Source organism: Salvelinus namaycush, unplaced genomic scaffold (assembly GCF_016432855.1).
Source record: "Salvelinus namaycush isolate Seneca unplaced genomic scaffold, SaNama_1.0 Scaffold20, whole genome shotgun sequence".
In the NCBI taxonomy this organism is placed as follows: Eukaryota; Metazoa; Chordata; class Actinopteri; order Salmoniformes; family Salmonidae; genus Salvelinus; species Salvelinus namaycush.
In genome coordinates this window covers 342189-397901 of record NW_024058786.1, presented here as the reverse complement: position 1 = coordinate 397901, position 55713 = coordinate 342189, and the positions used below count along the sequence as shown (strand labels likewise).

The 55713-nt window shown below is 46.4% G+C and overlaps 1 protein-coding gene across 1 annotated transcript; it reads left to right on the top strand.

Moving 5' to 3' along the window:
- Positions 1-23979: 23979 nt before the first annotated feature.
- nol8 (nucleolar protein 8) lies at positions 23980-50049 on the top strand. Its single transcript, XM_038983918.1, has 18 exons — positions 23980-24023; positions 24773-24920; positions 26121-26183; positions 26289-26367; positions 26744-26894; positions 27184-27252; positions 31010-32794; positions 36399-36539; positions 38426-38608; positions 38938-39063; positions 40181-40265; positions 40409-40550; positions 41551-41634; positions 45523-45824; positions 46109-46244; positions 48904-48965; positions 49083-49165; positions 49398-50049. The coding sequence occupies exons 2-18, from the start codon at positions 24800-24802 to the stop codon at positions 49455-49457; spliced, it is 3672 nt and encodes a 1223-aa protein (XP_038839846.1). The 5' UTR covers positions 23980-24023; positions 24773-24799; the 3' UTR covers positions 49458-50049.
- Positions 50050-55713: the final 5664 nt, after the last annotated feature.

The window sequence follows — 55713 nt, the reverse complement described above, 5'->3', positions numbered from 1 at the left end:
CATTTTTGAACTTATTTAGGTTTACCATAACAAAAGGGTTGAATACTTATTGACTCGAGACATTTCAAATCTCAAAGAAACATACTTAAAACTGCATTTACGCTGTTACTTACAGCACCACATTATCACATCACAAAAACAACATTGAGTTGATGGAAATTGAAAAACTACAGGTGAGATGCTTGCAGGAATATGCAAGCTACATAACAAAAGAGTAACTCCGCCCCATATTTAAAGTACAATCCCTCCTCAGCAGCCCCTTGTCGGATGAGGCTCCTCTGACATTTCTAGAAACTTTCCACAGATGTTGTCAGCCAGGGCCCCCAGTCTGAGAGACACCGGGAAGAAGTTTCCACTGCTACGGAGCCCAAACTCTGCTCCCCGCTCTGCTCAGCTCCAATCAGGGGAAGAAATGCAACAAAAAGGTGTGATGGAAACATGGCAAGAACGTGACAAATAATTGAACCCGCTCAAACAACGCTGAGGAGACAAACTAAGCAGCGTAATGTCTACAGTGTATCTGGGCGGTATATACACACAGCATCCTGTCTACAGTGTATCTGGGCGGTATATACACACAGCATCCTGTCTACAGTGTATCTGGGTGGTATATACACACAGCATCCTGTCTACAGTGTATCTGGGTGGTATATACACACAGCATCCTGTCTACAGTGTATCTGGGTGGTATATACACACAGCATCCTGTCTACAGTGTATCTGGGTGGTATATACACACAGCATCCTGTCTACAGTGTATCTGGGTGGTATATACACACAGCATCCTGTCTACAGTGTATCTGGGTGGTATATACACACAGCATCCTGTCTACAGTGTATCTGGGTGGTATATACACACAGCATCCTGTCTACAGTGTATCTGGGTGGTATATACACACAGCATCCTGTCTACAGTGTATCTGGGTGGTATATACACACAGCATCCTGTCTACAGTGTATCTGGGTGGTATATACACACAGCATCCTGTCTACAGTGTATCTGGGTGGTATATACACACAGCATCCTGTCTACAGTGTATCTGGGTGGTATACACACACATCATCCTGTCTACAGTGTATCTGGGCGGTATATACACACAGCATCCTGTCTACAGTGTATCTGGGCGGTATATACACACAGCATCCTGTCTACAGTGTATCTGGGCGGTATATACACACAGCATCCTGTCTACAGTGTATCTGGGCGGTATATACACACAGCATCCCGTCTACAGTGTATCTGGGCGGTATATACACACAGCATCCCGTCTACAGTGTATCTGGGCGGTATATACACACAGCATCCCGTCTACAGTGTATCTGGGCGGTATATACACACAGCATCCCGTCTACAGTGTATCTGGGCGGTATATACACACAGCATCCCGTCTACAGTGTATCTGGGCGGTATATACACACAGCATCCCGTCTACAGTGTATCTGGGTGGTATATACACACAGCATCCCGTCTACAGTGTATCTGGGTGGTATATACACACAGCATCCCGTCTACAGTGTATCTGGGTGGTATATACACACAGCATCCCGTCTACAGTGTATCTGGGTGGTATATACACACAGCATCCCGTCTACAGTGTATCTGGGTGGTATATACACACAGCATCCCGTCTACAGTGTATCTGGGTGGTATATACACACAGCATCCCGTCTACAGTGTATCTGGGTGGTATATACACACAGCATCCCGTCTACAGTGTATCTGGGTGGTATATACACACAGCATCCCGTCTACAGTGTATCTGGGTGGTATATACACACAGCATCCTGTCTACAGTGTATCTGGGTGGTATATACACACAGCATCCTGTCTACAGTGTATCTGGGTGGTATATACACACAGCATCCTGTCTACAGTGTATCTGGGTGGTATATACACACAGCATCCTGTCTACAGTGTATCTGGGTGGTATATACACACAGCATCCTGTCTACAGTGTATCTGGGTGGTATATACACACAGCATCCTGTCTATAGTGTATCTGGGTGGGATACAGTGCTTTCAAAGAGTAGTCATACCCCTTGACTTATTCCACTTTGTGTTACAGCCCGAATTCAAACCGGATTACCCATCTACACATATTAGCCCATAATGAGAAAGCGATAACATGTTTTATTTTTACAGAAATATCTCAATTACATAAGTATTCACATCCGTTTTGCTATAACACTCCAAATTGAGCTCAGGTGCATCCGATTTCATTTGATCATCCTTGAGATATGATTGGAGTACACCTGTGGCAAATTCACTTGTTTGGACAGGATTTAGAAAGAAACACACCTGTCTATATAATTTCCCCACAGTTGACAGTGCATATCAGAGCAGAAACTATTCCATTAAGTTCAAGGAACTGTCCGTAGATCTCCAAGATTAAATAGTGATGAGGAAGGGTATAAAAAAATCTAAAATGTCTAGTGTTGAAAGTTTCCAAGAGCACAGAGGTCTCCATCATTGGGAAATTGAAAAAAAAAAAAAAAACGTAACTACACTCTGACTAGAACTGGCCGTCTAATCAAACTGAGGTACCGAGCAAGATGGACCTTGGTCAGGGAGGTGACCAACAACCCAACGACCACTAACAGAACTAGGCTTCCTTGGCTGAGATGGAAGAACCTGCCAGAAGGACAACAGTCTCTACAGCGCTTCACCAATCTGGGGCTTTATGGGAGAGTGGCCAAACGGAAGCCACTCCTGAGAAAAAAGGCACATGACAGTACGACTGGAGTTCATTTGCAAAAAGGCACCTGAAAGATTCAGGGGCATAAGCCAAATGATTCTGTGGTCTGATGAGACAAAAATATAACTCTTTGGTCTGAACGCAAAGCGGTATGTCTGGAGAAAACCAGGCACAGCTCATCACCTGTCTAACACCATCCCTACCGTGAAGCATGGTGGTGGCAGCGTCATGTTATGGAGATGCTTTTCAGCGGCATTGGACTGGGACACCGGTACGGATAGAGGGAACAATGAATGTAGCAAACCCTTACTGAGAACCTGCTTCAGAGAGCAAATGAACTTAGCCTGGGGGCAGAGATTTACATTCCAACAGGACAATGACCCCAAGCAGACAGCCAAAGCAATGCTGGAATGGCTTCAGAACAAGAATGTGAAAGTCCTTGAGTGGCGCAGCCAAAGCTCAGACTTGAATCACATTGAAAATCTGTGGAAAGAATTGAAGATTGCTGTTCCCCGCCACTCCCCATCTAACTTAACAGAGCTTGAGAAAATCGACAAGGAAGAAAATCCCCAAATCCATTTGTGCAAAGCTGATACAGACATTCCCAAGACGACCAATGTCTCTGATACAGACATTCCCAAGACGACCAATGTCTCTGATACAGACATTCCCAAGACGACCAATGTCTCTGATACAGACATTCCCAAGACGACTCAAAGCTGATACAGACATACCCAAGACGACTCAAAGCTGATACAGACATACCCAAGACGACTCAAAGCTGATACAGACATACCCAAGACGACTCAAAGCTGATAAAGACATACCCAAGACGACTCAAAGCTGATACAGACATACCCAGGACGGCTCAAAGCTGATTCAGACATACCCAAGACGGCTCAAAGCTGATACAGACATACCCAGGATGACTCAAAGCTGATACAGACATACCCAAGACGACTCAAAGCTGATACAGACATACCCAAGACGACTCAAAGCTGATACAGACATACCCAAGACGACTCAAAGCTGATACAGACATACCCAGGACGACTCAAAGCTGATACAGACATACCCAGGACGACTCAAAGCTGATACAGACATACCCAGGACGACTCAAAGCTGATACAGACATACCCAGGACGACTCAAAGCTGATTCAGACATACCCAGGACGACTCAAAGCTGATACAGACATACCCAGGACGACTCACAGCTGATACAGACATACCCAGGACGACTCACAGCTGATTCAGACATACCCAGGACGACTCAAAGCTGATTCAGACATACCCAGGACGACTCAAAGCTGATTCAGACATACCCAGGACGACTCAAAGCTGATTCAGACATACCCAGGACGACTCAAAGCTGATTCAGACATACCCAAGACGACTCAAAGCTGATTCAGACATACCCAAGACGACTCAAAGCTGATTCAGACATACCCAAGACGACTCAAAGCTGATTCAGACATACCCAAGACGACTCAAAGCTGATACAGACATACCCAAGACGACTCAAAGCTGATACAGACATACCCAGGACGACTCAAAGCTGATAAAGACATACCCAGGACGACTCAAAGCTGATACAGACATACCCAAGACGACTCAAAGCTGATTCAGACATACCCAAGACGACTCAAAGCTGATTCAGACATACCCAAGACGACTCAAAGCTGATTCAGACATACCCACGACGACTCAAAGCTGATACAGACATACCCAGGACGACTCAAAGCTGATAAAGACATACCCAGGACGACTCAAAGCTGATTCAGACATACCCAGGACGACTCAAAGCTGATTCAGACATACCCAAGACGACTCAAAGCTGATTCAGACATACCCAAGACGACTCAAAGCTGATTCAGACATACCCAAGACGACTCAAAGCTGATACAGACATACCCAGGACGACTCAAAGCTGATAAAGACATACCCAGGACGACTCAAAGCTGATACAGACATACCCAGGACGACTCAAAGCTGATAAAGACATACCCAAGACGACTCAAAGCTGATACAGACATACCCAAGACGACTCAAAGCTGATACAGACATAGCCAAGACGACTCAAAGCTGATACAGACATACCCAAGACGACTCAAAGCTGATTCAGACATACCCAAGACGACTCAAAGCTGTAATCGCCGCCAAAAGGTGATTGGCTCAGCCAATGGGATATTTGCCAATGATTTCCCGCCAATAAATATCTGGGCTTTTGGATTGACAAGGATTTCACTTTTTTTTCTTTTTCTTTTTACATACTGATGAGCTAGTTCAAAAGCTTTTTTTTAATTTTTTTATTGGGCTTCTTTTTTAGAAAAAGATCTTGCCTCTCCCTTAAACAGCAGGAAGCAGATTGATTAGTCAACTTTCCTGACAGTTCTTGACTATGGTGACACTATTTACCAGAATGCAGCAGCCACTACTCTTAAACCTTTGGATTCCGTCTACCATAACGCAGTTCGCTTTATCACAGGTGACAGTTTAAATACTCATCACTGCATCCTGTATCAAAAAGGTTGGACGATCCTCATTAAAAGTACCGTAGATCAATTCAATATTAATTTTTTGTTTACAAAGCTCTAGTACACAAGCTTCCGACTTACTTAACTTCGTTGTTGAAATATAATTTTTTTAAACGAGTTACCAAACCCGTTCACATGTTTGGTTAACTCTTAAAAAAGGTTCCTCGGGTCTCCACCGAATTAGGTAAATCCTCTTTTCGTTTAAATGAGTTTGAACAATTACCAGAACTGATTACATTTAGATGTTGTGGTGTCGCTCGGGACAGTTCAGGCTGTTGATTGAGGACCTGGTAGCCGAGGACTGTAACTGGTGTGTGTTTTGTATTGATTGTTGTTTTGTTCTAAATTATATTGGTTGTTGTAATCAGGGCACCTTTGGAAATTATTTACCTTTCCCCTGAATAAATAAAGAATCATAAAAATACTATTTATGTAAATGAGACTTCTGTATTTCATCTTAAATCAATCTTAAAAATATTATTTATGTAAATGAGATTTCTGTATTTCATTTTAAATACATTTGTAAAACTTTCTAAAAACATGTTTTTTAATGTCATTACGGGGTAATTTGTGTAAATTGGTGAGAAAAAAATAGAAAATGTAATCCATTTTGTACTCAGGTTGTAACACAGGTCGAGGTGTATAAATACTTTCTGAAGTCACTGTACAGTATATCTGGTTGTACAGTACGATTGGGCCTTTATCATACTGTTTCAGGCTCTTATATGCATCTTGATCAAATCAAATGCATTTATAAAGCCCTTCTTACATCAGCTGATATCTCAAAAGTGCTGTACAGAAACCCAGCCTACAACTTAATGCGTCTTATACATAACAAATCATATTTTTTTTTAAATCTCTCCAAAAGCTCCAATCCAACCAGGTGTCAGCAATCAGTGCCTGTATTGGCATGGCATCTAGGAACCTCTCTCTGCTAGACCAGTCAGCGGTTTACATGAGATGTCGCCAACAAGGTTTTCTCTGAATAATGATTTTTTTTAAATCCCTCTGCCCCAGACAGAGAAAAATATACAGACTACTTAGGCTCCATTCCAAACGGTACCCTATCCCCTATGGAGTGCACTACTTTTTGACCAGGGCCCCATAGGACTACATAAGGAATGGAGTGCAATTTGGGACGCCGACCACAGACTTGTGTGAGAATCATCGTCTCCAGTAGTTTTCCACGTCCCGTGTGCCAGCACCGATCCTCTGTCAGACCAGACAATATGATCCAGGCGTATAGGCTAAGAGGACCTGTTGCTTCTGCTGTAAAAAGAGAGAACAAAGTCCCCCCACTAATCAATCCAGAGAAATCCGTTGATTATGCAACATCCTTCCCTTCATGTCTCCAGTTAAAGCATTGAAGACTCAAGAGAGACATTTGAGCTTATGCAGCAACAAAAACACACAATTATTACAATAGAACCAGGAAAATGGTGTTGTTCAGCAGTTCAGCACCCCTACTACTGACTGGGTTGAATTTGCATTGCTTTTAACCTCCTGCAGTCCATCCAACACTAGCGACTAGAATGACTGACACTTAAATCCTCCTGCAGTCCATCCAACACTAGCGACTAAAATGACTGACACTTGAATCCTCCTGCAGTCCATCCAACACTAGCGATTAGAACTAGAATGACTGACACTTAAATCCTCCTGCAGTCCATCCAACACTAGCGACTAGAATGACTGACACTTAAATCCTCCTGCAGTCCATCCAACACTAGCGACTAGAATGACTGACACTTAAATCCTCCTGCAGTCCATCCAACACTAGCGATTAGAACTAGAATGACTGACACTTAAATCCTCCTGCAGTCCATCCAGCACTAGCGACTAGAATGACTGACACTTAAATCCTCCTGCAGTCCATCCAGCACTAGCGACTAAAATGACTGACACTTATATCCTCCTGCAGTCCATCCAGCACTAGCGACTAAAATGACTGACACTTATATCCTCCTGCAGTCCATCCAACACTAGCGACTAGAATGACTGACACTTATATCCTCCTGCAGTCCATCCAGCACTAGCGATTAGAACTAGAATGACTGACACTTATATCCTCCTGCAGTCCATCCAACACTAGCGACTAGAACTAGAATGACTGACACTTAAATCCTCCTGCAGTCCATCCGAACCCTAGCGATTAGAACTAGAATGACTGACACTTATATCCTCCTGCAGTCCATCCAACACTAGAAATTAGAACTAGAATGACTGACACTTATATCCTCCTGCAGTCCATCCAACACTAGCGACTAGAATGACTGACACTTTTATCCTCCTGCAGTCCATCCAGCACTAGCGACTAGAACTAGAATGACTGACACTTATATCCTCCTGCAGTCCATCCAACACTAGAACTAGAATGACTGACACTTAAATCCTCCTGCAGTCCATCCAGCACTAGCGACTAGAACTAGAATGACTGACACTTATATCCTCCTGCAGTCCATCCAACACTAGCGACTAGAACTAGAATGACTGACACTTAAATCCTCCTGCAGTCCATCCAACACTAGCGACTAGAACGAGTGACACTTAAATCCTCCTGCAGTCCATCCAACACTAGCGACTAGAACTAGAATGACTGACACTTAAATCCTCCTGCAGTCCATCCAACACTAGAAATTAGAACTAGAATGACTGACACTTATATCCTCCTGCAGTCCATCCAACACTAGCGACTAGAATGACTGACACTTATATCCTCCTGCAGTCCATCCAGCACTAGCGACTAGAATGACTGACACTTAAATCCTCCTGCAGTCCATCCAGCACTAGCGACTAAAACTAGAATGACTGACACTTAAATCCTCCTGCAGTCCATCCAACACTAGCGACTAGAATGACTGACACTTAAATCCTCCTGCAGTCCATCCAGCACTAGCGACTAGAATGACTGACACTTAAATCCTCCTGCAGTCCATCCAACACTAGCGACTAGAATGACTGACACTTAAATCCTCCTGCAGTCCATCCAGCACTAGCGACTAGAATGACTGACACTTAAATCCTCCTGCAGTCCATCCAACACTAGTGACTAGAATGACTGACACTAGCGACTAGAATGACTGACACTTAAATCCTCCTGCAGTCCATCCAGCACTAGCGACTAGAATGACTGACACTTATATCCTCCTGCAGTCCATCCAGCACTAGCGATTAGAACTAGAATGACTGACACTTAAATCCTCCTGCAGTCCATCCAGCACTAGCGACTAGAATGACTGACACTTAAATCCTCCTGCAGTCCATCCAGCACTAGCGACTAGAATGACTGACACTTAAATCCTCCTGCAGTCCATCCAGCACTAGCGACTAGAATGACTGACACTTAAATCCTCCTGCAGTCCATCCAGCACTAGCGACTAGAATGACTGACACTTATATCCTCCTGCAGTCCATCCAGCACTAGCGATTAGAACTAGAATGACTGACACTTAAATCCTCCTGCAGTCCATCCAGCACTAGCGACTAGAATGACTGACACTTATATCCTCCTGCAGTCCATCCAACACTAGCGACTAGAACGAGTGACACTTAAATCCTCCTGCAGTCCATCCAGCACTAGCGACTAGAATGACTGACACTTAAATCCTCCTGCAGTCCATCCAGCACTAGCGATTAGAACTAGAATGACTGACACTTATATCCTCCTGCAGTCCATCCAACACTAGCGACTAGAACGAGTGACACTTATATCCTCCTGCAGTCCATCCAGCACTAGCGACTAGAATGACTGACACTTAAATCCTCCTGCAGTCCATCCAACACTAGCGACTAAAATGACTGACACTTAAATCCTCCTGCAGTCCATCCAACACTAGCGACTAGAACTAGAATGACTGACACTTAAATCCTCCTGCAGTCCATCCAACACTAGCGACTAGAATGACTGACACTTAAATCCTCCTGCAGTCCATCCAACACTAGTGACTAGAATGACTGACACTAGCGACTAGAATGACTGACACTTAAATCCTCCTGCAGTCCATCCAACACTAGCGACTAGAATGACTGACACTTAAATCCTCCTGCAGTCCATCCAACACTAGCGACTAGAACTAGAATGACTGACACATATCCTCCTGCAGTCCATCCAACACTAGCGACTAGAACGAGTGACACTTAAATCCTCCTGCAGTCCATCCAACACTAGCGACTAGAATGACTGACACTTATATCTTCCTGCAGTCCATCCAACACTAGCGACTAGAACTAGAATGAATTTTGTAAAGTTAATCTGGGAGAGGTGGAAAATGTATTGTTAACGATCAATAATGACAAACCTCCTGGCATTGACAACTTAGATGGAAAGCTACTGAGGATGGGAGCTGACTCTATAGCCACTCCTATCTGTCATATCTTAAATCTGAGCCTAGAGGAAAGTGTTTGTCCTCAGGCCTGGAGGGAAGCCAAAGTCATTCCGCTACCCAAGAGTGGTAAAGCGGCCTTTACTGGTTCTAACAGCAGACCTATCAACTTGCTGCCAGATCTTAACAAACTGTTGGGAAAAAATTGTGTTTGACCAAATACAATGCTATGTGTCTCTTCAAACAAATTAACAACAGACTTTCAGCACACTTTTAGAGAAGGGCACTCAACATGTACTGCACTGACACAAATGACTGATGATTGGTTGAAATAAATTGATAATAAGAAGATTGTGGGAGCTGTACTGTTAGATTTCAGTGCAGCCTTTGATATTATTGACCATAACCTGTTGTTGAAAAAACTTAACTGCTATGGCTTTTCAACCTCTGCCGTATCGTTGATTCAGAGCTATTTATCTAATAGAACTCAAAGGGTTTTCTTTAATGGAAGCTTCTCTAATGTCAAACGTGTAAAGTGTGGTGTACCACAGGGCAGCTCTCTAGGCCCTCTACTCTTTTCTATTTTTACCAATGACCTGCCACTGGCATTTAACAAAGCCTGGGTGTCCATGTATGCTGATGATTCAACCATATACGTGTCAGTAACCACAGCTAATGAAGCCACTGAAACCCTTAACAAAGAGTTGCAGTCTGTTTTGGAATGAGTGGCCAGTAATAAACTAGTCCTGAACATCTCTAAAACTAAGAGCATTTTATTTGGTACAAATCATTCCTTAAGTTCTAGACCTCAGCTGAATCTGGTAATGAATGGGGTGGCTGTTGAACAAGTTGAGGAGACTAAAATTGTTTGCATAGTCAACTTACACACAGCTCTGACACACACACTTATCCCACCAGACATGACACCAGGGGTCTTTTCATAGTCCCCAAATCCAGAACAAATTCAAGGAAATGTACGCTATTATATAGACACCTTATTGCATGGAACTTCCTTCCATCTCATATTGCTCAAATAAACAGCAAACCTGGTTTCAAAAAACAGATAAAGCAACACCTCACGGCACAACGCCTCTCCCCTATTTGACCTGGATAGTTTGTGTGTATGCATTGATATGTCGGCTACGTGTGCCTTTATAAATGTATGTAGTTCTGTCCTTGAGCTGTTCTTGTCTATTAATGTTCTGTATTATGTCATTCTGTATTATGTTTCATGTTGTGTGTGGACCACAGGAAGAGTAGCTGCTGCTTTTGCAACAGCTAATGGAGATCCTAATAAAATACCAAATGACTGACACTTTATCCTCATGCAGTCCATCCAGAACTAGATATCGGAACTAGAATGACTGACACTCAAATCCACTTTCATGTGTTTTACTAAGTGGAGCAGGAGACTGCTCTGAGCTTCAGTAAAGTACCCCATTAAAATAAATTAAAAAACAGGTAAACACTAATACTGCACGTCATGACAGAGACCTAGCTATAGCATGACAGAGACCTAGCTACAGACCTAGCTATAGCATAACAGAGACCTAGCTACAGCATAACATAGACCTAGCTACAGACCTAGCTACAGCATAACATAGACCTAGCTACAGACCTAGCTATAGCATAACAGAGACCTAGCTATAGCATGACAGAGACCTAGCTACAGACCTAGCTACAGCATAACATAGACCTAGCTACAGACCTAGCTATAGCATGACAGAGATCTAGCTACAGACCTAGCTACAGCATGACAGAGATCTAGCTACAGACCTAGCTATAGCATAACAGAGACCTAGCTATAGCATGACAGAGACCTAGCTACAGACCTAGCTATAGCATAACAGAGACCTAGCTACAGCATAACATAGACCTAGCTACAGACCTAGCTATAGCATAACAGAGACCTAGCTACAGCATAACATAGACCTAGCTACAGACCTAGCTACAGCATAACATAGACCTAGCTACAGACCTAGCTATAGCATGACAGAGATCTAGCTACAGACCTAGCTATAGCATGACAGAGACCTAGCTATAGCATGACAGAGACCTAGCTACAGCATGACATAGACCTAGCTACAGCATGACATAGACCTAGCTACAGCATGACATAGACCTAGCTACAGCATGACATAGACCTAGCTACAGCATGACATAGACCTAGCTACAGCATGACAGAGACCTAACTATAGCATGACATAGACCTAGCTATAGCATGACAGAGATCTAGCTATAGCATGACATAGACCTAGCTACAGACCTAGCTATAGCATGACATAGACCTAGCTACAGCATGACATAGACCTAGCTATAGCATGACAGAGATCTAGCTACAGACCTAGCTATAGCATGACAGAGATCTAGCTACAGCATGACATAGACCTAGCTACAGCATGACATAGACCTAGCTACAGCATGACATAGACCTAGCTACAGCATGACATAGACCTAGCTATAGCATGACATAGACCTAGCTATAGCATGACAATGCCATTCGGGAACACCAGATTGGTCTTCAGATCTTCAAACAGCCTGTAGCTGTCTACAACAAGAGTAAAGGTACTACAAACCAAACAACCAAAAATACATATCTAAGCTTTCTAAATAAAACAAAAAAAACACAGTTATTTCTGGTAGATAATCAAAGTTAGCAGGCTAATTAAATGTATCCTTCTTTGTAGTATACCCTTCTGGGCAGTGGGACTACTAGCCAGAACCACACCCTCTGACCCGGTTTCAATGTTATGTTCAAACGCGCGTTTAGTAGAGTCCTAAGCAAACGCGCGTTTAGTAGAGTCCTAAACAAACGCGCGTTTAGTAGAGTCCTAAGCAAACGCGCGTTTAGTAGAGTCCTAAGCAAACGCGCGTTTAGTAGAGTCCTAAACAAACGCGCGTTTAGTAGAGTCCTAAGCAAACACACGTTTAGTAGAGTCCTAAACAAACGCGCGTTTAGTAGAGTCCTAAGCAAACACACGTTTAGTAGAGTCCTAAACAAACGCGCGTTTAGTAGAGTCCTAAGCAAACACACGTTTAGTAGAGTCCTAAGCAAACGCTCGTTTAGTAGAGTCCTAAGCAAACCCGCGTTTAGTAGAGTCCTAAGCAAACGCGCGTTTAGTAGAGTCCTAAGCAAACGCGCGTTTAGTAGAGTCCTAAGCAAACACACGTTTAGTAGAGTCCTAAGCAAACACGCGTTTAGTAGAGTCCTAAGCAAACACACGTTTAGTTGAGTCCTAAGCAAACGCGCATTTAGTAGAGTCCTAAACAAACACACGTTTTAGTAGAGTCCTAAGCAAACACACGTTTAGTAGAGTCCTAAGCAAACACACGTTTAGTGGAGTCCTAAGATGAGCTAAACAATCACAACTCGTTACTGGGTTTCACATTTTCCATTTAAAAATGACTTGCACCGGTAAGTAGTTCGGCCTACAGTGTGTCTTCATACCCTGACAGTAAAGATATTGATCGCTATTGATCGAGTGCGAGTGTTACAACAGTAATAAAACTGTCAAACAAAATAAAACGGGGACGTGTTGGAATACATTTTTTCAACATTATGGCCTTACCCAGACACAAATTTACTGAAGTCCTTAAACTCAGTGCTGTCCATGACGATGTTGAGGTCAGTGATCGTCCTCACCAGGGTAGTATCCTCCTACGAGAAGGTCAAAGACGTCAGTTAGCTTTAAACGGTATCAATTACAGCCAATCATAATAAAATGATATGATACACTGAACTGATACTTTTTCAACAAAAGCAGACTTTTGTCGAAAAGCATCCATAACCAGCAGTATTAGACAGTTATCCATTGGTTTGGTCTAAAAGCATCCATAAATCAGCAGTATTAGACAGTTATCCATTGGTTTGGTCTAAAAGCATCCACAACCAGCAGTATTAGACAGTTATCCATTGGTTTGGTCTAAAAGCATCCATAACCAGCAGTATTAGACAGTTATCCATTGGTTTGGTCTAAAAGCATCCATAACGAGCAGTATTAGACAGTTATCCATTGGTTTGGTCTAAAAGCATCCATAACGAGCAGTATTAGACAGTTATCCATTGGTTTGTTCTAAAAGCATCCATAACCAGCAGTATTAGACAGTTATCCATTGGTTTGGTCTAAAAGCATCCATAACCAGCAGTATTAGACAGTTATCCATTGGTTTGGTCTAAAAGCATCCATAACCAGCAGTATTAGACAGTTATCCATTGGTTTGGTCTAAAAGCATCCATAACCAGCAGTATTAGACAGTTATCCATTGGTTTGGTCTAAAAGCATCCATAGCCATAACTTGTGTTGACTACATGCCCTTGCTTCAGTCTGCCATAAATATAGATCTACACTGCCCCCTTGTGTTGAAGACCGCAGATAACAGGTTCATCCATTCAACCCTTGAAGATATATAGGCCTACTTACTACAGGCTATTTCTTCTGGACATTATTTCTGTCAATTAAAAATGGCCAAACCAGCAAATATCCACCCTTTCGAGCTCACAGACGATGGCCAGAGCTTTGCCATGACTTAGCACAATGATTTAAGTCAATAGATCATCGTTTTAGTCAAAGTATGATATATTTGGGCTTGACGTGACAAAATCGAACTGCCCACTTTTGTAAAAATCTGTGTGACTGCAGTGTCTTTCCCGATGATATGATGTACAAATTGTTATCAACCTACATTTCGTTTCAGGGCTGGCTGGGTATTTGAACGTTACCATCCACCAGCATGGCATTGTTAATTAATCAGAAACAGCTTGCAAAGGACTAGGGGTAGGACTAGGCAGTCCTGGTCCTGGAGTTAACCAACATGGAAGACCAGGTGTGTTTAAATTTAGTCGATCACTGAACTGATCAGTTAGCTCAGTTGGTCAGATGTGGTGCCTGGTTGGAACAAAACCCTGCAGTATTGGCAGCACTCCAGGAACAGGGTTGTCTTGAGATGAGCCAAACAGTCTTGTGTCTACTTGGCCTCCTGAGCCTGGGATCGAACTCCAATACAGGGTAACTTTACAAACTGGTTTAACAGTCTGAGGTCCTGAGCACTCTGGAGCAGGTTTTCATCAAGGATCTCGCTGTACTTTGCTCAGTTCATCTTTCCCCTCGATCCTGACTAGTCTCCCAGTCCCTGCCACTGAAAAATATCCCCACAGCATGATGCTGCCACCGCCATTCTTCACCGTATCGATGGTGTCAGGGTTCCTCCAGACGTGACGCTTGGCATTCAGGCCAAAGAGTTCAATCTTGGTTTCATCAGACCAGAGAATCTTGTTTCTCATGGTCTGAGAGTCCTTTAGCTGCCTTTTGGCAAACTCCAAGCGGGCTGTCATGTGCCTTTTACTGAGGAGTGACTTCCACCTGGACATTCAACCATAAAGGCCTGATTGGTAGAGTGCTGCAGAGAAGGTTGTCCTTCTGGAAGGTTCTCCCATCTCCACAGAGGAACTATGGAGCTCTGTCAGTGACCATCGGGTTCTTGGTCACCTCCCTGACCAAGGCCCTTCTCCCTCGATTGCTCAGTTTGGCTGGGCGGTCAGCTCTAAGAAGAGTCTTGGTGGTTCCAAACTTCTTCCATCTAAGAATGATGGAGGCCACTGTGTTCTTGGGGACCTTATATGCTGCAGAAATGTTTTGGTCCCCTTCCCCAGATCTGTGTCTCAACACAACCCTGTCTCGGAGCTCTACGGACAATTCATTCGACCTCATGGCTTGGTTTTTGCTCTGACATGCTCTGTCAACTGTGGGACCTTATATAGACAGATGTGTGCCTTTCCAAATCATGTCCAATCAATTGAATTTACCACAGGTGGAGTCCAATCAAGTTGTAGAAACATCTCAAGGATTATCAATGGAAACAGGATGCACCTGAGCTCAATTTCGAGTCTCATCGCAAAGGGTCTGAATACTTATGTAAATAAGGTATGTTTTTTTTTTTTTTTTTTTTGCTAAACTTTCTAAAAAACCTGTCTTCGCTTTGTCATTATGGGATATTTTAATGTCGTTATGGGGTATTGTGATGTCATTATGGGGTATTGTGATGTCATTATGGGGTATTGTGATGTCATTATGGGGTATTGTGATGTCATTATGGGGTATTGTGTGTAGATTGATGATGAATCACTTTTAGAATAAGGCTGTAATGTAACAAAATGTGGAAAAAGTCAAGGGGTCTGAATACTTTCTGAAGGCATTTTATAAAATGATATAATTGTGTGATACGATAGCATTTTTGCAAACCCACTCCCCCAGTCAACCCAAGATGAATGGTTTTGACCACAGAAGTTTTGCTTCACTGCTTTGATTTGTGAAAGGTTCGCTAGAAACCACAAGTATCCAGATAAGGAAAAGGCAGCTCGCTAAAGAAAATTCAAGGAACTTAGTTATATGTTATTTGCGGCGTGCATGATCACGAGCCATTGAAGCCTATCATTTCACTTCCCCTTGTGAGAGCCATGACCACGGCCTGACTTGGTTCAGCTGTACCGCAGCCAAGACCTGCCAGCTGCCTACCTACCAAAGGTTGCACCGTGTCTGCCAGCAGCCTACCTACCAAAGGTTGCACCGTGTCTGCCAGCAGCCTACCTACCAAAGGTTGCACCGTGTCTGCCAGCAGCCTACCTACCAAAGGCTGCACCGTGTCTGCCAGCAGCCTACCTACCAAAGGTTGCACCGTGTCCATTTCAATGTAAGAAAAATGCAAATTAGTCATCTTTCAATAGTTATCCATATTATCAGAGATTCATCTTATTCTTTCTTACTATTTCTATGGCGTATTACCGGCCGCTATTTACGGAAGTTGACAAAACATTGGAGATAACAAAGATACACAAAATATACAAAAGTATGTGGACACCCCTTCAAATTAGTGGATTTGGCTATTTCAGTTGCTGACAGGTGTATAAAATTGAGCACACAGCCATGCAATCTCCATAAACAAACATTGGCAGTAGAATGGCCCGTACTGAAGAGGTCAGTGAATTTCAACGTGGCACCGTCATAGGATGTCACCTTTTCAACAAGCCGGTTCGTTAAATTTCTGCCTGGCTGGAGCTGCCCCGGTCAACTGTAAGTGCTGTTATTGTGAAGTGGAAATGTCTAGGAGCAACAACAACTCAGCAGCGAAATGGTAGGCACCACAAAGTTACAAAACTGGACCGCTAAAGCGCGTAAAGCGTAAAAACTGTCTGTCCTCGGTTGCAACACTCACTACCGAGTTCCAAACTGCCTCTGGAAGCAACGTCAGCACAATAACTGTTCGTCGGGAGCTTCATGAAATGGGTTTCCTTGGCCGAGCAGCCTCACACAAGCCTAAGATCATCATGCATAATGCCAAGCGTCGGCTGGAGTGGTGTAAAGCTTGCCGCTATTGGACTCTGGAGCAGTGGAAACGTGTTCTCTGGAGTGATGAATCACGCTTCACCATTTGGCAGTCCGACAGACGAATCTGGGTTTGGCGGATGCCAGGAGAACGCTACCTGCCCCAATGCATAGTGCCAACTGTAAAGTTTGGTGGAAGAATAATAATTGAATAATGTTTTTCATGGGTTCAGGTCCCTTAGTTCCAGTGAAGGGAAATCTTAACGCTACAGCATACAATGACATTCTAGACGATTCTGTGCTTCCAAATTTGTGGCAACAGTTTGGGGAAGGGCCTTTCCTGTTTCAGCATGACAATGTCCCCGTGCACAAAACGAAGTCCACACAGAAATAGTTTGTCGAGATCCATGTGGAACAACTTGACTGGCCTGCACAAAGCCCTGTCCTGAACCCATCGTCAGTTAAACTGCAGTTCCGAAGCAGAACTGTAGGAGCAGTCGAAGCTGTTATTTTAGACCAGAGGCCTGGCCCTAAACGTGCATTTCCTCTCTAGGACAGGAAATGATTGGGGGGGGTCCTTTAAGGGGACCTCTTCTGGCTCAATAGCACCCCCCCAGAGGCAATAGTTCAGAATAGCCTTCCCAGACATTCTTCTCACCTGAACATCAGTGAGCTCAAACTCCACTTGGAAGTCTAAGAAGGAGCAGTGGCCCGTCAACCTGTGTTGTTGCACCATCTTCTTGTTGCCTAAGAAGAGGGCAGAGGGAAAAGAAACATGAGATTATACCAAAGATATCCCCAAACTTTAGCTCTTAATCTATTAATCTCTCTTCAATTCCTCTCTCCTCACCTCCTCCTTGGCTCCTTCTCAAAACAGATTAGAGAAAGTCTGAGAGCTTTGGACCTTCTCCTCCAATACAGTTGAGGCGGCAAGGAGACGAGGAATCATGGAAAGATTAATTGAGATAGAGCCCTTATCTTTGTATAGACCAGGGGGAAGACAACCCTGTTCCTGGAGTGCTACCAATACTGCAGGGTTTTGTTCCAACCAGGCACCACATCTGACCAACTGAGCTAACTGATCAGTTCAGTGATCGACTAAGTTTAAACACACCTGGTCTTCCATGTTGGTTAACTCCAGGACCAGGACTGCCTAGTCCTTCCCCTTCCCCTAATCTTAACCCCTAGTCCTAATCTTAAACCCTAGTCCTACCCCTAGTCCTACCCCTAATCTTAATCTCTAGTCCTACCCGTAGTCTTAGTCCTTCCCCTATCCTACCCCAAGTCGTAGTCCTACCCCTAGTCCTACCCCTAGTCCTACCCCTAGTCCTACCCCTAGTCGTAGACCTAGTCCTACCCCTAGTCCTACCCCTAGTCGTAGACCTAGTCCTACCCCTAGTCCTACTCCTAGTCGTAGTCCTACCCCTAGTCGTAGACCTAGTCCTAACCCTAGTCGTAGTCCTACCCCTAGTCATAGACCTAGTCCTACCCCTAGTCGTAGTCCTAACCCTAGTCCTACCCCTAGTCGTAGTCCTACCCCTAGTCATAGACCTAGTCCTACCCCGAGTCGTAGACCTAGTCCTACCCCTAGTCCTACCCCTAGTCGTAGTCCTACCCCTAGTCCTACCCCTAGTCGTAGACCTAGTCCTACCCCTAGTCGTAGACCTAGTCCTACCCCTAGTCGTAGACCTAGTCCTACCCCTAGTCCTACCCCTACTCGTAGACCTAGTCCTACCCCTAGTCCTACCCCTAGGCCTACCCCTAGTCGTAGACCTAGTCCTACCCCTAGTCCTACCCCTAGTCGTAGACCTAGTCCTACCCCTAGTCCTACCCCTAGTCGTAGACCTACCCCTAGTCGTAGACCTAGTCCTACCCCTAGTCCTACCCCTAGTCATAGACCTAGTCCTACCCCTAGTCCTACCCCTAGTCGTAGACCTAGTCCTACCCCTAGTCGTAGACCTAGTCCTACCCCTAGTCGTAGACCTAGTCCTACCCCTAGTCCTACCCCTAGTCGTAGACCTAGTCCTACCCCTAGTCCTACCCCTAGTCGTAGTCCTACCCCTAGTCCTACCCCTAGTCCTACCCCTAGTCGTAGACCTAGTCCTACCCCTCGTCGTAGACCTAGTCCTACCCCTAGTCGTAGACCTAGTCCTACCCCTAGTCCTACCCCTAGTCGTAGACCTAGTCCTACCCCTAGTCCTACCCCTAGTCCTACCCCTAGTCGTAGACCTAGTCCTACCCCTAGTCCTAGTCCTACCCCTAGTCGTAGACCTAGTCCTACCCCTAGTCGTAGACCTAGTCCTACCCCTAGTCGTAGACCTAGTCCTACCCCTAGTCGTAGACCTAGTCCTACCCTTAGTCGTAGACCTAGTCCTACCCCTAGTCCTAACCCTACCCCTAACCCTAGTCCTACCCCTAGTCCTACCCCGAGTCCTACCCCTAGTCATAGACCTAGTCCTACCCCTAGTCCTACCCCTAGTCGTAGACCTACCCCTAGTCGTAGACCTAGTCCTACCCCTAGTCCTACCCCTAGTCGTAGACCTACCCCTAGTCGTAGACCTAGTCCTACCCCTAGTCCTACCCCTAGTCGTAGACCTAGTCCTACCCCTAGTCGTAGACCTACCCCTAGTCGTAGACCTAGTCCTACCCCTAGTCCTACCCCTAGTCGTAGACCTAGTCCTACCCCTAGTCCTAGTCCTACCCCTAGTCGTAGACCTAGTCCTACCCCTAGTCGTAGACCTAGTCCTACCCCTAGTCGTAGACCTAGTCCTACCCCTAGTCGTAGACCTACCCCTAGTCGTAGACCTAGTCCTACCCCTAGTCCTAGTCCTACCCCTAGTCGTAGACCTAGTCCTACCCCTAGTCCTAGTCCTACCCCTAGTCGTAGACCTAGTCCTACCCCTAGTCGTAGACCTAGTCCTACCCCTAGTCGTAGACCTAGTCCTACCCCTAGTCATAGACCTAGTCCTACCCCTAGTCCTACCCCTAGTCCTACCCCGAGTCGTAGACCTACCCCTAACCCTAGTCCTACCCCTAGTCGTAGACCTACCCCTAGTCGTAGACCTAGTCCTACCCCTAGTCATAGACCTAGTCCTACCCCTAGTCCTACCCCTAGTCGTAGACCTAGTCCTACCCCTAGTCCTACCCCTAGTCGTAGACCTAGTCCTACCCCTAGTCCTACCCCTAGTCGTAGACCTACCCCTAACCCTAGTCCTACCCCTAGTCAAAGGAGTAGTTCTAAAGAATGACAGTTACTTTTCTCCATAGTCTTCACACAGCAGTTGACAAGAACGATTCCGTTCATCTTGGTCTGTCTGATGAGCTCTTCCTCCATCTCCATTATCTCAGCCTTCAGGTGAGCTGTGATGTCTCTCTTCCCCGTCTCCTTCTGTCCTGTCATGACCAACCTGTGTGTTGGGGAAACATCATCATCACCACCATAGATGAATTAACTGGTCCTGTGTGGCTCAGTTGGTAGAGCATGGCGCTTGCAATGCCAGCATTGTGGGTTCACACTGACATGTGACCTACTGGTTGTGTGTGTGTACTGACATGTGACCTGCTGGTTGTGTGTATGTACTGACATGTGACCTACTGGTTGTGTGTACTGACATGTGACCTACTGGTTGTGTGTATATACTGACATGTGACCTACTGGTTGTGTGTACTGACATGTGACCTGCTGGTTGTGTGTGTGTACTGACATGTGACCTACTGGTTGTGTGTACTGACATGTGACCTACTGGTTGTGTGTATGTACTGACATGTGACCTACTGGTTGTGTGTACTGACATGTGACCTACTGGTTGTGTGTGTGTACTGACATGTGACCTACTGGTTGTGTGTACTGACATGTGACCTGCTGGTTGTGTGTGTGTACTGACATGTGACCTACTGGTTGTGTGTATGTACTGACATGTGACCTACTGGTTGTGTGTGTGTACTGACATGTGACCTACTGGTTGTGTGTATGTACTGACATGTGACCTGCTGGTTGTGTGTATGTACTGACATGTGACCTACTGGTTGTGTGTATGTACTGACATGTGACCTACTGGTTGTGTGTACTGACATGTGACCTGCTGGTTGTGTGTATGTACTGACATGTGACCTGCTGGTTGTGTGTGTGTACTGACATGTGACCTGCTGGTTGTGTGTATGTACTGACATGTGACCTGCTGGTTGTGTGTATGTACTGACATGTGACCTGCTGGTTGTGTGTATGTACTGACATGTGACCTGCTGGTTGTGTGTTTGTACTGACATGTGACCTACTGGTTGTGTGTATGTACTGACATGTGACCTGCTGGTTGTGTGTATGTACTGACATGTGACCTACTGGTTGTGTGTACTGACATGTGACCTACTGGTTGTGTGTACTGACATGTGACCTACTGGTTGTGTGTATGTACTGACATGTGACCTGCTGGTTGTGTGTATGTACTGACATGTGACCTGCTGGTTGTGTGTATGTACTGACATGTGACCTGCTGGTTGTGTGTGTGTACTGACATGTGACCTACTGGTTGTGTGTATGTACTGACATGTGACCTGCTGGTTGTGTGTATGTACTGCCATGTGACCTGCTGGTTGTGTGTACTGACATGTGACCTGCTGGTTGTGTGTATGTACTGACATGTGACCTACTGGTTGTGTGTATGTACTGACATGTGACCTACTGGTTGTGTGTACTGACATGTGACCTACTGGTTGTGTGTATGTACTGACATGTGACCTGCTGGTTGTGTGTATGTACTGACATGTGACCTACTGGTTGTGTGTATATACTGACATGTGACCTACTGGTTGTGTGTACTGACATGTGACCTACTGGTTGTGTGTATGTACTGACATGTGACCTACTGGTTGTGTGTATATACTGACATGTGACCTGCTGGTTGTGTGTATGTACTGACATGTGACCTGCTGGTTGTGTGTATGTACTGACATGTGACCTGCTGGTTGTGTGTATGTACTGACATGTGACCTACTGGTTGTGTGTATGTACTGACATGTGACCTACTGGTTGTGTGTATGTACTGACATGTGACCTACTGGTTGTGTGTATGTACTGACATGTGACCTACTGGTTGTGTGTATGTACTGACATGTGACCTACTGGTTGTGTGTATGTACTGACATGTGACCTACTGGTTGTGTGTATGTACTGACATGTGACCTACTGGTTGTGTGTGTGTACTGACATGTGACCTACTGGTTGTGTGTATGTACTGACATGTGACCTACTGGTTGTGTGTATGTACTGACATGTGACCTACTGGTTGTGTGTGTGTACTGACATGTGACCTACTGGTTGTGTGTATGTACTGACATGTGACCTACTGGTTGTGTGTATGTACTGACATGTGACCTACTGGTTGTGTGTATGTACTGACATGTGACCTGCTGGTTGTGTGTATGTACTGACATGTGACCTACTGGTTGTGTGTGTGTACTGACATGTATGTGGAACTGATAGATGCACACACACACTACATGTTCATGTCTTTAAATGTATGTAAATGGTAAAGTATTTTGTCTGCAATGTATTTTTCGTTATGTGTCGGACCCCAGTAAGACAAGCTGTCGCCATTTGCATCGGCTAATGGGGATTCTGATAAATAAAATAATTTGACCCCGGACCAGTGGTGTAAAGTACTTAAGTAAAAATACTTGAAAGTACTACTTAAGTACTTTTTTTTGGAGTATCTGTACTTTACTCTCTTTTTTTTTGACAACTTTTCTTAAATACTGTACTTGTAATGTACTTTTTACTCCATACATTTTCCCTGACACCCAAAGTACTCATTACATTTTGAATGCTTAGCAGGACAGGAAAATTGTAAAATTGACACGCTTAATCAAGAAAACACCTGGTCATCCCTACTGCCTCTGATCTGGCTGACTCACTAAACACCTGGTCATCCCTACTGCCTCTGATCTGGCTGACTCACTAAACACCTGGTCATCCCTACTGCCTCTGATCTGGCTGACTCACTAAACACCTGGTCATCCCTACTGCCTCTGATCTGGCTGAGTCACTAAACACAAAGGCATCTTCTGTAAATAATGTCGGAGTGTTGGAGTGTGCTCCTGGCTATCCATACATTTTTAAAACAAGAAAATTGTGCCATCTGCTTTGCTTAATAAGGAATTTTAAATGACTTATACTTTTACACTTACTATAAGAATATTTTAGCAATTACATTTACTTTTGATACTTAAGTATATTTAAAACCCAAATACTTTTAGACTTTTACTGAAGTAGTATTTTACTGGGTGACTTTCACTTTTACTTGAGTCATTTTCTATTAAGGTATCTTTACTTTTACTCAGGTATACCAATTGCGTACTTTTTCCACCACTGCCCCGGACTGAGTTTGAGGAATTCTGTCCTAATATCAACTCACAGAGCATCTTGCATGCGTCCTCCTCCAAGATTCATAGCAATCTCTCGCTCATTCTTGTCCTGTTGGCCTTGCAGTGCTGCAATCTCTTCTTGGAGTGCTTTGATTTGAGCCTCGTAAACATTTTCCAAATTCTTCTTCATTCTGCAAAGAAATCAAAGGGCTTGAGTGGCACCTTCTTGCAAGGCAAAGAAGAGAGATAGCTTGCTATTCTCATAAATATCCCGTCATATAGCTAGCTATCACACTTATCTAATCAATGATACACGAACTAGTTACTCAGCATGATGAACTCGCTAAGTGAACACAGCTAGCTCATCTATATTCTCAGATTTAAGACAAAGTGGATCTAATTTACCTGCCAGACTCCTCTGAAATACTCTTGTGTTCAAAACAGACCTTTCGCGCGATTTCTGTCTTCCGGAATAATTTTGTGGGACGGATCTGCGTACGCTCAAATTAACGGAGGTACATTACATCTCAGAAGATCATAACGTTTTGTCAACTCAACAAACATTGGTAATACCAAGATAGCGAAGTTAAATGATATGATACTTGTGTGATAAGGATTTTTTATTTTTTTAGAAGCCAACGTCCCCGACATACAACCCCAGAGTCCCGACGACACAATGCGGAACCATGAAACTCCGGAACCAAACACATGTGTTCACAAATGTAGCCGGAATCTTCTCGTGTACCACTCGTGTACCACCATCTGGATGCGTGTGAATTTCCAACACTGAGGTAAACAGTTTGTGAATATATATATTCATTTCGGATCGATTAACACATTTAATCTGTTACTTTACACATTTGGATTTCTGCCTCAATTTGTTGAACTTGTCCAGTTAGCAAGGTACTTATGTCAACGCGTACTGTTGTTTTTGGTGTTGATATAAACGGATTAAACTCCACGGTAAAGGAAGTTTCTGAAATTCACTAACGGCGTGGAGCCGATGCCATGCTTTGTGGAATCTAGCTCCGATTACATCGGTTCGCCCAAAGTCAATACTTAAACAAACATAAATATTAAATGCCCACCTTGTAACTGTTTGTCTTCTTGTAGTTGCTTGTTAATCAAATACGACCACCGACTGTTTCCTTGGTGAGATTCAATTGTAACACGGGCATTTGCGCTGAAAAGTAATGATGCAAACAGTCGTTGGTTCTATTTTAATAAACTTTTATTGCGAAAGTATGGATTTCAGCAAACAAAAAAAGGCACGCAGCTACAGAGGACAAACATATGTGGGAGTTTCATCATTTTTATTTTACGTGTTGACCTTGGGCAAATTAATGTAGTCGGATCTACAGTCCACAAAGTCTGGTCTCGGCTCCACGCCGTTAGTTTATGATGAACTTTACCAACTTTTAAGATAGTGAGGTTTAGTCCGCTAGAGTTGATAGTGCAATCGGTCTCGCACCTAGCTTTAGCCATGCAGGACTGTACTTAGTTAGCTAGCTGATACGTTTTACCTTGTTCTCTTTGCCAGATCTGTCAACGTGAGGAGTTAGTCACCATGAAACGTCTATATATCGGTGGCCTGAGCCACACCATCACTCAAAAGGATCTGAAAGACAGATTTGGTAAATTTGGTGATGTCCAGGATGTGGAACTCAGGACCAGGAGAGATGATGAAGGTATGTAATTATTTAATTAATGAAATTAGTCTAAGGGCAATCCTATAGCAACAACTTTGCGGTTATGCCACGACCCGTAGCAGTGCCTCTTTTAGCAGCACGTATCCCGCGGTGGAAGGTATCCATAATCGGTAGACTGTTCTGATGGAAAGGTCACTTTCACCTCCGAGCGTTGCCCAATAAATTATTTATATCCAATTGTTTGATGCTACCGCCCCCCTCCAAATCATACATGGTGCTCAGGCTTCCTTCTACTTCCCATCTACTGCAGCATGTTGCCCAAATGCGAGGCTGATTAGCTAGACAAACAGGTGTGAAACACAGATAGGTGTATGTGATAAGAGAGACACAACATGGAATCAGTGTTTCGTTTGAACGTAGAAGGGGGCGGTAGCATCAAATAATTAGATGTAATACTTTATTGGGCTCTGCAATGCAAACAATGCCCTTTTCATCAGAACCATCTACCGATTACGGATTCCAACGTGGGGAAACGAGCTGCTGAAATGGGTACAGTCACAGGCCGAGTACCAATCTCACCCACTTCTATGTAATACCCTGAAACGTAACATTACTGTTTAAATACCCGCACGCACTGTCATACCTGCATACGTGACGGTGAGCTTCGTAGGGATAATCCCCGTGCTGACATTGGTACGTGACAGTGAGCTTCGTAGGGATAATCCCCGTGCTGACATTGGTACATGACGGTGAGCTTCGTAGGGCTGACATGACGGGGAGCTTCGTGGGGCTGACATGACGGGGAGCTTCGTAGGGCTGACATGACGGGGAGCTTCGTAGGGCTGACATGACGGGGAGCTTCGTGGGGCTGACATGACGGGGAGCTTCGTGGGGCTGACATGACGGGGAGCTTCGTAGGGCTGACATGACGGGGAGCTTCGTAGGGCTGACATGACGGGGAGCTTCGTAGGGCTGACATGACGGGGAGCTTCGTAGGGCTGACATGACGGGGAGCTTCGTAGGGCTGACATGACGGGGAGCTTCGTAGGGCTGACATGACGGGGAGCTTCGTAGGGCTGACATGACGGGGAGCTTCGTAGGGCTGACATGACGGGGAGCTTCGTAGGGCTGACATGACGGGGAGCTTCGTAGGGGTAATCCCCGTGATGACTTTGATTGTATTTCCACAGCAGTTTTACTGTCATTTGTAATGATGTGTTGTCTGTTCTTCTTCCACAGGAGTTCCTTATAAAACCTTTGGATATATCAATTTAGAAATTACTGATGCTGATTTTAAGAAATGTAGGTGTCTTTTTATTAAATCCTCTCTCAAACATAATCTGTTATACACATTCTGATACGTCAGATAATTAGTTATGTTTCTAACTGTCTTTGTGTCCCTGTTAGGTATGACTGTGCTGAACAAGACCAAATGGAAAGGTGGAACAATACAAATTGAGCAGGCCAGAGAAACCTTCTTACAGAAGTAAGGATATTCCTATTTGTGTTTCACTACAAACGTAATGTAGCCTGGGTATCTTCTGAACAAGTGTCGTCTGTAGGCCTGGGTATCTTCTGAACAAGTGTCGTCTGTAGGCCTGGGTATCTTCTGAACTAGTGTCGTCGTGATGGATCTACATCAGAAGTTGACAACCCGGCCTTCTGGAGCGCTAGTACGTGTGCAGGCTTTTGCTCCAGCCCTGTTCTAACACTTCATTCGGCGAATCAAAGTCCTGAAGGGGAACAAAGTTAAGGGCTGGACCAAAGTCCTACAGGAAGTGTCGCTCCTCAAGAGGAGGGTTGGCCAACTCTTGTGTACACAGTAGGATTGAATTGATGAATATGTTGTTTTCTACTACTAGATTAGCTCAGGAGCGTCATGAAGCAGCAGAGAAGATCAAGTCACCAATCGTCAACCACAAAGTCAAACTAGTGGAGTCTATGAAGGAGGCGGGAGTGGAGAACTTCCATATGAAGGCAGCTGTTCCTGGGACAGAGATACCTGGGCACAAGGTGTGTGTGTGGGGGTGGGTGGGTGGGTAGGTATATTTGCCTGTATTTTATTATTGTACTAGACTGGTGCCAGATCTAATTGTACTGACTGTGACAACTCCTATGGTCATTGTCATGTGGTGCGACAATGGTCATACAACACAAAGAAAAGCAATCTGCGACCCAGGTTATTATTGTGCTGTACCAGAGAATAGTGAGAATACACACAGCACTGAATGGCTGTTCTGTGGTCTTTTTTGAACATCCATGTGTTTTGTGTTATTTCTCAATTATTGTTCTTTTTTTCTAGGATTGGGTTGTGAGTAAATTTGGACGAGTCCTCCCAGTTCTTAATCTCAAGTGCCAAGGAAGGAACAAAATATCCTTTTCAAGTTGCCCAAGTTTCCTTTTTATGGTCCAATCTGGAGAGAGAGAAAAAACCGTAGTTAAAGTAGAAATCCTGTCTCGTTTCCTGGTCATCGTTTAGTGATGGTGCTTGTTTGTTTTTTTACAGATTCTTATCTTCTCGATATAGTTGTCAATATAGTTTTAAACCCGTGAGAAAGCTGTTTGTTGATTACAGCTCAGCGTTCAATACCATAGTGCCCAAAAAGCTCATCACTAAGTTAAGGACCCTGAGACGAAACACCTCCCTCTGCAACTGGATCCTGGACTTCCTGACGGGCCGCCCCCAGGTGGTGAAGGTAGGTAACAACACATCCACCACGCTGATCCTCAACACTGGGGCCCCTCAGGGGTGCGTGCTTAGGCCCCTCCTGTATTCCCTGTTCACCCACTACTGCTTGGTAGCGCACGACTCCAACACCATTAAATTTGGCGAAGGTGTTAGGCCTGATCACAGACAACGATGAGACGGCCTACATGGAGGAGGTCAGAGACCTGGCCGCGTGGTGCCAGGACAACAACCTCTCCCTCAGCGTGATCAAGACAAAAGAGCTGATCGTAGACTACAGGAAACGGGGCGCCAATTAATCTATGCATAGTCACTTTACCCCTACTACCTACTTGTACATATTAGCTCGACTAACCTGCACCCCTGCACATTGACTCGGTACCGGTACCCCCTGTATATAACCTCCACACTGACTCGGTACCGGTACCCCCTGTATATAACCTCCACACTGACTCGGTACCGGTACCCCCTGTATATAACCTCCACACTGACTCGGTACCGGTACCCCCTGTATATAACCTCCACACTGACTCGGTACCGGTACCCCCTGTATATAACCTCCACACTGACTCGGTACCGGTACCCCCTGTATATAACCTCCACACTGACTCGGTACCGGTACCCCCTGTATATAACCTCCACACTGACTCGGTACCGGTACCCCCTGTATATAACCTCCACACTGACTCGGTACCGGTACCCCCTGTATATAACCTCCACACTGACTCGGTACCGGTACCCCCTGTATATAACCTCCACACTGACTCGGTACCCCCTGTATATAACCTCCACATTGACTCGGTACCGGTACCCCCTGTATATAACCTCCACACTGACTCGGTACCGGTACCCCCTGTATATAACCTCCACACTGACTCGGTACCGGTACCCCCAGTATATAACCTCCACACTGACTCGGTACCGGTACCCCCTGTATATAACCTCCACACTGACTCGGTACCGGTACCCCCTGTATATAACCTCCACACTGACTCGGTACCGGTACCCCCTGTATATAACCTCCACACTGACTCGGTACCGGTACCCCCTGTATATAACCTCCACACTGACTCGGTACCGGTACCCCCTGTATATAACCTCCACACTGACTCGGTACCGGTACCCCCTGTATATAACCTCCACACTGACTCGGTACCGGTACCCCCTGTATATAACCTCCACACTGACTCGGTACCGGTACCCCCTGTATATAGCCTCCACATTGACTCTGTACCGGTACCCCCTGTATATAACCTCCACATTGACTCGGTACCGGTACCCCCTGTATATAACATCCACATTGACTCTGTACCGGTACCCCCTGTATATAACCTCCACACTGACTCGGTACCGGTACCCCCTGTATATAACCTCCACACTGACTCGGTACCGGTACCCCCTGTATATAACCTCCACACTGACTCGGTACCGGTACCCCCTGTATATAACCTCCACACTGACTCGGTACCGGTACCCCCTGTATATAACCTCCACACTGACTCGGTACCGGTACCCCCTGTATATAACCTCCACACTGACTCGGTACCGGTACCCCCTGTATATAACCTCCACACTGACTCGGTACCGGTACCCCCTGTATATAACCTCCACACTGACTCGGTACCGGTACCCCCTGTATATAGCCTCCACATTGACTCTGTACCGGTACCCCCTGTATATAACCTCCACATTGACTCGGTACCGGTACCCCCTGTATATAACCTCCACATTGACTCTGTACCGGTACCCCCTGTATATAACCTCCACACTGACTCGGTACCGGTACCCCCTGTATATAACCTCCACACTGACTCGGTACCGGTACCCCCTGTATATAACCTCCACATTGACTCTGTACCGGTACCCCCTGTATATAACCTCCACACTGACTCGGTACCGGTACCCCCTGTATATAACCTCCACACTGACTCGGTACCGGTACCCCCTGTATATAACCTCCACACTGACTCGGTACCGGTACCCCCTGTATATAACCTCCACACTGACTCGGTACCCCCTGTATATAACCGGTACCCCCTGTATATAACCTCCACATTGACTCGGTACCGGTACCCCCTGTATATAACCTCCACATTGACTCGGTACCGGTACCCCCTGTATATAACCTCCACACTGACTCGGTACCGGTACCCCCTGTATATAACCTCCACACTGACTCGGTACCGGTACCCCCTGTATATAACCTCCACACTGACTCGGTACCGGTACCCCCTGTATATAACCTCCACACTGACTCGGTACCGGTACCCCCTGTATATAACCTCCACACTGACTCGGTACCCCCTGTATATAACCGGTACCCCCTGTATATAACCTCCACATTGACTCGGTACCGGTACCCCCTGTATATAACCTCCACACTGACTCGGTACCGGTACCCCCTGTATATAACCTCCACACTGACTCGGTACCGGTACCCCCTGTATATAACCTCCACACTGACTCGGTACCGGTACCCCCTGTATATAACCTCCACACTGACTCGGTACCGGTACCCCCTGTATATAACCTCCACACTGACTCGGTACCGGTACCCCCTGTATATAACCTCCACACTGACTCGGTACCGGTACCCCCTGTATATAACCTCCACACTGACTCGGTACCGGTACCCCCTGTATATAACCTCCACACTGACTCTGTACCGTAACACCCTGTATATAACCTCCACACTGACTCGGTACCGGTACCCCCTGTATATAACCTCCACACTGACTCGGTACCGGTACCCCCTGTATATAACCTCCACACTGACTCGGTACCGGTACCCCCTGTATATAACCTCCACACTGACTCGGTACCGGTACCCCCTGTATATAACCTCCACACTGACTCGGTACCGGTACCCCCTGTATATAACCTCCACACTGACTCGGTACCGGTACCCCCTGTATATAACCTCCACACTGACTCGGTACCGGTACCCCCTGTATATAACCTCCACACTGACTCGGTACCGGTACCCCCTGTATATAACCTCCACACTGACTCGGTACCGGTACCCCCTGTATATAACCTCCACACTGACTCGGTACCGGTACCCCCTGTATATAACCTCCACACTGACTCGGTACCGGTACCCCCTGTATATAACCTCCACACTGACTCGGTACCGGTACCCCCTGTATATAACCTCCACACTGACTCGGTACCGGTACCCCCTGTATATAACCTCCACACTGACTCGGTACCGGTACCCCCTGTATATAACCTTGTTATAGTTTTTCTTTTAATTATAACTTTTTTTAGGAAGTATTTTTTTTGTAAAAAATAGCCTGCATTGTTGGTTAAGGTCTTGTCAGTAAAGCATTTCACGGTAAAGGTCTACCTACACCTGTTGTATTCGGCGCATGTGACAAATATTTATTTATTTGAATTGTCACAAAAACAGAATGTTAGTTCCCCTTGACTCCAGTATCACTTCATCAAGTATGATCCGTCGAAACACAGCCACAACATCAAGAAACTAGAGAGTTCAGCTGAGGTTCCAGACCCGACGCCCGTGTCCCAACTAACGTGGGAAATGTCAGGCGGAGACGACGACATCAGTAAGAAGAGAAGAGGAGAGTTCCCACCACAGAAAAAAACACCACCTGCTAAAAAGAAGAAAGACAGAACGACGAACCAAGTCGTTGCAAACGGACAGTCCGACAGTGTGAAGTCCTGTGGTACCTCGGAGAAAGGTTCAACGGTTCAGAAGTCTAACGGAGAAACCAGACCTCCAACTAAACCTAAACAGACACCGGCTTCTAAGAAACTCCACACACAAACCTCTGTGTGTGTTTTTGACAGTGGCGATGACTCAGACGGTGACATTAGGATGTTGGCACAGCGGAGTGCACCGGCGGACGGCCCAGTAGTAGACGAGGATGAAGACAACCTGGAGGTGGTAGGCGATAACTACATACCCAGAACATTCTTTACGCAGCAGAAGATTAAAGATGTCTGCCAGCTTCCAGGTGAGTCTTCTGGGAAGAACGAGGAGGATTATGACTCAGCTGATACGGATGAGATCCTCAACTCCAGGAAAACACCCAGCGGTACCAAGCAGGACCAACTGCCTGAGGTCAGGAAAACACAGGAGAAAGCTGAGGTGAATAAGCAAACCAACAACCTGGAAACAGACAGAACTAAAGCAAAAAAGGCTAACAAAGTCCTCCCCAAAAAGGCTGTAAAGAAAGTCTTCCCTATAAAGAAGGCCCCTTCGCCAGAGAGTGATAGTGAGAATGATGACTCGGAAGAAGAGAGTGAAAAATCCAACTCTTCAAAAGCCAAAAGGACTTATAACGTCCTCCCTAAGAAAAAGGCTATTGAGAAATCCACCACCCCTTCAGAATCTGATGATGATTCGGAAGAAGAGAGTGAATCTCACTCTTCAAAAGCCCAAAAGCCCGGCAAGAAGGTTGTCTCTAAAAAGAAGACCCCTCCTTCAGAATTATCATCTGACGATAGCGAATCATATGAAGATACATCTGAGGCTAGCGCCGATTCTGAATACGAAGCCATGTTTACTAACTGTCAGAGGTTAGAGTTTTCACTGGACGATCTGCAGCAGCTGGTTAGAGAATCGTTTTTAAAAGGCTTGGACAAGGACAGCGACGACGACGATCCGGGATCTGATTCACAACAACCTGGACCAAATCGTGTATCTGAGGTGCTAGGAATAGAACCCCGGGTTACTGCCGCTAAGGCTCCTGTACCGCTGGCTAAGACAGGAAATGGAAACACACCAGAGGAGATTCTGGCGGCCATCTTTGAAGAGGACGACAGTGACGAGGTGAGTGAGAAGAAGAAGAAGAAGGGGAAGAAGAAAACAAATCCGTCGACATCTCTTCCTGCTTTCCAGGGGACCAAGGTTCTCTTAGCCACGTCATCACAAAGTGCCGGACAACGCAGTCTAAAAAGACAAGTTGAGGAGGACGGTAAAACGGAGACGTCCACTAAGAAACAGAAACATGACAGATTAGGCAAGACTGTGGCAAAACCCTCAGAAACTAAAGGCACAATTCGTCCCCGCAGCTCGGATAGTGAAGATACAACCGAGGCACCAGCCCTCAAACTGAAAACTACTTCTAAAGCCAAGGCTGAGAAGAAGCGTGTCCCAGAGGCTAGCTCTACATCCAGCAGCAGCAGTGGTTCCTCCAGTCTGGAGTCGGAGCCTAGCGCCTCTAGGAGTGTACCCGCTAAAAAGACTCAGAAGGCTGAGGTATGCTCTCTCTCTCTCTGTGCTCTCTCTCTCTCTCTCTCTCTGTGCTCTCTCTCTCTCTCTCTCTCTGTGCTCTCTCTCTCTCTCTCTCTGTGCTCTCTCCTCTCTCTGTGCTCTCTCTTGCTCTCTGTGCTCTCTCTCTCTCTGTGCTCTCTCTCTCTCTGTGCTCTCTCTCTCTCTGTGCTCCCTCCTCTCTCTCTCTCTCTCTCTCTCTCTCTCTCTCTCTCTGTGCTCTCTCTCTCTCTCTGTGCTCTCTCTCTCTCTCTCTGTGCTCTCTCTCTCTCTCTCTCTGTACTCTCTCTCTCTCTCTGTGCTCTCTCTCTCTCTCTGTGCTCTCTCTCTCTCTCTCTCTCTGTGCTCTCTCTCTCTCTCTCTCTCTGTGCTCTCTCTCTCTCTCTCTCTCTCTCTCTCTCTCTCTGTGCTCTCTCTCTCTGTGCTCTCTCTCTCTCTCTCTCTCTCTCTGTGCTCTCTCTCTCTCTCTCTCTCTCTCTCTCTGTGCTCTCTCTCTCTCTCTGTGCTCTCTCTCTCTCTCTGTGCTCTCTCTCTCTCTCTGTGCTCTCTCCTCTCTCTCTCTCTCTCTCTCTCTCTCTCTCTCTGTGCTCTCTCTTGCTCTCTGTGCTCTCTCTTGCTCTCTGTGCTCTCTCTCTCTGTGCTCTCTCTCTCTCTGTGCTCTCTCTCTCTCTGTGCTCCCTCCTCTCTCTCTCTCTCTCTCTGTGCTCTCTCTCTCTCTCTCTCTCTGTGCTCTCTCTCTCTCTCTCTCTCTGTGCTCTCTCTCTCTCTCTGTGCTCTCTCTCTCTCTCTGTGCTCTCTCTCTCTCTCTGTGCTCTCTCTCTCTTGCTCTCTGTGCGCTCTCTTGCTCTCTGTGCTCTCTCAATTCAATTTGCTTTATTGGCATGACGTAACAATGTACAAATTGCCAAAGCTTACTTTGGATATTTACAATATGAAGAAGAAAAAAAATGAGAATCAAAATTGTCAACGGGACAACAGTAACAACAATAACCAAGGGTCAAAATAACCATACATTGCAGGTTGATTGGTCTGTCAGACACTGTCCCTCAACTTATGGCAGGCAGCAATGTAGTGCGCTGCCAACCCACAGCTCTCTGCGTCCTCCCCCAACAGGACGGGTAGCCTACTCTCATCAGAGAGGTCTTTGAAACCTTTTAAGGGTTTCAAATTTGGGGAAATGACACTCTCTAATTGTTTATATTTTTGACATTTTGTCAGGAAATGCAGCTCCGTCTCAGGTTCTGCAGTGGTTGCACAGCCTTTCCTCTACAGGGAGCCAGGTTTTCCTGTGTTTACCCTTCTCAATGGCAAGGCTGTGCTCACTGAGCCTGTATTTTGTCAAGGTTTTGATCAGTAACCACGGTCAAATAGTTAGCCACGGTGTACTGTCGATTTAGGGCCAGAAAGCACTGCATTTTGCTTTGTGCTTGTGTTTCCCAATAAGCAATGTAGTTTTGTTTTGACTGTGTTGTAATTTGTTTTATTCTGATTGATTGGATGTTCTGGTCCTGAGGCTTCAGTGTGTTAGTAGAACAGGTTAGTGAACTCAGCCCCAGGATCAGCTGGATGAGGGGACTGAGGCTTCAGTGTGTTAGTAGAACAGGTTAGTGAACTCAGCCCCAGGATCAGCTGGATGAGGGGACTGAGGCTTCAGTGTGTTAGTAGAACAGGTTAGTGAACTCAGCCCCAGGATCAGCTGGATGAGGGGACTGAGGCTTCAGTGTGTTAGTAGAACAGGTTAGTGAACTCAGCCCCAGGACCAGCTGGATGAGGGGACTGAGGCTTCAGTGTGTTAGTAGAACAGGTTAGTGAACTCAGGACCAGCTGGATGAGGGGACTGAGGCTTCAGTGTGTTAGTAGAACAGGTTAGTGAACTCAGCCCCAGGACCAGCTGGATGAGGGGACTGAGGCTTCAGTGTGTTAGTAGAACAGGTTAGTGAACTCAGCCACAGGACCAGCTGGATGAGGGGACTGAGGCTTCAGTGTATTAGTAGAACAGGTTAGTGAACTCAGGACCAGCTGGATGAGGGAACTGAGGCTTCAGTGTGTTAGTAGAACAGGTTAGTGAACTCAGGACCAGCTGGATGAGGGGACTGAGGCTTCAGTCTGTTAGTAGAACAGGTTTGTGAACTCAGCCCCAGGACCAGCTGGATGAGGGGACTGAGGCTTCAGTGTGTTCGTGAACAGGTTAGTGAACTCAGGACCAGCTGGATGAGGGGACTGAGGCTTCACTGTGGTAGTAGAACAGGTTTGTGAACTCAGCCCCAGGACCAGCTGGATGAGGGGACTGAGGCTTTAGTGTGTTAGTAGAACAGGTTAGTGAACTCAGCCCCAGGACCAGCTGGATGAGGGGACTGAGGCTTCAGTGTGTTAGTAGAACAGGTTAGTGAACTCAGGACCAGCTGGATGAGGGGACTGAGGCTTCAGTGTGTTAGTAGAACAGGTTAGTGAACTCAGCCCCAGGACCAGCTGGATGAGGGGACTGAGGCTTCAGTGTGTTAGTAGAACAGGTTAGTGAACTCAGCCCCAGGACCAGCTGGATGAGGGGACTGAGGCTTCAGTGTGTTAGTAGAACAGGTTAGTGAACTCAGCCCCAGGACCAGCTGGATGAGGGGACTCTTTTCTTTGCTCAGCTCTTGGTATTGCAGGGCTTGGTAATGATATGAGAGGTGGTCACTGTATTTTAGATGTTTCCAAAACGTAATGACTCTTTTTTTATTTATTTTTTAGTGGATATTGGCCTAATTCTGCCCAGCATGCATTGTTTGTAGTTTTCCTCTGGACATGTAGGAGAATCTTACAGAACTCTGCATGCAGGGTTTCAATGGGGTGTTTGTCCCATTTGATGAAATCTTGTTTTGCAAGTGGAACCCACACCTCGCTGCCATAAAGTGCAATTGGTTCAATGACATATTCAATTCGTTTTAGCCAATTAGTTTTAGCCAAGGTATTTCAATTTGAATTTGCTTTTTAATGGCATAGAATGCCCTGTGTGCTTTCTCTCTGTTCATTCATTGGCTTATTAAGGTGTCCAGTTGAGTTTATTTTTAAACCTAAGTAATTGTAGTGTGTGCAGTACTCTATATATTTTGTACCAATTGAGAACTTTGGTCTAATTCCCTGAGATCTGGATCTTCTCTGGAAAATCATTATTTTAGTATTTTTGGGGTTTACTGCCAGGGCTCGCTCTCTCTCCCTCTGTGTGTGCGTTTTCTCTCCCTCTGTGTGTGCGTTTTCTCTCTCTGTGTGTGTGTTTTCTCTCTGTGTGTGTGTTTTCTCTCTCTGTGTGTGCGTTTTCTCTCTCTCTCTCTGTGTGTGCGTTCTCTCTCTCTGTGTGTGCGTTCTCTCTCTCTGTGTGTGCGTTTTCTCTCTCTGTGTGCGTTTTCTCTCTCTGTGTGTGCGTTTTCTCTCTCTGCTCTCGTTCTCTCTCTTCTCTCTCTTTCTGTTCGCGCTCTCTCTGTTCTTTTATTGCCTTGTATTTGTTTTTAATCTCTTATGTCAGTAGCCAAACCTACCTGGGTAAATAAAAGGCTAAATAAATAAGTGCACTTTAAATAAAGTGTAGATGTATATGATGTATTACTTGTTGCAGGTGTCTAAGAAGCCCCAGAGTGCTGGTGCGGTGGTAGATGCTCAGCAGCAGGACAACCAGAAACGTCTAGCTGCTCAGGAACAGAGGCAGAAGGAGGTTGAACTGCAGAAGAAGCTCATCCAGGAGGCTCTGGCTAAACTGGTAAGTCACTGGTAGCATGTCACTATGTCACATACACATATACGAGCCCTATCCCAAACCTTAACCATTGAGCCCCGTCCCAAACCGTAACCCTTCAGAGCCCCGTCCCGAACCGTAACCCTTCAGAGCCCCGTCCCGAACCGTAACCCTTCAGAGCCCCGTCCCGAACCGTAACCCTTCAGAGCCCCGTCCCGAACCGTAACCCCTCAGAGCCCTATCCCGAACCGTAACCCCTCAGAGCCCTATCCCGAACCGTAACCCCTCAGAGCCCTATCCCGAACCGTAACCCCTCAGAGCCCTATCCCGAACCGTAACCCCTCAGAGCCCTATCCCGAACCGTAACCCCTCAGAGCCCCGTCCCGAACCGTAACCCTTCGGAGCCCCGTCCCGAACCGTAACCCTTCGGAGCCCCGTCCGGAACCGTAACCCTTCGGAGCCCCGTCCGGAACCGTAACCCTTCGGAGCCCCGTCCGGAACCGTAACCCTTCGGAGCCCTGTCCCGAACCGTAACCCCTCAGAGCCCCGTCCGGAACCGTAACCCTTCGGAGCCCCGTCCGGAACCGTAACCCTTCGGAGCCCCGTCCGGAACCGTAACCCTTCGGAGCCCCGTCCGGAACCGTAACCCTTCGGAGCCCCGTCCCGAACCGTAACCCTTCGGAGCCCCGTCCCAAACCGTAACCCTTCGGAGCCCCGTCCCGAACCGTAACCATTCAGAGCCCCGTCCCGAACCGTAACCCTTCAGAGCCCCGTCCCGAACCGTAACCCTTCAGAGCCCCGTCCCGAACCGTAACCCTTCAGAGCCCCGTCCCGAACCGTAACCCTTCAGAGCCCCGTCCCGAACCGTAACCCTTCAGAGCCCCGTCCCGAACCGTAACCCCTCAGAGCCCCATCCCGAACCGTAACCCCTCAGAGCCCTATCCCGAACCGTAACCCCTCAGAGCCCTATCCCGAACCGTAACCCCTCAGAGCCCTATCCCGAACCGTAACCCCTCAGAGCCCTATCCCGAACCGTAACCCCTCAGAGCCCTGTCCCGAACCGTAACCCCTCAGAGCCCCGTCCCGAACCGTAACCCTTCGGAGCCCCGTCCCGAACCGTAACCCTTCGGAGCCCCGTCCCGAACCGTAACCCTTCGGAGCCCCGTCCGGAACCGTAACCCTTCGGAGCCCCGTCCGGAACCGTAACCCTTCGGAGCCCCGTCCCGAACCGTAACCCCTCAGAGCCCTATCCCGAACCGTAACCATTCAGAGCCCCGTCCCGAACCGTAACCCTTCAGAGCCCCGTCCCGAACCGTAACCCTTCGGAGCCCCGTCCCGAACCGTAACCCTTCGGAGCCCCGTCCCAAACCGTAACCCTTCGGAGCCCCGTCCCGAACCGTAACCATTCGGAGCCCCGTCCCGAACCGTAACCCTTCAGAGCCCCGTCCCGAACCGTAACCCTTCAGAGCCCCGTCCCGAACCGTAACCCTTCAGAGCCCCGTCCCGAACCGTAACCCTTCGGAGCCCCGTCCCGAACCGTAACCCTTCGGAGCCCCGTCCCGAACCGTAACCCTTCGGAGCCCCGTCCCGAACCGTAACCCTTCGGAGCCCCGTCCCGAACCGTAACCCTTCGGAGCCCCGTCCCGAACCGTAACCCTTACCTTCTAAATTTGACGTTTTGGCGAATGCGGGTGAACGTCTAATCGTGCATTAAGACTGTGAGAGCCTGTTGAATGTACACCAACTCAGCAAATCTAATGTGGGATATTTGTCATTGACACATTGTTTTGTTTGTTAATGTCTTTATTGTTGGTTCTTAACTCTGCTATGTAGTCATGTAAGTATTTCAACAAAATAAGAAAAATTATTTTGTCAGAAAATCCTCACCCATTTCATGGTGTTTTGATCAGGATTCAGCTGCTAATGGGAAACACCACATCAAGTTCAGCTCTGATGAGGAAGATGAGGAAGAACAGACTTCCCCCGAACCTCCCAACCCCAAGAAGACACTGTTCCAGAACAGCCAGTCTGATGAGGAAGACTCTAGTGATGAAGAATCATCCGCTAGAGGAAAACCAGGCCTTAAAGACAAGGTACTTGGTTTTTGGCGAAGGTTACAACCATAAACTAGTATGAAAGTCATTGGACCACGGCAAAATAACATCCGTAACCTACGACCCTGCGAAGAAATGTTTTTATTGAACAGTTACGTCTTATTTACCATACTAAACACATGATTGGTAGCATGGTCTCATATCTGTTGTTTGACTAGCCTGGGTACCGGTCTTATTGTGCCATCACTGCCCTGTTTGGTGTCACAAAGAGTGGCATGATGGCACAAACAGACTTGTACCCAGGCTGGTAATCTGAGATCAGGCTTGTTGGTTGTTTCACACGTTCATTTAGCTGTTACCTGTTCCAGAAATCTGAGAAGCTGGCGGCCAGCAACCTGTTTGACGACGACGATGATGATGATGATGATGAGGAGAAGAGAGATGGGGACAGGTTCCAGATTAAACCTCAGTTTGAAGGGAAAGCTGGAGCAAAGGTGAGCTGGTATTACAAGTTGTCTCGCTGACTATTGACATTAGACTGACATTAGACTGACATTAGACACGTTTCAGGCTGTTGACATTAGCCTGACATTAGCCTGACATTAGCCTGACATTAGCCTGACATTAGCCTGACATTAGTCTGACATTAGACTGGCATTAGACACGTTTCAAGCTGTTGACATTAGACTGACATTAGTTTGACATTAGACACGTTTCAAGCTGTTGACATTAGACTGACATTAGTCTGACATTAGACACGTTTCAGGCTGTTGACATTAGCCTGACATTAGTCTGACATTAGCCTGACATTAGACTGGCATTAGACACGTTTCAAGCTGTTGACATTAGACTGACATTAGTCTGACATTAGACACGTTTCAAGCTGTTGACATTAGACTGACATTAGACACATTTCAAGCTGTTGACATTAGTCTGACATTAGTCTGACATTAGTCTGACATTAGACACATTTCAGGCTGTTGACATTAGACTGACATTAGACTGACATTAGTCTGACATTAGACACATTTCAGGCTGTTGACATTAGACTGACATTAGACTGACATTAGACTGACATTAGACTGACATTAGACATGTTTCAGGCTGTTGACATTAGACTGACATTAGACACGTTTCAGGCTGTTGACATTAGACTGACATTAGACTGACATTAGACTGACATTAGACACGTTTCAGGCTGTTGACATTAGTCTGACATTAGACTGGCATTAGACTGGCATTAGACTGACATTAGACTGACATTAGACTGACATTAGACTGGCATTAGACTGACATTAGACTGACATTAGACTGGCATTAGACTGGCATTAGACTGGCATTAGACTGACATTAGACTGACATTAGACTGACATTAGACTGACATTAGACTGACATTAGACTGACATTAGACTGACATTAGACACGTTTCAGGCTGGTGACATCAGTCAGTGCCTATGTCTGGAATGACACCCTTTTCTCTAAGTTGTATTGTATCAAAGTGTCTGCTAAATGACCGTGGTCTCATTGTTGTTACGTCGTCACATATATATTATTTACTACCTTATTATCATCTTTCCTTACAAACTGTTTTATGAATTAAATTGTTTGTAGCTCATGAAACTTCAGTCGAGGTTTGGAACGGATGAGCGATTCCAGATGGATCACAGGTTTATTGACAGCGATGACGAGGAACCAGGTGAGGCAGATCGACTCTCCTATTAGCGCGTTCGTTCTCTTTAGGCCCCATTCCTAAACCCTCTCCAGACACTGCCTTTTTATTTATTTTTTTTGTCAGTACCTTTTGATTTGTTTACTCTTTTTTTATATTTTCCTCGACAGAGATAGAGTTGTCTCAGCCGGAGAAAGAGTGCGAGCTGGTGGAGGAGAAGAAGAAAAGTCTAGACATCTTAAATAGTCTCCTCAACATCAACGTAAAACCCTCTGACCCTAATAAACCTACAGCCAAGGGCAAGACGTTCAGGTCAGTCAGAACTCACTGGAGTTCATGTCACTATGTTAGAACGGTGTCTGAAATGGTACCCTGTGCCCTATATAGGGGGCCCCTGGTCAACAGTAGTGCACTAGGGGGCCCCTGGTCAACAGTAGTGCACTATTGGGGACCCCGGTCAACAGTAGTGCACTATGGGGTCCCCTGGTCAACAGTAGTGCACTATGGGGGCCCCCGGTCAACAGTAGTGCACTATGGGGGCCCCCCGGTCAACAGTAGTGCACTATGGGGGCCCCCCGGTCAACAGTAGTGCACTATGGGGGCCCCCCGGTCAACAGTAGTGCACTATGGGGGCCCCCCGGTCAACAGTAGTGCACTATGGGGGCCCCCCGGTCAACAGTAGTGCACTATGGGGGCCCCCCGGTCAACAGTAGTGCACTATGGGGGCCCCCCGGTCAACAGTAGTGCACTATGGGGGCCCCCCGGTCAACAGTAGTGCACTATGGGGGCCCCCCGGTCAACAGTAGTGCACTATGGGGGCCCCCCGGTCAACAGTAGTGCACTATGGGGGCCCCTGGTCAACAGTAGTGCACTAGGGGGCCCCTGGTCAACAGTAGTGCACTATGGGGGCCCCTGGTCAACAGTAGTGCACTATGGGGGCCCCTGGTCAACAGTAGTGCACTATGGGGGCCCCTGGTCAACAGTAGTGCACTATGGGGGCCCCTGGTCAACAGTAGTGCACTATGGGGGCCCCTGGTCAACAGTAGTGCACTATGGGGGCCCCTGGTCAACAGTAGTGCACTATGGGGGCCCCTGGTCAACAGTAGTGCACTATGGGGGCCCCTGGTCAACAGTAGTGCACTATGGGGGCCCCTGGTCAACAGTAGTGCACTATGGGGGCCCCTGGTCAACAGTAGTGCACTATGGGGGCCCTGGTTTCTGATACAGGTCAAATGCTCTTGTTCCTCATTTGTGATGTTTTTGTATTTTCACAGCTTGTTTAATGTTGTAATGCTTTTTTCTGTTGTTGCAGAGATATCTCAGCGTTGCAGTATGACCCAACCAAAGAGGAGCACGTTGCTTTTGAAACTAAGAATGACAAGCCCAAGAAAGACAGGTAGCCGCTTCATCAGAACGAAGAGCCCGTTGTCGTAGTAACAAAAGGAAAATCAGGAAATGTGATTTGTAGAGCTGGACCAAAAAGCCCTTTATGCATTTTATTTTAGATGAAGTCAAATGTTTTCATGACAAAAGTTTCCTGTATGTACAAACAGTGATTCCTTGCACAAATTCGCCAGACTACTACGCACAAATTAGCCTGACTACTACGCACACATTAGCCAGACTACTACGCACACATTAGCCAGACTACTACGCACACATTAGCCAGACTACTACGCACAAATTAGCCAGACTGCTACGCACAAATTAGCCAGACTACAACGCACACATTAGCCTGCCTTTTAACGTCATCCTTGTACAAACTAAATAATGTAAGGTACATGGGGCCTCCTGAGTGGCGCAGCGGTCTAAGACACTGCACTGCAGTGCTAGAGGCGTCACTACAGACCCGGTTTCGATACTAGTCTGTGTCGCAGCCAGCCGCGACTTGGAGACCCATGAGGCGGTGCGCAATTGTCCTAGCATCGCCCGGGTTAGGGGAGGGTTTGGCCGGACGGGATGTTCTTGTCCCATCGCGCAACAGCGACTCCTGTGGCGGGGCCGGACGCAGTGCACGCTGACACGGTCGCCAGGTGTACTGTGTTTCCTCCGAGACATTGGTTCAGCTGGCTTCCCGGGGTTAAGCGAGCAGTGCGTCAGAAGCAGTGCGGCTTGGTTGGGTTGTATTTCGGAGGACGCACGGCTCTCGACCTTCGCCTCTCCCGAGTCCGTTCGAGAGTTGCAGCGATGAGACAAGACTGTAACTACCAATTTGGATATCATAAAAACATAGAGTAGGTGCAGCGGTGAGGTACGGTAGGAAGGGTGAGGTACGGTAGGAAGGGTGAGGTACGGTAGGAAGGGTGAGGTACGGTAGGAAGGGTGAGGTACGGTAGGAAGGGTGAGGTACGGTAGGAAGGGTGAGGTATGGTGCAGCGGTGCGGTAGGAAGGGTGAGGTACGGTAGGAAGGGTGAGGTACGGTAGGAAGGGTGAGGTACGGTAGGAAGGTTGAGGTTCGGTAGGAAGGGTGAGGTACGGTAGGAAGGGTGAGGTACGGTAGGAAGGGTGAGGTACGGTAGGAAGGGTGAGGTACGGTAGGAAGGGTGAGGTACGGTAGGAAGGGTGAGGTACGGTAGGAAGGTGAGGTACGGTAGGAAGGTGAGGTATGGTGCAGCGGTGCGGTAGGAAGGGTGAGGTACGGTAGGAAGGGTGAGGTACGGTAGGAAGGGTGAGGTACGGTAGGAAGGGTGAGGTACGGTAGGAAGGTGAGGTAAGGTGCAGCGGTGCGGTAGGAAGGTGAGGTACGGTAGGAAGGTGAGGTATGGTGCAGCGGTGCGGTAGGAAGGTGAGGTACGGTAGGAAGGTGAGGTATGGTGCAGCGGTGCGGTAGGAAGGGTGAGGTACGGTAGGAAGGGTGAGGTACGGTAGGAAGGGTGAGGTACGGTAGGAAGGGTGAGGTACGGTAGGAAGGGTGAGGTACGGTAGGAAGGGTGAGGTACGGTGAAGCGCGGCAGGAAGGTGAGGTACGGTAGGAAGGTGAGGTACGGTGCAGCGGTGAGGTACGGTAGGAAGGTGATGTACGGTAGGAAGGTGATGTACGGTAGGAAGGTGATGTACGGTAGGAAGGTGAGGTACGGTAGGAAGGGTGAGGTACGGTAGGAAGGGTGAGGTACGGTAGGAAGGGTGAGGTACGGTAGGAAGGGTGAGGTACGGTAGGAAGGGTGAGGTACGGTAGGAAGGGTGAGGTACGGTAGAAAGGGTGAGGTACGGTAGAAAGGTGAGGTACGGTGAAGCGCGGCAGGAAGGTGAGGTACGGTAGGAAGGTGAGGTACGGTGCAGCGGTGAGGTACGGTAGGAAGGTGATGTACGGTAGGAAGGTGATGTACGGTAGGAAGGTGATGTACGGTAGGAAGGTGAGGTACGGTAGGAAGGGTGAGGTACGGTAGGAAGGGTGAGGTACGGTAGGAAGGGTGAGGTACGGTAGGAAGGGTGAGGTACGGTAGGAAGGGTGAGGTACGGTAGGAAGGTGAGGTACGGTAGAAAGGTGAGGTACGGTGAAGCGCGGCAGGAAGGTGAGGTACGGTAGGAAGGTGAGGTACGGTAGGAAGGTGAGGTACGGTAGGAAGGTGAGGTACGGTAGGAAGGTGATGTACGGTAGGAAGATGCGGTGCGGTAGGAAGGTGAGGTACGGTAGGAAGGTGATGTACGGTAGGAAGGTGATGTACGGTAGGAAGATGAGGTACGGTGCAGCGGTGAGGTTCGGTAGGAAGGTGAGGTACGGTAGAAAGATGAGGTACGGTAGGAAGGTGAGGTACGGTAGGAAGGTGAGGTACGGTGCAGCGGTGAGGTACGGTAGGAAGGGTGAGGTACGGTAGGAAGGGTGAGGTACGGTAGGAAGGGTGAGGTACGGTAGGAAGGGTGAGGTACGGTAGGAAGGGTGAGGTACGGTAGGAAGGGTGAGGTACGGTAGGAAGGGTGAGGTACGTTAGGAAGGGTGAGGTACGGTAGGAAGGTGAGGTACGGTGCAGCGGTGAGGTACGGTAGGAAGGTGAGGTACGGTAGGAGGGTGAGGTACGGTGCAGCGGTGAGGTACGGTAGGAAGGGTGAGGTACGGTAGGAAGGGTGAGGTACGGTGGGAAGGGTGAGGTACGGTGGGAAGGGTGAGGTGCGGTAGGAAAGGTGAGGTACGGTGGGAAGGGTGAGGTGCGGTAGGAAGGTGAGGTGCAGTAGGAAAGGTGAGGTACGGTAGAAAGGTGAGGTACGGTGAAGCGCGGCAGGGAGGTGAGGTACGGTAGGAAGGTGAGGTACGGTAGGAAGGTGAGGTACGGTAGGAAGGTGAGGTACGGTAGGAAGGTGAGGTACGGTAGGAAGATGCGGTGCGGTAGGAAGGTGAGGTACGGTAGGAAGGTGATGTACGGTAGGAAGGTGATGTACGGTAGGAAGATGAGGTACGGTAGGAAGGTGAGGTACGGTAGGAAGGTGAGGTACGGTAGGAAGGTGAGGTACGGTGCAGCGGTGAGGTACGGTAGGAAGGGTGAGGTACGGTGCAGCGGTGATGTACGGTAGGAAGGGTGAGGTACGGTAGGAAGGGTGAGGTACGTTAGGAAGGGTGAGGTACAGTAGGAAGGTGAGGTACGGTAGGAAGGTGAGGTACGGTAGGAGGGTGAAGTACGGTAGGAAGGTGAGGTACGGTAGGAAGGTGAGGTACGGTGCAGCGGTGAGGTACGGTAGGAGGGTGAGGTACGGTAGGAAGGGTGAGGTACGGTGGGAAGGGTGAGGTACGGTGGGAAGGGTGAGGTGCGGTGGGAAGGGTGAGGTGCGGTGGGAAGGGTGAGGTGCGGTAGGAAGGTGAGGTGCGGTAGGAAGGGTGAGGTACGGTAGGAAGGTGAGGTACGGTGCAGCGGTGAGGTACGGTAGGAAGGGTGAGGTACGGTAGGAAGGGTGAGGTACGGTAGGAAGGGTGAGGTACGGTAGGAAGGGTGAGGTACGGTAGGAAGGGTGAGGTACGGTAGGAAGGGTGAGGTACGGTGCAGCGGTGAGGTACGTTAGGAAGGGTGAGGTACGTTAGGAAGGGTGAGGTACGTTAGGAAGGGTGAGGTACGGTAGGAAGGGTGAGGTACGTTAGGAAGGGTGAGGTACGGTGCAGCGGTGCGGTAGGAAGGGTGAGGTACGGTAGGAAGGGTGAGGTACGGTAGGAAGGGTGAGGTACGGTAGGAAGGGTGAGGTACGGTAGGAAGGGTGAGGTACGGTAGGAAGGGTGAGGTACGGTAGGAAGGTGAGGTACGGTAGGAAGGTGAGGTACATGTTTTACTAAGTTGTTCTTGTCCCGTGTGTTAATCACAGTAAACTGGCAAAGAAGAAGAAGCGGAAGGAGGCTGAGAAGCTGCCAGAGGTCTCCGGGGAGATGTATTACGATGTGTCCATGGATATGAAGGAGGTGTTTGGAATCTCCAAGGAGGAGAAAACCGAGGAGGAGGAGAAGAATGTGGCCTGGGATAAAGAAGAGGAAGAGACCAGTCAGCCTATGGCAGTAGATCCAGTGATGGTGTCATCTCACCTATTAACCAATGAGGAAGAGGCATCGTCAGGCTTCAAGTTCTCATTCTTTGGGGGTGACACGGCAGCCGAAACCAACACTGAAAAAGGTAATGGACTGTACTTGCGTTGTGTGTTTACGTTTTCTTTTAATGTAACCAGCTGTCTTTGCTCTTGCCGGTCAAGTCTTGGCGTTCTGTAAACGGCATCTTCCTCTGTTCAATCTCATTAGACAGGACCAGTCGTTTTTATGACCATGTGATGGCCCATTACTGGGTTTCCTCTGGTCTGACCCTCTAGCCCCACACCTGCCAGTTGTCAGTACCCACAGCAGTGGCGTGATCTTTGACGTCAAGTTTAGTGTCTATATCTGTCTCTGGTTGTCCCTCTCCAGAGGAGTACCGTATCGAGACGCTCAAGGGGGCCAAGGTGTCATGGCAGGTGGACCCTCGTTTCCAGGACAGCAGTGATGAGGAGGAGGAGGAGGAAGAGGAGGCCAAGGAACATACTGACACCATTACACCCACAGAGTAATACCTTATAGCCACTTGTCTTTTTATTAACTACTTACAGCTTCAGAGTAACATCAATCATCGAGTAATAAGTTCCTGTTTACCTGTATCGATACAGTTACGTCCCTGTTTACCTGTTAGGTCCCTGTTTACCTGTTAGGTCCCTGTTTACCTGTTAGGTCCCTGTTTACCTGTTAGGTCCCTGTTTACCTGTTAGGTCCCTGTTTACCTGTATCGATACAGTTAGGTCCCTGTTTACCTGTTAGGTCCCTGTTTACCTGTTAGGTCCCTGTTTACCTGTTAGGTCCCCGTTTACCTGTTAGGTCCCTGTTTACCTGTTAGGTCCCTGTTTACCTGTATCGATACTGTTAGGTCCCTGTTTACCTGTATCGATACTGTTAGGTCCCTGTTTACCTGTTAGGTCCCTGTTTACCTGTTAGGTCCCTGTTTACCTGTTAGGTCCCTGTTTACCTGTATCGATACGGTTAGGTCCCTGTTTACCTGTATCGATACTGTTAGGTCCCTGTTTACCTGTTAGGTCCCTGTTTACCTGTTAGGTCCCTGTTTACCTGTTAGGTCCCTGTTTACCTGTATCGATACAGTTAGGTCCCTGTTTACCTGTTAGGTCCCTGTTTACCTGTTAGGTCCCCGTTTACCTGTTAGGTCCCTGTTTACCTGTTAGATCCCTGTTTACCTGTATCGATACAGTTAGGTCCCTGTTTACCTGTTAGGTCCCTGTTTACCTGTTAGATCCCTGTTTACCTGTATCGATACTGTTAGGTCCCTGTTTACCTGTTAGGTCCCTGTTTACCTGTATCGATACTGTTAGGTCCCTGTTTACCTGTATCGATACAGTTAGGTCTCTGTTTACCTGTATCGATACAGTTAGGTCCCTGTTTACCTGTTAGGTCCCTGTTTACCTGTTAGGTCCCTGTTTACCTGTTAGGTCCCTGTTTACCTGTATCGATACAGTTAGGTCCCTGTTTACCTGTTAGGTCCCTGTTTACCTGTTAGGTCCCTGTTTACCTGTATCGATACAGTTAGGTCCCTGTTTACCTGTTAGGTCCCTGTTTACCTGTTAGGTCCCTGTTTACCTGTTAGGTCCCTGTTTACCTGTTAGGTCCCTGTTTACCTGTATCGATACAGTTAGGTCCCTGTTTACCTGTTAGGTCCCTGTTTACCTGTATCGATACAGTTAGGTCCCTGTTTACCTGTTAGGTCCCTGTTTACCTGTATCGATACAGTTAGGTCCCTGTTTACCTGTTAGGTCCCTGTTTACCTGTTAGGTCCCTGTTTACCTGTTAGGTCCCTGTTTACCTGTATCGATACAGTTAGGTCCCTGTTTACCTGTTAGGTCCCTGTTTACCTGTATCGATACAGTTAGGTCCCTGTTTACCTGTTAGGTCCCTGTTTACCTGTATCGATACAGTTAGGTCCCTGTTTACCTGTTAGGTCCCTGTTTACCTGTTAGGTCCCTGTTTACCTGTTAGGTCCCTGTTTACCTGTATCGATACAGTTAGGTCCCTGTTTACCTGTTAGGTCCCTGTTTACCTGTTAGGTCCCTGTTTACCTGTATCGATACAGTTAGGTCCCTGTTTACCTGTTAGGTCCCTGTTTACCTGTTAGGTCCCTGTTTACCTGTTAGGTCCCTGTTTACCTGTATCGATACTGTTAGGTCCCTGTTTACCTGTTAGGTCCCTGTTTACCTGTTAGGTCCCTGTTTACCTGTATCGATACTGTTAGGTCCCTGTTTACCTGTTAGGTCCCTGTTTACCTGTTAGGTCCCTGTTTACCTGTATCGATACAGTTAGGTCCCTGTTTACCTGTTAGGTCCCTGTTTACCTGTTAGGTCCCTGTTTACCTGTATCGATACTGTTAGGTCCCTGTTTACCTGTTAGGTCCCCGTTTACCTGTATCGATACTGTTAGGTCCCTGTTTACCTGTTAGGTCCCTGTTTACCTGTATCAATACAGTTAGGTCCCTGTTTACCTGTTAGGTCCCTGTTTACCTGTTAGGTCCCCGTTTACCTGTTAGGTCCCTGTTTACCTGTATCGATACTGTTAGGTCCCTGTTTACCTGTATCGATACTGTTAGGTCCCCGTTTACCTGTATCGATACTGTTAGGTCCCTGTTTACCTGTTAGGTCCCTGTTTACCTGTTAGGTCCCTGTTTACCTGTATCGATACTGTTAGGTCCCCGTTTACCTGTATCGATACTGTTAGGTCCCTGTTTACCTGTTAGGTCCCTGTTTACCTGTTAGGTCCCTGTTTACCTGTATCGATACTGTTAGGTCCCTGTTTACCTGTTAGGTCCCTGTTTACCTGTTAGGTCCCTGTTTACCTGTATCGATACTGTTAGGTCCCTGTTTACCTGTTAGGTCCCTGTTTACCTGTATCGATACTGTTAGGTCCCTGTTTACCTGTTAGGTCCCTGTTTACCTGTATCGATACTGTTAGGTCCCTGTTTACCTGTTAGGTCCCTGTTTACCTGCATCGATACAGTTAGGTCTCTGTTTACCTGCATCGATACAGTAATAAGGTAAATACATCATGGTCATTGATAGAAAATAATATCGTTATTTATTCAACCTGGGAACTTCTGGATATTGATTATGATGGCATTAGATGGGTTGCTATCAGTGTATTGATTTTGTAAACTGTTTGTTTCTGTTCATTAGAGCGCCGCTGGCGTCAAAAAAGGCCTTCTTCTTTTTCCAGCTCGACGATGAACGGTTGAAAGGTAACGTTAGGCCTTGTTTAGCAGTCACAACACGCTCTGCTAAGGGAACTGTGTGTTACGTTTCAACAAAATAAATAAAAGTATAAAATTACGCACTTTTTTGTTTTGTCCAATCAGAGGGGCCTAAAGCATTCTGCAGGTCATCCAAGCTGGAGGACCAAAGAGAGGAGTGGGAGGAGAAGAGGACCGGGCTCATAGAGGTCAGGCCCTGTCTCTCTGACACTTTAATGGACTTAAAACTATTCTACACTTACTTTTTAGAAAATGGTTGCTTATAGTACTCTGTCAAATTTACATGAAATAAGATTTTCAATATAACTAAAATGATTCCTTTTGTAAAATAATGATTGTCAGTAAAGCAAAAAAAAAAAGTACTTATACGATAATTGACCAATGTTTTTCTGATGTCCCCCCCCCCCCCCCCCCCCCCAGGATTACCGTAAAAAACACAAAGATGCCAGAAGGAAGCTGAGAACCTCCCAGAGAAACTGACGCGCAACATCCACAAGACGTTGAGAGGACATCTTGTCTTACCTGACTGAGTTATGACAAACGACCCATGGTAGTCAAGACTTCTCCTCGGATCATTTCAAAATTAATGTTTTTTGACTTGAGGGATGTTACTTTTTATTATGTTAAAAGTTCTAACCTACAACTTCAATCGTGTTACCAGCATAGTTTTTTTTATCATGAAGAAACATGGCCGTTTTACCAATAAAACCAGCTCCATTTTCCGCCACCAGGGGACAGGACAGTGTCGTTTTAACTCCGATGGTGTTGTTGACTTCCTTGAGGTGGTGAGGGAGACTGAAGTTGCCCCTATAGACGCTGGTCTCGGGTCAGTTTTGCATTTTCCCCCCCGCTAATTGTTGACATTAGGCTTGGGGAATGGGAAGCTGATCCTAGATCTGTACCTAGGGGGAAACTTCACCCTGGAGTGAGGGAGAGACTGCTGTCCACATCTAGATCCAACTCCATTTACAATACATAATGATGTGAATCTGATCTGTACTACAGAATTGCATGGTTGTAATTGATTTATGGCTCTTTTCTATGGAGAATTAAAACCCAGAATATCTTTCAATTGTGATTTTATTATGTAAGCCATTTGGATCACTGGGTGGAGAAAGGACCTTGTGTTATTTTGAGATTTCCGCGGACAATTTTAATGGGTTGTGTGTTTTCCCAATTATCTTTACTAATACGTGAACAGTGTACAGTGACTACAGAGTACAGTCCTTAATATTTTGGACACTCAGTGGCTATATCTAAATTACACCTTTATTGGCGTCTCAGTGGCTATATCTAAATTACACCTTTATTGGCGTCTCAGTGGCTATATCTAAATTACACCTTTATTGGCGTCTCAGTGGCTATATCTAAATTACACCTTTATTGGCGTCTCAGTGGCTATATCTAAATTACACCTTTATTGGAGTCTCTGGCTATATCTAAATTACACCTTTATTGGAGTCTCAATGGCTATATCTAAATTACACCTTTATTGGCGTCTCAGTGGCTATATCTAAATTACACCTTTATTGGCGTCTCAGTGGCTATATCTAAATTACACCTTTATTGGAGTCTCAATGGCTATATCTAAATTACACCTTTATTGGCGTCTCAGTGGCTATATCTAAATTACACCTTTATTGGCGTCTCAGTGGCTATATCTAAATTACACCTTTATTGGCGTCTCAGTGGCTATATCTAAATTACACCTTTTGGCGTCTCAATGGCTATATATAAATTACACCTTTATTGGAGTCTCAGTGGCTATATCTAAATTACACCTTTATTGGAGTCTGTGGCTATATCTAAATTACACCTTTATTGGCGTCTCAGTGGCTATATCTAAATTACACCTTTATTGGAGTCTCAATGGCTATATCTAAATTACACCTTTATTGGAGTCTCAGTGGCTATATCTAAATTACACCTTTATTGGAGTCTGTGGCTATATCTAAATTACACCTTTATTGGCGTCTCAATGGCTATATCTAAATTACACCTTTATTGGCGTCTCAATGGCTATATCTAAATTACACCTTTATTGGAGTCTCAATGGCTATATCTAAATTACACCTTTATTGGAGTCTCAGTGACGATATCTAAATTACACCTTTATTGGAGTCTCAATGGCTATATCTAAATTACACCTTTATTGGAGTCTCAGTGGCTATATCTAAATTACACCTTTATTGGAGTCTCAATGGCTATATCTAAATTACACCTTTATTGGCGGCACCAGTGATCACTGAATGGTGTGATGAGCATGTAAACCATATGCCACGGTGGTCGTCTCAGTCACCAGATCTCAACCCTATTGAACAGTTATGGGAGATTCTGAAGCAGAGAATGAGATCCGTGTTTTCCACCACCATCAACAAAAACACCATTCTTCTCGTGGAAGAATGGTGTCACTCCAATAGCCACTCCAATAGAGTGCCAGACACTTGTAGAATCGATGCCAAGTTGCACTGAAGATGTTCTGGCAGCTTGTGGCTTTTATGTATTTTACCTTTATTTAAACTAGGCAACTAAGAACAAATTATTATTTTCAATGACGGCCTAGGAACAGTGGGTTAACTGCCTTGTTCAGGGGCAGAACGACAGATTTGTACCTTGTCAGCTTTGTACCTTTGTACCTGGTCAGGGGATTCGATCTTGCAACCTTTCGGTTACTAGTCCAACGCTCTAACCACTAGGCCACGCTGCCGCCCCAACATGGTGGCCCAACATCCGATTGTAAGACACTTTGTTGGTGTTTTTGGTATTTTTGCAGTTAACTGTATGTTATTCCACCTGTACCGTTTGCTGTCAACGTGTCTCAGAGCTTTATCAGTCTTCTGTGTTACTTTCCATCACACACAGCCTTCAGGAACAGTTATCTGACTACAGACACAGCCTTCAGGAACAGTTATCTGACTACAGACACAGCCTCCAGGAACAGTTATCTGACTACAGACACAGCCTTCAGGAACAGTTATCTGACTACAGACACAGCCTTCAGGAACAGTTATCTGACTACGGACACAGCCTCCAGGAACAGTTATCTGACTACAGACACAGCCTCCATGAACAGTTATCTGACTACAGACACAGCCTCCATGAACAGTTATCTGACTACAGACACAGCCTCCATGAACAGTTATCTGACTACAGACACAGCCTTCAGGAACAGTTATCTGACTACAGACACAGCCTTCAGGAACAGTTATCTGACTACAGACACAGCCTTCAGGAACAGTTATCTGACTACAGACACAGCCTCCAGGAACAGTTATCTGACTACAGACACAGCCTTCAGGAACAGTTATCTGACTACAGACACAGCCTCCAGGAACAGTTATCTGACTACAGACACAGCCTCCAGGAACAGTTATCTGACTACAGACACAGCCTTCAGGAACAGTTATCTGACTACAGACACAGCCTTCAGGAACAGTTATCTGACTACAGACAGCCTCCAGAAACAGTTATCTGACTACAGACACAGCCTTCAGGAACAGTTATCTGACTACAGACACAGCCTTCAGGAACAGTTATCTGACTACAGACACAGCCTCCAGGAACAGTTATCTGACTACAGACAGCCTCCAGAAACAGTTATCTGACTACAGACACAGCCTTCAGGAACAGTTATCTGACTACAGACACAGCCTTCAGGAACACCAACAGTTGAAGTCGGAAGTTTACATACACCTTAGCCAAATACATTTAAACTCAGTTTTACAATTCCTGACGTTTAATCCTAGTAAAAATGTCCTGTCTTAGGTCAGTTAGGATCACCACTTTATTTTAAGAATGTGAAATGTCAGAATAATAGTAGAGAGAATGATTTATTTAAGCTTTTATTTCTTTCATCACATTTCCAGTGGGTCAGAAGTTTACATACACTCAATTAGTACTTGGTAGCATTGCCTTTAAATTGTTTAACTTGGGTCAAATGTTTCGGGTAGCCTTCCACAATCTTCCCACAATAAGTTGGGGGAATTGTGGCCCATTCCTCCTGACAGAGCTGGTGTAACTGAGTCAGGTTTGTAGGCCTCCTTGCTCGCACATGCTTTTTCAGTTCTACCCACAACTTTTCTATAGGATTGAGGTCAGGGCTTTGTGATGGCCACTCCAATACCTTGACTTTGTTGTCCTTAAGCCATTTTGCCACAACTTTGGAAGTATGCTTGGGATCATTGTCCATTTTGGAAGACCCATTTGCGAACAAGCTTTAACTCCCTGACTGATGTCTTGAGATGTTGCTTCAATATATCCACACAATTTTCCTGCCTCATGATGCCATTTATTTTGTGAAGTCCACCAGTCCCTCCTGCAGCAAAGCACCCCCACAACATGATGCTGCCACCCCCGTGCTTCACGTTTGGGATGAGCGGCCTTTCAGGTTACGTCGATATAGGACTCGTTTTACTTTGGATATAGATTTTTTTTCTAAGGTTTTGACTGATATCTTTTGATTTTCCCATGATGTCAAGCAAAGTGGCACTGAGTTTGAAGGGAGATCTTGAAATACATCCACAGGTAGACCTCCAATTGACTCAAATTATGTCAATTAGCCTGTCAGAAGCTTCTAAAGCTATGACACAATTTTCTGGAATTTTCCAAGCTGTTTAAAAGGCACAGTCAACTTAGTGTATGTAAAGTTCTGACCCACTGGAATTGTGATACAGTGAATTATAAGTGAAATAATCTGTGAACAATTGTTGGGAAAATTACTTGTGTCATGCACAAAGTAGATGTCCTAACCAACTTGCCAAAACTATAGTTTGTAACTAGGGTTATGATGTTTACTTTATAAATCATCAAAGTTAATGTCTACTTTATAAATGGTTTGAGGGTTCTGACGTCTACTTTGTTAGGTAACGCTTATTTTAAGTCTTTACCACTAGCCAGGTTCAAGTACAAGGTAGAAATATAGGGAATTTATCAAATTTGCTAAATAACTATTTCATTTGTTTAACTTGTTAACATTGAATACAAAACTCAGATTATTACCAATGACATCCTGTCTTTGAAATAATTTGGCCTATATTCAACGCTTCCTAAAGTGTAAAGAAGCTGTTGAGCGTTACAGTGAGAATACAGAGCTGTATCGGAGCTCAGCTTTACGTTAGTTAAACAGGGCTTGAAGTCATTCTGGAGCTCAGCTTTACGTTAGTTAAACAGGGCTTGAAGTCATTCTGGAGCTCAGCTTTACGATAGTTAAACAGGGCTTGAAGTCATTCTGGAGCTCAGCTTTACGTTAGTTAAACAGGGCTTGAAGTCATTCTGGAGCTCAGCTTTACGTTAGTTAAACAGGGCTTGAAGTCATTCTGGAGCTCAGCTTTACGTTAGTTAAACAGGGCTTGAAGTCACTCTGGAGCTCAGCTTTACGTTAGTTAAACAGGGCTTGAAGTCACCCTGGAGCTCAGCTTTACGTTAGTTAAACAGGGCTTGAAGTCACTCTGGAGCTCAGCTTTACGTTAGTTAAACAGGGCTTGAAGTCACCCTGGAGCTCAGCTTTACGTTAGTTAAACAGGGCTTAAAGTCACTATTTAAAGCGTTCACAGCCTTTCCCTTTCATGGCTCAGTCTCGTCAACAGGAAGCTGTGGTTTCCTATTTCAGCCCCGCCTCCTTTGTGACATCACTGCGTCAGATGCCTGCATGGAGGAGAAGAAGGGGAGGGGACAAAACAGCAGCCAGCACAACTCACAGCAGCCATGACATGCCATAAAAAACACACCACAAAAGAACCAACTGCCATTTTACATCAGCCATGTCCTCCTCACAGGGAGACTGAAGTTGAGTCACAAATAGCCACCTATTAGTTATTAAAGTGCACTACTTTTGGACAGGGTAGTGACCAACAGTAGTGCACTATAAAAGGGTGTCATTTGGGGTAAACATACGAAGAGAAAGACACTAAGATCAGATGAAGCGCGCACACACACACACACACACACACACGCTCACACATGCTCACACACTTTCATGCCAGCTGTCATACAAGTGCTGTAAAGCTGTGTGCTGGTCAGCTATAGAACTCTTGAGCATATGCTTAGTTCTGCAGGATCTGTTCAGTCTGACACTGTTCTTTAATAAATAAATATGTTTATTGTGGTAATAACAGGTTGCACCAGTTAGAAACTATTACATGTTTAAAGAAATAACAAGTCACTTGTGTTATTATTTTACATGTTATATTTGACATTTGTCACAAGGTGTTTTAAAGTGTGTTACACTTCTTTTTTTAGGAGAGATTAGGCCTATTCGGTTTTCATGTCTTTCTTTTGAGTATTAACCCAAATAGCATGAGTAAACGTATAAACTTGTTTAGTGTAGAGTCCACGGGCCTCTACGGCTGGTAGAACGTCAGAGAGTAGAGCCCACGGTCCTCTACGGCTGGTAGAACGTCAGAGAGTAGAGCCCACGGGCCTCTACGGCTGGTAGAACGTCAGAGAGTAGAGCCCACGGTCCTCTACGGCTGGTAGAACGTCAGAGAGTAGAGTTCACGGGCCTCTACGGCTGGTAGAACGTCAGAGAGTAGAGCCCACGGGCCTCTACGGCTGGTAGAACGTCAGAGAGTAGAGTCCACGGGCCTCTACGGCTGGTAGAACGTCAGAGAGTAGAGCCCGCGGTCCTCTACGGCCGGTAGAACGTCAGAGAGTAGAGCCCGCGGTCCTCTACGGCTGGTAGAATGTCAGAGAGTAGAGCCCGCGGTCCTCTACGGCCGGTAGAACGTCAGAGAGTAGA

Excerpts from the sequence above, each read along its gene's own strand:
- nol8 (XM_038983918.1), top strand. The coding sequence starts at position 24,800 with ATGAAACGTCTATATATCGGTGGCCTGAGCCACACCATCACTCAAAAG. Across the intron at positions 32,795-36,398 it reads AAAAGACTCAGAAGGCTGAG|GTGTCTAAGAAGCCCCAGAG; the intron begins GTATGCTCTCTC and ends TACTTGTTGCAG. Across the intron at positions 40,551-41,550 it reads GCCAAGGGCAAGACGTTCAG|AGATATCTCAGCGTTGCAGT; the intron begins GTCAGTCAGAAC and ends CTGTTGTTGCAG.